General features: G+C 38.2%; 1 protein-coding gene across 2 annotated transcripts; it reads right to left on the reverse strand.

The window, feature by feature from the left end:
* Positions 1–25,534: 25,534 nt before the first annotated feature.
* RASEF (RAS and EF-hand domain containing) lies at positions 25,535–59,568 on the reverse strand. 2 transcript variants are annotated; one of them, XM_062018500.1, is made up of 17 exons: positions 59,187–59,568; positions 45,563–45,709; positions 44,722–44,812; positions 41,990–42,085; positions 40,822–40,899; positions 40,250–40,365; positions 39,409–39,477; positions 38,577–38,661; positions 36,989–37,080; positions 34,331–34,565; positions 33,247–33,384; positions 33,010–33,157; positions 31,999–32,080; positions 30,674–30,788; positions 29,730–29,849; positions 28,639–28,715; positions 25,535–26,460 (listed from the first exon to the last, which is right to left on the reverse strand). In XM_062018500.1, exons 1-17 carry the CDS (start codon positions 59,549–59,551, stop codon positions 26,352–26,354), a joined length of 2,163 nt encoding a protein of 720 aa, XP_061874484.1. In that variant the 5' UTR covers positions 59,552–59,568; the 3' UTR covers positions 25,535–26,351. The 2 variants fall into 2 exon arrangements, with proteins under 2 accessions (XP_061874484.1, XP_061874483.1); XM_062018499.1 differs by having other exon boundaries at positions 33,010–33,178.
* Positions 59,569–60,948: the final 1,380 nt, after the last annotated feature.

Genomic DNA, 60,948 nt, shown 5'->3' on the forward strand with positions numbered 1-60,948 from the left:
TCTGACCTGAACTTTAAAAATCTCTTCTCTAAATATTCCGTTTAACTGTGTCCTGGATTTAAACAGTTTGCTGCACTTTGTAGGTCTCGCATATAACACAGTGAAAAAAAAAAAAGTCTTTGTAAGATTCAGAATCATGTTAAAGCAAAAGAAAAATCAGTACAGAACAGAAAGTATAATATGTCCCAAATGTTTGATTTTCACAGATGTATCATTTGGCCTGATGTATTACTTCTACTACTTCTTACAGATCAAGAAGGACAGGGAACTTCTGGAGAGAGTCCAGCACAGGACCAAGATGATCAGGGGAATGGAACATCTTTCTTATGAGGAAAGTCTGTGGGAACTGGGGCTGTTTGGTCTAGAGAAGAGGAGATTGAGGGGAGATCTCATTAATATTTGCAAATATCTAAATGGTGGATTTCAAGAGGTTGGGGCAGCACTTTTTTCTGTTTTATCCAGTGACAGAACAAAGGATAATGGAAAGAATCTGGAAAGCAAAAAAGTTCCATTTAAACATAAGGAAAAACTATTCTACTGTTCAGGTGAGGGAGTCCTGGCACAGGCTGCTCAGGGAGGTTGTGGAGCCGCCTTCTCTGGGGGTCTTCAAAACCTGCAGGGACACATTCCTATGCAACCTGATATAGATGGACCTGCTTCTGCTGGGAGGTTGGACTACATGATCTCTAAAGGTCCCTTCCAACCCCTACTAACCTATAATTCTGTGTTATTCTGTGATTCTATGATACCTACAACCTCCTATCAAAATAAAGAGCAAGTTGTAGACATCATCTAGTTTCATGAAAACCTTCAGAAACTAAGTGTAGGGTATTCACAAGGCCTCTATTGGTAACATTATCTGGATAGTAACAGCTACCATGATATGTAAATGTGAAGTACATATACAAATGGACTACCCAAGAGTGGCACAAATCATTTGCCAAATCCTAATAACAGTATAAAGCATTTAACAAAAACAAAGCTTATGTGAGACTACTATCAGCCAGATCATACAGGAACCCAAAGATTACCAAAAGCCTTTTAAGAAAGAAGAATCAGCCTAAAGAAAATTTTTTTTGTTTCTGAAATCTTGTAACAGAGCAGCAGCAGTGATTTTGACACAGAAAGAAGGCACCTAGAGCTGATAACTCCCTATCAGAGTGGCCACCTGCACCACTTAATGGAGTGATGTGCAATGTGCAGCATGCAGGGTTCCCCCCACCTCAAGTAGGCCTGAGTGACCTTGCAGGAGGTTATCACCAAAAGGTGGTTAGCAAGTTGTGGAGGACTATATGGATACACATGGAACTGGAGAGCCTGTTCCTCTCCCAGAGCAGATGGGGAAACAGAGGAAACTGCCTGACCACCAGTAGGAATGAGCTCTTCATACACAGCGCCAGTGATGGTGGAATTTGGAGCTCAGAGAACTACTGGTTTTGAGCATTACGGACCTGCTTCTGCAGGGGGTTTGGACTAGGTGATCTCTAGAGGTCCCTTCCAACCCCTACCATTCTATGAATCTATGATTCTATGTTTAGAAATTTGTGGATGCTTATGAACATTTTATAAGTGTCCAGTGCTGTGGGTTTTGTTGCATTACTGATACTGACCTTGAAAGTGTAGTTCACAGATTACCTGATAATTACATGTTGTTAATAAATCAATAAACATTTATCATCTGATTTAAACAACATCCATTGAATAGCTTTTTACCCGGTGATACTACCCATGACAATATTTGTTTCCGTTAGCTTCTGCCTATAACCATTCACTCCTGGCAGGTCAAAGAGGTTAAAGATGGCATTGAGCATCAGGGACTCCTTTTGAAATTAGGATGTTTCTCTCCTACTCATCTTTTGCTCCTAGCCAGTTAACTCTGGAATGGAAATTGTCCCACAGTTAAACAACAGGTTCTCCCTTGCCAAAGAGTGTGCTCCATACTTTCCTCCTTTACAAATTGTTCTAAAAGTTGACATTTTCAGGAGCTGTACCCCATTACCTAACCAGCCAAGCTATTATCTGTTTTGCTAGAACCTATCTTCTCCTTCCAATTAACTCATTTTTTCTACAAAGAAACTCAGTGAAACCTAGCTGTTCAGATACTACCTATGGGCTTGACAGAGCTCCAGCTCAGTGAAACAGAATTACAGAATGGTAGGGGTTAGAAGGGAACTCTAAAGATTACCTAGTCCAAATTATGACACTGAGAAGTCTACAATCACAGTCCCAAACAGCAGCTTCACTTAATTGCACAGTATAAGCCAGAATTCAGGCAGGAGGCATGTTTCTTAAAATCATCGCAGAATATAAATAGGCTAATTAGCCTCCAAGTTATTCAATCCTAAACGTATACAGTGAAAGCAAAATGTTTTACTTTAATTACCAATTTCATTACAAATATAAAGCCCAAAACAGTCATTCCTTACACTTAATTTAATAAGAATATTGCTTGTCCATAAGTCTATCAGAACAGCACAGTCCTGTGGGTAATTGCCTTACCTGTTTACTAAAGTTGCATCCATCAGTTCCTTTTAGTCCATTCTCCCCAGTTCAACAGGGTTCAGGCAGAAAACTGTCTTATCTGTATTTTGCTCCATCAATTCTGGGACAATAATTCTGCTGCAATAATCATTTCTGGTTTCCTTGTATATCATATCCCATCTCATTCATCACTTAACTTTAGATCAGCTTTTTTCAATCTATTGCCTTCTTGCATAATTTTCTCAGAAAGTTTTATATTTAAAAGATTCTTTATTATAGCTTGATAATAATTTTCTTCAGAGAGAACAATTAAAAAACTTTTCTTTTGCACATTGGACAGCATTCCAAGGCCAAGAAAATAAAATGACAGAGCAATACCTTTTGTTTTTTTTATTGAAAGAGTAATAATGAACAGTCTTTATTTTTTTTTATTATTATTGTTGTTGTTGTTGTTGTTATACACTAGGAGTATATGAGGAACATCTGTTCCACATATCTTCTTGTTAAAAAAATCCCCAATTTAGACCATGCCAAGAATTCTCCAATAACATGCCTACCACCTCTACAATCTTCTTTTTTTGTTGGTTAAGAATTTCTGAGTACATATACTTAGGCACAGATAAAGGTTTTAGTATTAATGTTAAGCTGGATGTAGTGATAACTAATACTAGCATTTGGAAAAAGAGTATTTCTTTTCATGGAAAAAACAATGTAAAGCACACACCAGTGTTGTAGCAAGTACTTGAGACAATATCTACTTGTTGACCCAGAATAATTAGTCCTTAATATAAAGGCCTCAGGTAAAATGAAGTTGCTCATTCAGCTCAGTAGGCAAAATATCCAAGAGAATCATCAGTATAGATATTGTAAAAGAATTTCAACAATGGGTAGTTTTGTAGGTGAAATAACAGAAAGATAACCTTTTGCTTCAGAAGATTTGGGTTAGCTTCCCATGGTAATCTAAGGAAAAACCTTACAGGTGTTTTATTGTTTGATAACATAATTAAAAGCTTCTGGTAACAGAAATCTCCACGAAGAGCAACAACTGTTTCAGTTATGATGATATGGTAGAGCTATAAAGCACTGGTTTTCATATTTTAAGAAAGACCTCTTGGTTAAATGCAAACAGTAAATAAAAGTTTCTAGGTGTTTTTAAAATGTAAAATGGCTGGTGCCTTATTTTCAAGCCTACAGGCCTAATAAAGCAAATAAATTGCTACAAAGTAATGAAACATGAAAGAAAATAAAACTGGAAAAAAACAACTCTGACCACACTGCTGGTAAAGAAAGAAAGAACCTCAAATACAAAAAGACCAGTCAATTATCATTTCCCATCATCAGTGTAAACAATATTTTATAGACCAACACCTTGCAAAGCTGATGAAAGATAATAGAGCTAACTTAATCTAGATTAGGTAAATACAGCTAGATAGGAATTGTAAAACTCTTAGAACTGAAGACCAAAGTTAAGCAATCAACTTGCATAGTCTTTGAGAATTCAGTGCCAATATACCCATGTGAAACAGCCTCAGAAAACTTAAAGCAACATGAGTTGTCTACATGAAGTGTATAGCAAGTGTGTCTGCAGGACAATGTCAGAGATGTTCAGGTCAATATCTAGTACAATCATTATCTTTTCCTATATTACCACAATTTGTTTGTGGAGTCCTTTACTTGTACCTTGTCTGTTACTTTAACTACAAATTCTTCTTTTAAACAGCAGCACTCCAACCATTCACATGTTGGGAATAGGGAGAATACCAAGCACCATGCACAAATTCATCTTTTCGGTATAAATTAATTGGAGTGAAGACAAACAGCAAGCCGAACTGCTTGTAGTGTTGAAGTAATGCAGCTTCTATAACAAGTCATGTCACTGGAGAATGAAAAACACCTGTTATAATAAACACCTGTAATATTATAACTGACCAGAGAGATTCTCATATACATTTAAAACAATAACAAAAGCTTGCAGATTGTGACAACTGACAATCATATGAAAAGAACTCTTACCCTAAAGGACACCAAAAGATCCCTACAGAAAAGGATAAAAAGCCCATTGCTGTACTTCGTGGGCCTTCCCCAAGAAAACCATTTACATTTCAGCTCTATCTCTTTTGCAGGTGGGACAGCACAAGCAAAGCCCTTCCCTGGAGTCAGTCACAAAATTCCAAGGGAAAATATGATTTTCCCATGTCCTATCATCAGAATACGCAATCAATGTATGACACTTCATAGAATCATAGAATGGTAGGGGTAGTAAGGGACCTTTAGAGATCATCTAGTCTAAACCCTCTGCAGAAACAGGTCCACCTAGATCAGGTCATATAGGAACCTGTCCAGGCAGGTTTTGAAGACCTCTAGAGAAGGCCTTCTTGGCCACGAAGGCACATGGATGGCTCATGGTTAGTTTGTTATCACCCAGAACTCCCAGGTCTCTCTCCACAGAGCTGCTCTCCAGCAGGTCAATCCCCAGCCTGTACTGATTCATAAGATTGTTCCTTCCCAGGTGCAGGACTCTGCACTTGTCCTTGTTGAACCTCTCAAGCCAGTCTAGATTCTGTTGAATGGCAGCACAGCCTTCTGGGAAAGCCACAGCCAGTCCTCCCAGTTTGGTGTCATCAGCCAACTTGCTGAGGGTACACTCTGTCCCCTCATCCAGGTCATTGATGATGTTGATCAAGACTGGCCCCAGAACTCATCCCTGTGGAACTCCAGTGTCCACAGGCCTCCAGTTCAACTCTGTTACATTGATCACCACCCTTTGGGCTCTGTCATTCAGACTTTCTTGACTTAATGAATTTAAAAACAAATTACTTTTATTTCCATTTAAAAATCTACTTAATTAGAAGTCACATATATGATGTGGACTGTAAGCTTCATAATACTTTTATTAGTATTTCCACACTCTGAGTTTGTAGAGTTGAAAGGGGGATTAATTGCATGTATTTATTTACATTGCTGAAGCTATCATCATCCATTTATTTATTTAGTACTAATTCTTATGTATGACAACTTCTCAATGAATCAGCAGTGCTAAATCCAAAACCCACTGAAAATGTTTCAGGTTAATTTATGGTCAGTGTGCTAGAATGCAATGCACAGTAAAATGCAGTAAATTACATGTTCCTAGGTTTATGGTTTATGCTCAGTGATAAGTATTCATTTAAACAGATAACTGGAGAATCACACGATGCTTATAGATAACCACCAAATGAAAGTATGAAAAAGACAGTGAGGCTCTATTAAATTAGAGGATAGTAGAAAACAACAGTAATGGGTAGAGAGACGAATGATGGAGTAGAAGGAGAAGATAGCAGGGTATGGAAAAATTAATTAATGATTGAAGCATCTTGAAGAAGAAAACTTCTTTATAATCAGTAAGTACCATTGTTAATCAATTTAATTTTATTTTATTTTTCCAAGTAGCCTGTTCTACTAGAAGACTCCCCTTCATGTTGTGGAAGGATGTAATATCTTCAGCATTTCTTTAGGCTAAAGAACTAGTCAACTTCTTGACTTCAAGGACATGATGTTCAAAAGAATAAGCTCTGAATCAGCTCTAATATTCAAACAAGAAGGTCATAGTAAAACCATTACAAAAAAAGAAAGTGGTTTAGTGAGAGATAAATGAATTGTGTACACACTTAGAACCATAGAATCACAAAGCGGTAGGGGCTGGAAGGGGCCTTTAGAGATCTTCTAGTCCAACCCCCCTGCACAAGCAGGTTCATCTAGATCAGGTCGCATAGGAACATATCCAGGTGGGTCTTGAAGACCCCCAAGGAAGGAGACTCCACAACCCCTCTGGGCAGCCTGTGCCAGGGCTCCATCACCCTCACAGTGAAATAGTTTTTTCTTATGTTTAAGTAGAACTTTTTGTGTTCCAGTTTCATCCCATTACCCCTTGTCCTGTTGCTAGCTACTACAGAAAAATGGGATGTCCCAACCTCCTGACACCCACTCTTTAGATATTTATAAATGTTAATAAGATCTCCCCTCAGTCTCCTCTTCTCCAGACTAAACAGTCCCAGTTCCCGCAGCCTTTCCTCCTATGAAAGATGTTCCAGTCCCCCCATCATCTTGGTGGCCCTGCACTGGACTCTCTCCAGAAGTTCTCTGTCCGTCTTGAGGTGAGGAGCCCAGAACTGGACATAGGACTCCAGACGAGGCCTCACCAGGGCACAGTAGAGGCCACACTCTTGATGCATCCCAGGATGCCATTGGCCTTCTTGGCCACAAGGGCACATTGCTGGCTCCATACACTTGTTGATACACACACAAAATACTATATGGATTCTCTAAGTGTACCAGTATGAGACTAAATGCTCAATCAAAGAGAAGAAAAGGAATTATTGGTCTCTATTGTTGTGTTAAATATGAAAAGACATAGAACCTACAGAGGGGGAGCAGTCAAAGTTTTGATCATGTAATTATTTGTACGTACAACTTACAATCTGACAAGGAGGATCGCATTGCAAACAATCCAAGTTTCCCAAATTATGACCACAGGTCATTTACTGATCTTTTAAGACCTGATTGGCTACATATTCTGTGATTTTCCTGTAGCTGTTATTACTTATCACCACATTACACGTTCTCTGAAAGATTACTCCTCTCTGTAATGACAGAGTAATGAGAGAGACAGTAAGGAGCTGGTCTCAATTAAATGTACGTCGAACACTATTTAGCACACCAAGATATAGCTCACAGTTGTAAGTAAAACAACGAATTTTATATGCAGCCAGTTTTGTCAACAAGCAAAAAATACTATCTTCAAACACTACTTAATTCCTTCTTTCACATTTGGAGGAGATAATGCACCAACACGGAACATCTGCTCCAGTGACTACCCTAGCATGTGTTCTGTTGCCATTGACAATAACAAGTTCACAAAACATGAATCAGAAGATTTATCTCATGCCCAGTAGGTATTAAAGGACCTTTCCTCTTTCATTTATTTATTTGTTTGTTTGTCTTTTGATATTAGTCTGAACTGCTGAATAATGACACCACTGTTTGTGTGAGTTTAAGGTAGGACACTAGGTCTTAGTCATCAGATATTTGTTAATACAGGTCAACTGACATGCTTACACTTGATCCAAAAGTCTCAATCCCCTCTCTTCAACCAACAGATTTGAGGAAGAGAGCCACAAAGATGGATTACCTTGGCAAGCATACAAAAAGGTTATTCTTTTAGCTGCTGTAGTAGAACACAACTACTTAAAAGCTCTGTCAGTGAGTAACCATGGGTTGTTTTTCAAAAAAAAAGAAAGAAAACCTGAAAAAATCAACACAGAGCTCCAAATTTTATACCTTAGTAGAACAGAAATTAACACATCAGTCTGAGCTTTGTCTATCAAAGAACTTGAATGCAAGATGCATTTCAACTCCTGACACAAAGCAGTCTTTTCTTCTTTACGAAAATAAACCAAAAAAAGGCTAAAAAATTATCAACATTTGATGGTAAGTCAGTAGTTATATAATCACTTGTCTAGGCCTTTGTATGTCTTTTTCAATCTCCCCCCTCCCCTCATCATCACATTATAAGATGTGTATCTACAGCAATTTGAATGGAAAAATTTGCAGAAAACTATCAAATAGTTTCATGGAAGCTATGTTGTATATTCCATGCTGAATATGGATGCAGTAACAGACCATACAAGAAAATTATTTTCCAAATTTTTCAACCTTTCTAGAAGCAATGATTTATATATATATATATATACATATATTATTCTTCTCTCCCTCTACGACTTGCACTTCAGTTCTACTGAGACTGATTTTCGAGTTGCAAGAAAAACAAAGGTTGCATTATGCTTATAATTCTATCTCGTGCATATAACTTCAGAAAATTTTACTAGTTAAGAGTGAAATTTTCATGCTTCTCTCTGCTTAAGGCTATGTTAAATTTATTTTAATGTATCAGCAGAAACAGATAAACCATTTCTCAGAAAGAGGTCAGCAGAAAAAAAGAAAACTTGTTAAACTACCTATTTAAGTCAGATGTTTTGTTTAACATGACTAGCCACTCCATGACCTGCATTTGGTAGAGGATGAGCAAACAATCTAAAAGCTACATTTGCTATCTTGATAAACAAGATAGGTACTTGCCATCAGAAAAGGACCTGGGGGTGTTATCGACAGCCAGCTGAACATGAGCCAGCAGTATGCCCAGGTGGCCAAGAAAGCCAATGGCATCCTGGCCTGTATCAGAAATAGTGCTTATGCCCCTGTACTTGGCACTGGTGAGGCTGCATCTTGAGTTCTGTGTCTAGTTCTGCGCCCTCCACTACAAGAGGGACATTGAGGTGCTTGACTATGTCCAGAGGCAGGCAATGAAGCTGGTGAAGAGTCTAACGAGTCTAACGAACAAGTCTAACGAGGAGTGACTAAGGGAGTTGGTGCTGGAGTCTGGAGAAGGCTCAAAAGAGACATGATCACTCTCTACAACTACCTGAAGGAGATGTAGTGACATGAGGGTCAGTCTCTTCTCCCAAATGAAGAGTGATAGGACAAGAGGAAACGGCCTTAAGTTGTACTAGAGGACATTTAGGTTGGATATAAGAGATAACTTTCTCACAGAGGGGTTGGAAAGACACTGGAACAGGCTGCTTAGAGAGGTGATGGAGTCACCATACTTGGAGATATTTAAAAGACACACAGATGAGGTGCTGAGGGACATAGTTTAGTGACAGGCTTGGTAGTGTGAGGTTACTGGTTGGACTTGATCTTAAAGGCCTTATCCAACTAAAATGATTCTATGATTCTACATTTAGATTTGAAAAAACATTTGGAAAACACAAAAATCTTCTTTGCTGAAGCTTTAAAGGAAATTTCTGTCTTGGTAAGGTCTAGCTTTCCTTGACATTCCCAAATCACTTCAACAAGGCACCTTGGCAGTCTGCTACTCACTGGTACAAGAATCTTCTGTTTAGCATGGATAATACATTTTGCAATATGTTCTGGTATAAGCAAAACAAAACTAAGTTTGCTACACAGAGCTATACCATCTAGGGTGTATAGACCAAGTCTATGATTGGCTTCTACCTTCTATGGGAGTTCTCCCAGAAATGTTTTACTCTTATGCTAGAATCAAGGGTCAATGACCATTACTTCAGGTATCAGCACACTCCTGGTTTCCATCTCACACACATTGCTGATTGAAGTAACATTATATTTCTAGCTCCTTATATTAAGAACACAAATAACAAAATGTAATTACATCTTCTTGTACAAGAGAAATCCAAGGCTGGTATACAAACAAGGAGTATTACACAGGCTTTGTTCTTTTTGGGTTCCCTTGATTCTCCAAAACAAGGCAAGAGAAATGACTCACCAAATCATTCAAACTAAGAAACCCAAACCACTGTTGTGGTCTTGTAAACAGCTCACAATGTATACTTGCACTCTGACAAGATTTAGCCAAACAGATGGTTTACCATTGTGGAGGTGGTACTATGCAGAATAATTTATTTCAGGTAATTTATTTTAAACTTCCCACTCCTCTATTTTACATTTCACATTTTATGCATTTTCAGTAGATCAAAGATCTCCAAAACCCACATGCTTTTCCCTCCTCATTGTTGGGGATTCAGCTGCCTATCTCTGAAGGTGTAATTAAGAAACTCTTAACTTCAACAGCTGTTTGATGAGCTCGGTTGTTGTAGATTCAGACTCAGTCTCATCAACAGCGGTCTAATCCAGAAAAGAGGAAAAACAGCTTGGACAAAGACTATCACAAGTCCATAGCCTAGAATTTTCTCACAATAAACTTGAATTTTACAATACAGACACCGCTCTATCCTGCACTTGGCAGTGTAGTTTTATGCTGGATCTGTTAAGGATGAGGGAGAAAAAACAAAAAAAAATATTAGATTAAAAAAAATTATAAATCAAGCTTAGGCTTCCAGCATTACACTTAAAGCTATCTTGCAGCAACTTCTGAAGGGCTAGTATAGCTTTACCTTTCTGCACATACTTAAAAAGAAAATCCTCAAGACCAAATGAGGAAAAATCATTTGTCTCTAGAGTTAAGTGACAGAGCAGAAAGTTCTCTTTCCCAGGTGTTTCCAAGAATTCTTTTTGCCAAGAGCTCTTCCTCTGAAGTCAAAAGTGGTTTACATCCTTATGATAAATATGCAACAGATTCATATCCACTCAGGTAGACTCCACATGCACTTCTTGTGGAGAAATTCCTGAACCCTGAACACAGAAGTCCTTGAAAACTGTATTCCCAAGATAATCACTAAAAAAGGACCAGCAAAGATCTGATGTCAACATTTCCTGCTACTAAAAAATGGATAAAGCAAATTTTCAATCTAGATTTACATCCATTTTTCGTCAGACAGCTACATCTCGGGATGGAGTCTGGAGAGTAGTATGGAGACTATATTAAAAAATCTCAAATTGTCATGTTTCTCCTGATAGCCTCCTTAACTGATAGTCGTTTGTTTACTAGTGAGAAACCTTCCTAGACACTACTAGTCTCTTTTGCTAAATTTTGAAGAAGTAGACTGAACAAATACAACAAGTCTGTATACATGATCTGATCCTACTGATTCCAGCAGTAACAAATAGTCCATAAGAAGTGAGTTGCACCTGTCATATACTTCCCTAGGCTTTTTAAGCCTGTAACAAATTCCAGATTTGATGGTTAAGCTGTTAGGCTCCCTATGTATTCCATATAAGTACAGAATTGTATTTGAAAGGCAATGTATTCCTAGGTAAGGAATTCATTTGAAAGACAGCCTTTGTCCTTTGTAGAATTACTAATACCATAGACTGATCTGGAACGTCAGTGACTCGTAAGAAGGCACAAATGGTAAGATTTTCAGTTTTGAAAGTCTACTTTCTTACTTGTTCCAGAGCACCTCTTATCTGTATCTGTGGCACATCGAAAGTAACTGCAGAACTGAAGCTGCAAGAAAGTGGCTAGAGATGTATATGACTACTGAGTTAGTCAAGATGTGAAGACTAATCTTACATATCTATCACTCCTGTATTAAATAGCTGGTTACTCATCTGCTAAGATAGTCAATTCAACTCTGGAGTACTGGTAAAATAACAGTTAAGCCTGCTCTTGTAGGTAAACCTAGGACAGCACCAAGTGCATGCTGTAATGATTGTTCTGCTATTGTCTTGGTAAGACTCTATCAAGATCATATAGATAGTTACCTTCTTGAAACAACTTTCATTATCAACCCATAAAATAGGCTGCCAATCTGAGTTTATTATTTACACAGGAATTAATATCTCTCATTTTACAAAAATTATACTTGCCCATATTTAACATTTCAGTTCTACCACAATACACAGCAGATCTACTTGGATGGACTTCATAGGATACGATTCTATGATCCACATCAATTACAAACAGGTTGTTTAGTCATACACTTTAACATATACAGTGAAACCTAATTAGCCTCTTAAGTCAACCCAATTATGTCTTTTTAAATGTCTGCTTTCTTACTTGCTATAAGATTTTAAACACAAAATATACTAAGCAGCATTTCATCTGAATCCCATCAAACTAAGTTATTGAAGCATGAAGTCTATATAACTAGTGAAGCAGAAGACCATGCTATTACATGGATAAATGCTCCAGAGTTACTGAAGCAACACAAAAACAATCATAGGAACATGGCTTTCGAAACCTCATAAACTACTCATTTTGGAAAAAAAGTTTGTACGTGTATATATGTGTATATACATGTGTATATACATACATATATAAATATATGCCATTTGACAACAAAACTCCAAAATGGATAACTGTGGCTTTGACTTTAAAATATTTTATCATTTCCCACTCTCTTCCTCCGAAAAATAATAGAAAACAAGACAGAAATCAAAGCTATCCATATATATGAGACTTAAAAAAAAAATCTTTATTTTATCATTCTTTTTCACAGGTTCAGACAAAGGAGAAATAACAGTTCCTAACACATTTTGTCTCTGGAAACACCATTACCTCACGGGAGATTCAGCACCCACCACCTTACACACTTCTCTGGGGTTCCAAGGGAGGTTCTGATCGGGCTCTAACACAACTCCTGCTCAGTTACTATTTGGGATTAGACCATATCTCCTAGCCTATCTTTTACACAGAAAAACTCATGTCCATGCACACAGGACATGAGGGTATTTTCTTCCCAGGGTGACTGGGGAGGGCTGTTGGGTACTTAGACCCAGATGCCCTGGCTCCCAAGCCCTCAGCAGCCACAGTCACCAAGAAGTCCATCAGGGAACTGGATGATGTCAGGGCTGGGGCTCTTCCAGATAAGTGTATGTAACCAAACAATCTTGAAATCCTCTGTTTAAAAATGAAAAAATAAAAAAAAATAAAGCTTAAGTAGAACAATGTGAGTTTATATAAAGCAGTACAGGTGAAGTCCTATGGAGAGGGCTGTGCCCCACTCCCCGCACAGCCTCTGGGAGCATGAGGAAGCACCAACATCCATAGCGGTGCAAGGTCAACCACCACAGAGTGTCTGGCTGAGCACAAAATTTTACTCTTCTTTATGCAATTCACTCAGTGATGCAGAAGAGCACACTTAGCAGCCCAAAGCCCTGACATCCTCTCAAAAATAGGTGCTGTTACAGGCTGCCCATATAAATAGCACTCTCTCAAGGCCTTCATTTATCAACTTTGCTTTCTGCCCTCGTCTCTCCCCAACCCTCTGAGCCTGTTCCCCTTCATAAACATTTATTAATTTCTCCACCATCCTCCATGCAGCCCTGCTAGCATGCATCAGCAGGGAAATGTTTGCTCCCTCTCTTCTCACACACAGGGCCTCCACTCACAATATGGGAGGGGCTTGATTCAAATACCCACCCTGGGGTATATCCCGAAGAGCAGACATCAGCACCCACCACGGCACTCACCCCTGGGGGGGACTCCATTTAACATCATCAGCACCTGTGGCAGAGGGGATGGCCCTGCTGTTTCACCCTCCTACCCCGCATCTAGCAGCCCCAATACTTTCAGTCAACCTTTGGGGCCAGAGTCTCACGTCACTCTCACTCACCAACTCCCAGGGCACCACAGCTTCCTTAGCTGTCTTCCCCCCCGGCACCAGCCAGAACCTTCCAGGATTGGGACCTCACAGGAGGCCAGCAACTGCTGGTTGGGGCAGATGGCTTTCTCTTGTGTTAGTCCAGCACTTCCACATGTTTAATTGAAGCCTCCCAGGTCCCTGAATGGTAGAAAACTCTCCATAAGACACAGGCAGCCAGCTCAGTACCAAGCGACAGAGGTCCTGGGCTCTGGGGACAGCTCTCAGCCCACATACTCCACAGTGACGGCAAAGGCTGCCATAGCACCAGGTGAGCATCTCTGATCCAAAGTCAGAATCTCACCACTTAATGAGTGGCTTTTTCCATGTTTGAAAGTGTTTTCCATAGTACACAGTAAGGCTAGCATGGAGCTCATTTGTTTCCAACTGCAAACATTTGTTCATAACCCTTGACTGATCAGCAGGGTAAAGAACAAACATTTGCTGCATTGATAAAATGGTGGAATGAATAACTACCTTGAGACTTACCAGTCTTAACATTTACAGTAGTTTTAGTTAACTTGAGTTAATTGCCAATTAATGCATATCACTACACAACCAAAAATTCTAATCAGGATAGTCCCAAAGTTAAAGCCATCTATTTCTTACATTTTACTTATTTTTTTACTCAAAATCAACCAATTCAGGCTACCAAGATACATGTGTAAAGGCACTCTTAAATGAAGTAATCTGCAGCGCACAAGATACTCTAGGACACAAAAGGTGTCACACATTCCTCATTCTGTGCAACATTGTCAGTCAGAGGAGCTAGAATGAGGGGGTCTCCTCTACAGGAAGACCATAATGAAATGTTTTTCATCACAGAAAACTACCCTAAGCAATTTGTTTCTATCATAATAATAAACTAAAAGTCAAATGAAAGCAAAGAATTAAACTAATCCAAGCATTTCTGCAAGACAGCAGCTGGCACCCAAAGTCAGAGCTATGCACCGCTAACTGCAACATGAGAACAGTCAAACCAACACAGGGCAACAAAAATATGCTACAGGAGACAGGGCTCTAAGCATTTTGAATGTGAGGTTTAGCCTTTGGGTAATATTCACAAGCAAGTAATAAATTACTCAGAAGGGTTATTTTACTGAAAACAGTTCTGAATCTAACTAATACAATGTGAATGTTATGCTATACTAACCTAGTTTTTGGTTGTATGTATTTCTAATGTGGGGGGTTTGTGTGCGTGTGTATTTGCAGCAGGAGACTAACGTGAGGGACTGATAGATCGATATTATATTGGACATTGCTGCCCTCTAGTGACTATAGAGAAAGAACAACTGGAAGACACTACTGGCCGCAAAAGGCTTCTTTGCTCCCACGATGTAAATGATCAGTTGGGTACCTTTGAACAATGATAGAATTTTATGAGAGTAAAATCCTCATCTTAGCCTGAAAATGTGATTTGAATAAACGAAGTACTTGAATGTAAATAAATAAATATCGGTTTTTTCAAACTGAATGTGTAGTGCAATAAATGACCACAGATTGCAACCAGCGACATTTTTGTGTTGCATTAAAATATAGAATGACAAGTAATTCTGGAAAGTTACAGCTGCAAACAAGAAATCTATATTACATGACAACTAGTTCAATGAACAAATCGGTTTACTTTATCTAGGATATGTTTTATGCATGTGACAGTGTTTACACTACCAGAGATTTTCACAATGAAACAATGCCAGAGATTTCAACACCAAAAAAAAGCTTGTATCAAAAATGTGCATCACTGTCTTCATTCCAGAAATTGTGCACGTGCAGAATTTCCCTATTTCAGTAGGAATAAAGGAGTGCTATAAGGTTTGTTAATACTTGAAATTTTTTTTATGAAATCTGTATTTTACAGTAGACAAATTGTTTCATAGTCCTTAATACTGTAGTTCCAAATCTGCACTGTTTTCTGACCCTATTTTTTTTGTTTAGCTTATAGATATTAACTCCAATGGGAACTTGCACATACTACACTTGATGCTGAAAATCATACACTTTGATGCAGTTTTTTGACACAAAGTCTTAAACCTCTTTGCTTCACCAACTACCAGTTAACCAGTCCAAATTAAAGAGAAATATCACAGTAAACTACTTCAGTGACAAGTCCACTTTCTATCTTTATAAGCAGCAAGCTGATGGAGAATATCTGAATCCTACAGACAGACAGAAGTCAATTGTAACAATGCACTCAAACCACTGCAGCTTGCAATATAATCACAGAAGTGTAGGTTTACTGATGGGAAAGGGGTTTGGAAAGTGTTAATGCTTCCTTAATGTTTTCTAGTGTAATCACTCTTGAGAAACTTAACCATTGATTTTTAAAAGCAAGTTCTGGACTGTTAGATGGTTGTTTTATATAATTACTGCAGATTTCTCAAATTTTACTTCTTTAATCTGGCATTTCTTTCCAATAAATAAAGCAGCTGTCAATCAAGCACAGTTAAAAATTAGGAATAGTTTGTTAAAAAATTACAATTTATAGTGTCATTGTGTGTATTAAGGCATTACCTAGGCCTAATTTCTCACTATCGGGACATTAAAAGTCACTCTCACCCAATGACATTATAAACTAGGCAGGTGATGCATTTATACACAAACCAGACCGTTTCCTTTTCTGGGTTCTCAGGCTATATATAAACAGTATTCACAACAGATGCTACTTGGATTCTCCAGGGAAGCTTCTTCTGGACCTCGCTCCCATTTCCTCTCTGCTGAAATGCAAGATGAATGTGCAAAGCAAGGAGGAAACAAGCATGTTGTAAATGGGGAGCACAATCAGAGGACATAACCAGGCCTAACAGATTGAGGTCAGTCCTGAGTCCATCATTGTTTTTTGATAGTACAAACTTGTCTTCTGTAGCCACAGAATCAGATTACTACTTAAAAAAAAAAGTCCAACTTGTTCACACCTTTACATTCTTTCAGTTTGCCAAAGCCTTTTGGTTTCTCATGTGCTTGTGCTCTGACTAGCAGAATACATTCCGGTTTTTTATTAACCCAGGACGACAATGCTCCAGATAAACGCAGCAAAACTATTCCTTCTGTTGCTATCAGCCTTTTATCTCTGTAATGAAACTGGCACAACACAGGGCGCTAAATACTGAACAGCTATCTAACTAATAATCAGCCCCGGGACACACACATGCACTCTTCTAGATTCCTGTGCCAAACTTATACTCCACCTATAAGCTCTTATCTGAAAAGCAACGCAGATAAGAACAGCTACCCACATTTTCCTATCTGAAATCAGACCAATGCCAACCACTCTCAGAGAAAGTGTCTACCACTGGGCTGTTCTTTAGCAAGTTGGCAAAGAAGCTATCACATAATTATCTTTTTCATCATAAGAAAATGTTCTTCCTGAGGCTGAGTAGAGAGAGGCCCAGGAGTGTCAGAAGACTGATCCCTTGATTACAGTGAAGGAGAACAAATAGAAGTTTACAAAGGAATAGCTATGGGCAAAAGAAAAATAGAAAAAACATGAATAATTGGAAGTAGATGAATGAGAGGGATGTGGAAAGGAACAGAATGAACATAGTGAGTATGGGATGGACAAAGTTAAAAATAAAATAAAACCAAAATAAGAACTAGACAACTCCAGGACCTGGAAGCAGAACAATAACCCTTTCTGGGCGTGCTGTGCAGGTCAACTTGGCCTTCAAATATGTGGTTACATTTTCTGGATTTATTACTTTCCTTCAAGAAGAAGGTATTTTACATGTCTTGATATAGAATCCATTGCCTAAATCTTAAATCTTAAATATGAGATAGAAGTAGAAAAAGATGTGACTTATTAAAATATGACTTAATAAAGAGTTTCTAGAACTTGTCATTACAGAAAAAGACTGAGGTTTACCTGCTTATACTTCTTCCATTCAAAGTTATATTGGCACTTACATGCTTTGCTGGTTGGATTTTAAAGCTCTCCATCTAGCTTCAAATGTATCCTTTGGAAGTATAATTTTACTACTTTTCCTATCACTAGCTAATCACCAAAGGTACTTCACACTCCACATCACCTATTTGTTCCATTCACTGAAAGTGTTATGTTCTATCTTGAACTCACTTAAAAACTTGATTTGTCATCACTCTCTGGGAAAGCCGCTACATGCACACTAACTCCTATCCTCCCCAGTGCTTCATTACTTGTAAATACACTTAAGGGGGGGGAAAAAAAAAAAAGAGAGAAGTCTTTCTTTAACAGGTAGGAAAAAACCTACCTCTCCATTATACACATGAAACCATCCATGGATGTCCCCTGTTTAAGGTCAGATTTTATGCCCATCATAGCACTTCACTACTTTAATTATTCCAGTTCCCCTTCAGAAAGAACAGCTATTCTTTGAGTGCTCAAACAGTTCATGATGTCTTTAGGAAATACACTATTTATTAATTGAGACCACATTGCAACCTAAATCATTCATGCAAATCTGGAAAGAGGATCATCCTGAGGCACTCTGTACTCAAATGCTGATGCACCTTCCTGTGTAACTACAAAATTGAATTTAAAAAAGTTATAGTAGCTTTGCCCAGGAAAGTGATTCAGTCATTATCCCTAGAGATATTTAAATGACATGTAGATGTGGTGCTTAGAGACATGATTTAGTGGTAGACGTGGCAGTGTTAGGTTTACAGTTGAACTCGATGATCTTAAAAGTTCTTTCCAACCTATATGATTCTGTTATTCTATGTAAAAGGTAACACAAAGCACTTTGCAGCAATACACTAAAAATACTCTGTAGTTGCCAGAATGTGCTTATCAAGATACAACCTTGGATTCAGAGCAGACTTGCACTAAGAGGAAAAGATGACAAGAACACTGCTGTCACTATTACCTTCCATTAAAATCCATATGGGAAAGCTCCTGTGGTCTAGGATTTCAACTTTTACGGGAAATACAGTAATCCTTGTTTCACATGCACATATATGTCCATAATACATGTATATATGCATGTGTGTACATAAAAGAAGAGTAAATCTAATGCATATGTGTGTACATAGGCAGATACATATATACCTCCCTAAACCTGATTTTCCAGAATCAGAATATTGCTGTGTAACAAGAAGTTACTAGTCACTGCATAGTCTCACACTATCACTTGTTTGGTCACTTCAGATGACTTGAAAGTAAATATGTAGAAAGTTTATGCATTTTTGTGCATTTTCTAAAATCTCTTAGAGCAGAAATTATTTCAGCCATAGAACTTTATTCAGATTTTCACCAGTTTGGCCAAGGATAATGGTTAAGAATGGGAAGAGTTACAGAGCTGGTAAGGGTCGTTTATGGCTCAGTTAGGACGCTTGTGGCCCACAGCTCTGGTTTCATGCAAGTCTAATCACGCCAGAGCTAAGTATTGAGCTTTGGGTAAAATAAAGACTAGCAGAAATACTTTAGAAAATACCAACTACTTTACAAACTGCTACTATAGTTCACAGTCAGGGGCTTAGATTAGATTTATCTGAAAGATTTCACTAAATTGGTAACTTCTATTTTTATTTGCATAATTTATATGTGTAGTTTAAATATGGCATCTGCTCTCACAGGACTGTTTTTACTTGGAAATCTTTTACATAGTTAATTTGCTCCGTTATTTACTCTTAGTCTGTGCATCTGTTTGGTATACAAAGGTTAAAGTGAGTTTGTTTAGTGGAATCAATCCAAATCTCAGACACTTTGCCTTTCTTTATTGATAATGGGATCTCTCCTCACCAACTTATTGCAAAATGCCTGAAGATTTTCTCTGGCAATAGCAGTTACTTTTGTAAAGATAGGGTTTGTGACACAAACAGAATGATTATCTAAGAACTAGAAAAGCAAACACTCGGTAGGAATGGATTCAGATACAGATTAAAGCAGAAAACTACTTTCAGTAAATTAAAAAAAAAAAAAGCCAGGAGGCAGGCAGTATTCTGTTCTAGATACAGCAGCTTTGGCTTTTTTGTTTGTTATCTTAAACGTTTTCATTTCTCTATTGTTCTGGTGCAAACACTTGAAACGTTTTTCCTCATGGAATATCACAGCCTCATGCAATGCTACAAGCTGGGGGCAGAGCAGCTGGAAAATTGCCTGGAGGAAAAGGACATGAAGGTGTTCATGGATTGCCAGCTGAACATGAGCCAGCTCTCTGTCCAGGTGGTCAAGATGGCCAATAGCATCCTGGCTTGCATCAGAAACAGTGTGGACAGCAAGGAGCAGGGAAGTGATTATATCCCTGTACGCAGCACTGGTGAGGCTTCAAATATTGTGTCCAGTTTTGGGCCCCTCACTGCAAAAATGACGTGGGAGGTGCTGGAGTGTGTCCAGAGACAGGCAACAAAGCTGGTGAAGGGTCTGGAGCACAAATCTGATGAGCAGCAGCTGAGGGAGCTGGAGATGTTTAGCCTAGAGTAGGCTGAGGGGAGACATCATCACTCTCTGCAAGTACCTGAAAGGAGGTTGTAGTGAGGTGGGAGTCCATCTCTTCTCCCAAGTAACAAGTGATAGACCAGAGGAAATAGCCTCAAGTTGCACCAGGGGTGGTTCAGATTAGATATTAGGAAACATTTCTTTACCAAAAGGGTTATTAAGCATTGGAACTGACTGTGCAGGGAAGTGGTTGAGCCACTGTCCCTGGTGGTATTTAAAAGACAAGTAGACCCGGCATTTAGTGGCAGACTTGCCAGTGTGTGGAGGCTTAGCCCTGGCTGGGTGCAACATGCCCACTAAGTGGTTCTATCATTCCTCCTCCTAAACTGGACAATAATCCAACATGGGTCATCCACCAGGAGAACCAACTGCTCCGGTATGAGTCCCTCACAGGGTCAAAAGTCCTGACAGCAAACCTCCTCTGGCATGGGCTCCTCTCTCCCCATGGGCTCTCAGGTCCTGCCAGGAACTTACTACAGGCTGCTTCCCATAGAGTCACAGCTTCTTTTGGGCATCCACTTGATCTGCCATGGGGTCCTCCTGAAGCAGCTTTTAATCTGGGTTCAGGGGTTGGGTTTTTTTTGACATATAAACACGTTAAGTATTTTCTGTTTGAGCTCAAGAGCCCTATACAGACCATAATTGCATTAGGTTTATTACTTCTGGCTATTTTTTTCTTCTATTTCTTTCCTTATCAATATCACACATTAGTGGTTAGAGGCAGAGTGTTTAAAGCACCTTTCTACATAGACACAGCAGCAGTATCCCAAAACTTATTTGGGACTGACAGTGAGGGACATCTCTCAGCTCAGATGTTGACGACCATTTATTAAGACTACGAAGCTGGGAGACAGACAGATACCAGTGGCTCCATCATTCTTGTATGCTGCTGCCCACAGAAGGTGGTAATCCTTGACAACATAAAGACAGTAGGTCACAGATACTATGCTGAATGGCTGCACATAAGCACCGACAAAAAGAAAGTACGTTGCAGAAAAACAGCTTTTGATGTATATTTTATTATACAGCAATTTGCAGTACAGAAAATGTGTAGTTCTTTAAACATATACATGTGCAAAATTACAGTTAAGTGCAATGATCTGTAGCTCTGAGGAGGAACAAACTGCATGAACACCCTGGTTTTACTTGTAAACAGTAGAAATTAAGGTTTCAAAAGAATAATTAGACAATTTAGAGCCTTATTTATAAAACATACAGAATTTTATAACAAGTTGGTACATGCCACTGGCACTGGATTTCTTCCTTATATTAGTATGAAAATACATTTCTATTATAAATGTCTTCTATTCAGTGGGAAATCTTCACAGTTTGGGTTTGTTACTGTCACATAATGACTAATTTCCTATAAATCAAATGATCTGTGGCCATAACTTAAAGAGCAGAAATTGTAGAAAAAGGACTTCTTTTACAAACTGAGTGACACATTTGAAGCTGCATTCCATATAAGTCAAATTCTCTTTTACCTTAAGAAGACTTTTCTCATGGAGCAAGATAGGTAAAAAAAAAAGAATAATGATGAATATTGATGTTAAGAGACCCAAGGATAACAATAAGAAAGGATTAGCCCTGATAGTAATACAGTGGGACAGAAATACTAAAATAACTGGTGCTGTAAAAAGCTTCTCCAATCCATAAATAACCTGGTCAGGGTCAGAGGGGTAGCATTACATGCTACACCAAATCTGGCAGGGGTAGTGGTAAAGGGCATTTGAGCTGCATATGAGATGTTGATCCATTTTTTTAATTACCAAATACAAGCAGAAACATCTTGGAAGTAAGTTTCATCGTAACACAACAAAGTGCCTTGACTACATGAATAAATACTTCTCTTTAATTTATAAATTAGGGATCTTTCCTGAAACCTTTTCCCCTAAAAGGTTACCTAGCATTGATCTACAGCAGCGGATCAAGGAAAAAATAAATCTCTTTAAAAGGATCCATATAAGAACAGATTGCCTGCACTAACACAGAACTTTTTAGCTTAACTGGGGATCTGCATGAGCACACATCTCTGTGATGCTCCTTGCAGGAGTGGCCCATAGGTATTTTCCTTGGAATACGTTTTAACAGATTTTAAATGGTAATTTATTTTACCTAAAATAATCGAGGATTTTGAGGTCAATACAAAAATAAGATACATGGAAAAATACTTACAGCATGTTAGGCCATACCTACTTCTAAGAACAATTAAAAGCAGCTGCAGCTTATCTTATTAAGCCACTAACATACGCTAAACAGGAATAAAGTCATTAGGAGAACTTACGTGATGAAAACACTTCCAGAGCATCTCACAGAAATGGCCTGAGAAATGTGTAGTATGACACGATTAAAAAGGGTCTAAAACAATACAGGATAAAATAACACTTCCATGACAATTGAATAATTTATTTACAGATCATGAGGAAAAACATGAAAGGCCTTTCCTTTTCAAATAAATAAATCTATTAAGGGAACACATCCACTAACTAAAAAAATAATTTTGTGCAACTGTATGAATAGTTCTTATGCACTAAACAAACCCACAGAAACATTCAAAGTACAACAGTGCAGCCATGTCAGCGCATAAAGCTGATGATTGCCATTTTCCTCTGTAGGTAGAAGGCAAGGTAACCTTTCACAGTAAAGCTACAGAAAACTGAATATATTCACTATTCCCACGTATAAGCACATGCTTCAATTTCCTAGTTCAATTTTTTTTCCAAGTTCTTTAACATGAATTCCATATGTATTATGTGAATATTCAGACTTAATGACACTGATCATCACGGGATTTTTAAAACCAATTCCAACTAAGCTGTAGCTATATCCCCATTTGGTAGTGCTTTGTTAATAATTTAGACAGCGATGATAAAATTAGTCCAAGGTAAAACTTTGTTAATAGTTTCCAACCCTGAATGTTATTTAAAAAGAACATTGTTACAACATAAAGTTGCTTAACATGACACATAAAAATTACAGAGTTTAAAAAAAGAGATTCAGTTTATAGCATCTGGTCAAATGACACAAGATTTTGGCCATTAAAATAAATGAACAAAAGTATCTAAAATATCAACGGCCCGATCCTGCAGAAAGAAAAAACATAGATGTGAAGGCATGTCCCTGAACTCACATCCTTGATCCTGGCTCTCTGCAGGCATGGACATTTACTGAATGAAAGATTCTTAGATATGAAAGCAATTACTGCACATGCACGTGTGCTCACCATTAACTCTGGGATGTGGAACCTGCATTTGACAGGGGTACCTGATGATACTTTTACACTGGTGAAGAGAATGACAAGGGGATCTAAAAGCCTACAGACAGAATCATAGAATGGTAGGGGTTGGAAGGGACCTCCAAAGATCATCTAGTCCAACCCCTCTGCAGAAGCAGGTTCACCTAGATCAGGTTGCATAGGAACATGTCCAGGTGGGTCTTGAAGACCTCCAAGGAAGGAGACTCCACAACCCCTCTGGGCAGCCTTTGCCACTGCTCCATCACCCTCACAGTGAAATAGTTTTTTCTTATGTTTAAGTAGAACTTTTTGTGTTCCAGCTTCATCCCATTACCCCTTGTCCTGTTACTATCTACTATAGAAAAGAGGGATGTCCCAACCTCCTGACACTCACTCTTTAGATATTTATAAATGTTAATAAGATCTCCCCTCAATCTCCTCTTCTCCAGACTAAACAGCCCCAGTTCCCGCAGCCTTTCCTCGTATGAAAGATGTTCTATACCCTTGATCATCTTGGTGGGTATAGAACATCGAAACATACCGAAAGGGGAGTTACCAAACTCGCAGATAAACTCATCTTGGCTTCAGGAGATGATATAATGACAGAATAACAGCTGCAAATTGTAGCCACTTGGAAAACAGAGGTTGGACACATGGAGAGAAATTTTTATCCAGGAGAGGAGTGCAAGCATGGGAATAGGTTGCACAGCATAGTGGTAGTATCTCTATCTGTGGGGATTTTCACAGCCTGGCTAGCCAAACCCACAGCTAAACTGATCTAGGGCTGGCAACAGTCCATCTCTGCTTGCAAACCACTTTACTTGATTGTCTATATCCAACCAAAATGTTATGTTCAGACAGGTGTGTCAACAATGTTTAGGCAAACCTTGCAGGCCAAGACCACAAAGCTGATCAAACACTGTGGTTCAGGAGACACACATATAACAGTGAGCCTCCGTTTAAGACCTATAAACTAACAGTATGTGAGTAACAGCTTATAACCATGACCCTCTCATCCTGAGAAAGTAAATGACTACATGTTGTTAACTTACACTTCAGAAAGTAAGCACTGGATGGATCATCTCCCTCTCTTCTCTCTGCTGCTGCAGGAAGAACTACCTGCAAGTGCAACTCACATAATTTTACTTCCATTTTACTCCTTTAGAAAGAGAGAAGCTTTCATGTAGAAAGAACACAGAAGACACCCTCATCAATGTGCTCAGTTAAACATGGATTTCTCCTCAGAGCAGCTAATTACAGTTGTATTTTTCTTGTTTAAATAACACAGGTTTAACAGTACACAATACATATGTGACCAGGTATATTCCTGGTACATCTTCACCTCCTTAATGCTCTGCCACCTGCTCCAGGTAAGTCTCAAGACTACAGTGATGTCTCTCAAACTACTGAGTGGAAAGATGCTGCAACCCTGAAATCTCCTGCATGCAAAAGGCAGTGTGTGAAGATTCCCTTAGTACTTCAAAAAGGACATCAAACGTGTTTTCTCTTCTAGGGATGAAAGACAATATAATGAATAAAATGTCTTATTCCTTCTGGAATTAGATTTCTCTGCTTTGTTAAGAACAAGCTTTCGACAGTTACTTGAGGATTAGCTGCTCTAATCTAGAGGTTTCAAAGGACACCTAAAAGACACTGCTCTTCCTACTTTAAAACTATTTTTTTTAAAACAAGGAATCATCCCTGTTTCTGAGAAGTCAACACTTTATAAAACTGATAATACAGCCCAGGCTATACAGTGTTGAAATACAGTGCTGATAAAATGCAGTAACAGCTGCTGGTCATACAGGTTTCCAGTCCATGAAATTGTATTCAAGGTTGATTTACTGAGCTAGATTTCAGCCTGGAGACATTGACTTCACATATACAGAAAAGACTGAAACTGTTTGCTGGCTCTGAAGTGACCCTATCCCATAATGACCAAAACCAGCAAAAGCTGGGAAAAACTGGATTATCATTGTTGAAATTAGAAACATTGAAAAATTTTACTACTCTGTAGGACTGTTGGGAACTATTATAAACAACTACAGCTCAGTTTTTAGAGATACTGACACTTAAAACTATCATCGACTGGTGAGTTTCTCATAATTTTCCCAAAATTAGGTAAAGGAATTCTCATTAAGCTAAGTAGTTGCTGTTCATTTCAGTGACATTTTAACAAACAGTTTATACAGATGCTTGTGCATGTGCAGCAATTCTTTCATCTGCAAGTTTAAAACTTAAAAAATGCATAAAGGATATCCATTAAAACAGACTTCTCTGTATTACTGCAACCCCCCCCCCCCCAAAAAAAAATTAGTGTCTGAATGGAAGACATCTGAAAAACAAGGGAGAAATTACAACCCATATCTCTCTGTAATACTAATAATGATCCAGTCTAAACAAACACGTACATATTAGATCATTTTTTCATCTCTGTAATCCTGCGTATCACAGGTAGTAGAGTCCTTTGGGTTTTTTGAACAGTAACGGTCCATGCAAATGTTCCTTCCACTTCTGAGCTGTCTAGGATTAAATGTAAAGTCTGATTCTAAGTTCTGAATCAAACACCAACTCCCAAAATTAAATGAATTCTAACTCACCAACTTCTGCAAAATTACACCAGAATCCCCTGCACCTGCCCTCTCTTCTCCCGACACAGACCATTCTGTTTCAAGCCCTAAACGTACGGTTTACCTGGACGTGAGCAAGCATTTAATGTTCTGAGGTTTCCTCAGGAAATGTTTCATGAACACCTTCAAAAAACTAGATAAGCAGACATAATCCGAAAAAGACTAAATTAATTGAAGCTGGATTTTTTTCTTTTGAGTGATAGATGATATTATCATGTGCACTAAATAGGAAATATCAAGCCCATAAAGGAACAAGCAGGTAAAGAAGGTATTGCAAGATTGTATGCAGTGACTACAGCAGCATTGATTCTGAGCTCACTTCATTGACTTACATTTCTTAAGAAAACAGAAACCAGGATCTCTGGGGAAGAGCAAGTACACAAATATGAATGAGCAGAAAGTAGAGTCTGAACTTCAAATATGATGTGCAATTTCTAAATAAACAAATGTATACATCCCCAATAAAAATAATACATCCTTGAAATCCTTCATTTTTCTAAAACATACAAGTTATTTAGGTCAGGAAGAATATCTGTCACTTAAATATTGCAACAGTTCTTCGTGAGTGCCAATTTTTTGACAGGTGTCCCAGCCAAGCTGGTTACCGACCTCGTATCATCTTGATTATCACTTTGTTTTCGCACTTCGCTGTGGGAAAGAACCAAAACAACACACAAAAAACATGAATTCTATTAATATGGGTTTTTCCTTAAATTTATTGGAGTTTATTATTTTAGTATTTTGTTATTTCATATTATTTACTCTTAAAATTTATTATCTGAAAGAACTCATTACCATGCAATACTGTGGTGGTTAAAACTATGGTTTTTAGACAACAAAATCAACATTTTTTGTTAGTTTCCAATTTAGGAATCATATCAGTATTCCTATACAAATCATAGTGGCAGAAATATCATTTTTATATACAATAGATATGCAATATTCTGTTCTGCTTTTCCTTTTCTTCTGGTAATTTTTCTTTAACTTGTTTGCTTCAGTATTTTACCGAAGAAACAGAACAGCTGAAAGTATAAAACTGAGTAACTGCAGTTTCAAACATAAATTTACCAACGTTTTATTATCAATGCAGACACAAAAGTTCTGTATGTATGAGTGATTATTGTATATTGTATATATGTGTGATAGTGATCTGTATTCTTACTGTGAGCCACTCGGAATGTAAAAAGCCAGCTCTAAAATTTCTTGCTTTTATATATATATATCTATCTCTATCTCTATGTGGCTGTGTATATACACAAAGACACCCTCTATGTATATACACACATACGAAATAATTTGAGTCCTCCTCATGTTAGTAGAATAAATTCATAAAGTTTCTCTCAGAATACTGTATTATTCAACATAAGAGTAATGAGAAGTTTCTTTACAAATGTTTCTTTCAAAATTAAATGCTCCTTTCAGAGAATACAAATTACTAGGTCTTGAGTAAAATTGCAGCCAACTGTTACAGACCAAGGTTCTGGGTAGTGTTTAGAACATACGAAGATCAACAAACCTTGTGAAGGAAAATACCAAGTTGGTGTGTCTTTTTAGAGATTTGAAAAGAAAGGCTTCAACTGCCAAAATGGTTTTTTTTATCCTTGAAACAGTTAAACAGAGTTATCATGTTTAAACATTGGAGACGGTTTTCCAACCGTGATTAATGTTACATAGCTGTGCTATGTGTGTTTTCTAATTTCTTAATCCTCTGCTACATTCATGGCCACATTCTTGGAAATGAGTTATTTAACAACACAGCAATTAACTTCACATTGACACTGACAATCAAACAAATGCCTACATTCTTGTCTCATTTCTGATGGACGTATTTCCCTGAAAATACAGCTGCTCTTGAAAGTCTCAGGAAAAGATGCCATGATCCTCTCCAGAAAGTCAGTATTTTGTATTCAAGCTGTGTTAATCAGTAGCATTTTAATAGTGAACAATCAGAAACTGACCAAATGTCCAGAAGTTTTATTATTGCATTAGGCTGCTGCAAAATGCAGTTTATAGTATTGGCTTGAGCTCCATGCATTACACCAAAATATCAGAGGCTGAGGATTTATTACATACTGCCAGACCATCAAAACTATACTGTAACCAAGAATGGTTTGGAAAGGGAGTAGATGTGTAATATTTGGCTCACACATTGTCACAGAAATACCAGGTTGCTAATAATCAGAATTTCTATCTTTCACATCACTTAGAGAAAGGGACATCAAGGAAAATAGAGGGGGGATTAGAATGGTCAGTAATGAAACAGAATTTGTATTAAAATATGTAAATTAATTAATTATAAATATTTATACACATTTGAAATTAAGAATAATTAACAAAGTAAATCTGTGTACTATTTAAAAATGTTAATTCATTCACCAAACAGATTTTTTAATTGTAAGCTTCACAATTGAACTCCAATTTAAATATTGATTATTGAGATAGCCTGTATATTTGCAAGCAAAAATGTTACTTGATTAAACTGAGAATAAATTCTGTCTTACATTTATATGTAAGAGCCACAGACTCATAGAATAGTAGGGGTTGGAAAGGACCTCTAAAGATCATCTAGTCCAACCCCCTGCTAAAGCAGGTTTGCCTAAATCAGATCACATAGGAACTTGTCCAGATGGGCTTTGAAAACCTTCAGAGGAGACTCCACATCCTAAGGATTTAACATGCTATTCATTTTCACTTTTTTTGTTGAATTTGATGTTAGTACAACTTTAAACTCACATTTGAGTCTCTGTATGTATACTCATAGATTATGTCCTTTTCCTAACATCTACTCAGACATGTGTATTTGAAAATAGAAACATATCTACTTACCGAGCAAGATGAAGAACTGCTTCTACAATATTAGATCCATCTTTAGCACTTGTTTCACAGAATAGCGCATTGTAAGTCTGTGAGTGAAACAAAATGTTAAGCCAACTAATCTGAAATGGCTCCCATGTGAACATGTGTATTCAATTACAAATGGTTTCCTCAATGACACAAAGAAAGATGACACACATTTAAACAAACAGGATTTCTTCTGGTACTCCTCATTCTCCAATATATTCACTTTAGTACTGTGAAAAAAAACCAGTAATTGCTTTTAAATTGCATCTTTTTTATCTTCAGTATATTCTGAATTAACAAACTGAATAAAAAACACACTGTAATCTTAATGTCCAAACTCAATCTTCTTGTTCACAAGACTGCACACCAGGAAGATAGCGGCTAGGACAGGTTACTGAATCCAGCTTGTTAGCTACTCATAAACTACAGCATTTAGTATTCTAGCTCAACCAGAAATATTATTCCATAAGTAACTGACATGATAGTTGCCCCAGGATAAACAATCAATTGTGCAGGCACTCAGTAGCTCTAGACTCTTAAAGATTCTAGATTTTTTTTCTGCAAAACATGGCATATGTGCAACCCTTATTCTCCCATGGATAAAAATTTGTCCACCTTTCTACTTATAGCACAGTTCCTTTAATCTTTCTGCAAACATGGCAGGAATGGTCTCTTGAAAATTAAAATACTGCACTCAAAAGCTGGACAGACATAAACTAGTCAAAATACCTCACTAATGGTTCACTAACGGCTCACTAATGCCCTTCGCATTTGCACTAGCAATTTCTCTTTGACAGCAGAAAAATCCAGTCACCTGGTCCATCCACTTTTTCACTATAAAGACTGAAAAGACTATCCCAGACAATAATGGAGTTCAGCTCAGTGGACACTGAGGTAAGACTCAGCCCAGCAAACAGAATCAGGACACACCACTTTCATGAAAATTATTCATGAAGCCTAATTACTAAATTTGCACGAATGACCATAAAATTACTTTTGTTTACTTGGTTCTCACGAGATTTTCAGATTAAAGTTCTTAAGACCATTTTATACTAAGAGTTAGACTCAGACCTTACCATAGCCAGCTTTTCTCCATAGTTTACAGGCACACATTTTTGCCCTTGTTCTGTAACAGCTTGACGAAGATCTGCTTTGTTTCCCACCATCATAATTGGAATATTCTCGTGAGTTGCATCCTGTAAAGAGGATCTTTCATCCTTATTGCTAGAACACTCAGAACACATTTTTGTATCATGTCACACTGATTTCTTCCCCACAAAGAAAAGTCTTGCCCACTATCACAAAATGACAAACCAAAGTTATGTTGAGAACTCTCCATGACCTAGTCAGTATTTAAGCAGCTAATTTAAACATCGGAGTGCAAAGATATGCTTCTATTCCCATAAGCCCAGCTTCCAACCAGGAATTTCACATGTTAAATTAACCTAATGCAAAGGATTATTGTTTCCAAATGCTATATGACAAAATTACTATGGGAAAAGTGAAGAACTCCTATACCATGATTAAAAGACATGTCTTTCACAAGCTTATCAGTCTTTCTCCTGTTGAGGAAAAATCCTCGGATATGAGAGAAATACTGTTTTCATTTAATGGAAATTTGTATTCAAATAAACAAATATGAAGTAATAGCAGAAAGATACACTGAAATTTTCATTGGAACTACAGGTAATTTACAGAATCCAAAACATGCATTTAAAGTGCAAGGACTCCAAGGAATACTCAAGCCACTGACAAGAAGGAATCTGAAATGGGCTCTCATGTCCATTTCAAAGCAAGTGAATGGGAAGAGTGTGATTAGACGACACCATTTATACAAAAAGATGTATAAGTTTCAACAATAATTGAATAGGTTGGGATACATTTAGAACTTCCATGTAGGTTTTACTTTATAGATACTGCAGTCTGGCTAATTCCAATATACTGTTTAAATTTTATAATTAATTAGGTTAACAGTGCAATGAAATATAGTTTGTACGTTGTATACACTTAAGAGTCTTACCTCAATCATATCCACCCATTCTCGTACATTAAGAAAGCTTTTTTCGCATGTCACATCATACAGCAGTAAGACACCATCTGCTCTTCTGAAGTACGATTTAGCAATGCTTCGGAATCTTCCAGAAAAAAAATAAGGCCATATTATCAAAAAATAATTCAATTTGACATCACTAAGGACGTAGCATTACTGCACTGTGCTAGTAAGAGTCGCTCCACATTACAAGATGGGTTTTCTCATAGCTTCTTTTGTAAGTAGTTCTTGAAAACTGCTGATGGAAATCCACAAATGCTCAAATGTAAGGACTCACAGGACTTTGTCCTAAACAAGAGTCAACATTTTTTGTATCAAATTGATCTACAGTGTATGTATTACAAACAATTGCTTTGGACTGGACTTTTCAAGTGATAAGACTTTTTCACTTACACGTAACTTCATAACTTGAGTGAGTTCCAGGAATGAATTCATGGGTTACAGTCACTTTTCCATTACCATAACACAACCTACCTAACAACCAACTACAGCCAACTAGGTACCTGCATCATATATTAAAATATTCTTTACAAATTTATTATGTGGGAGGAGAATGATTGGGCCTCTGACTACCTACTTCATGTAATCACTCATGTAAACATGTACAGCCCAATACAAATCTTGGTCAACAGACTCAACTGACTTCAAAGGTGTTAGATTAACCTCTTAAACCCCAAAATCTGTCAGTAAGGATGGAACAGCTCTCAGACAATGATGTCATAGAATTTTGAGGAACTACACAATAGCTTGAAGAACTTCGAATATTCATTCATCAATCTGTACAATTTTGCCATAAGTCTTTTTAAAGCCTTTGAAAAGAAGTTTTTTATATAATAAATGCAATGCAATCAGGATTGGGACATTTTCAAGGAAATAAGAGGAGGGGTGGGTGAGGCACAGAAAATCGCTAAGATAAAGCCTGCTCAGAAATACAGGTCTCTAAGGACAAAGAAAGCTAACGAATCAAAATGGAAGAAACAATGTATATCTTTTTGTATTGTAAGATGCAGACATATGGATTGAATTAATCAATGTCGTGGTAAATCTCAGGTATTTCTCTCTGCAGAGAGGAAAGATGACCTCAGGCAACATCAAAGCTAAAAAATAAACATTCCACCTGTCCTGGGATCTCAGTAGAGCAAAATCACATCTGTTTATAGACATATACATAGAGCCATACTGGCTTACTCTAGGGCCATATAATATTCAGTGAATCTTTTTCAACTAGATGAAAAAGGCAAATGTGTTTTAGAAACAAAACAACTGTAATTACATAAGTGCAGAGAATTACTAACCTCTCTTGCCCAGCAGTATCCCACAGTTGGAGCACTGTAGGTTCTCCGTCAACAATTAATCTTTTCATTTGGAAATCCACACCTGGAAAAAAAAAAAAAACTTAAAAACCCACATAAGATGAAAAAGTTATGTCCCACATACCAAGGTTATTCAAAAATTCTTATATTTAAATAGATTATGAGATTTCAGTAGTTCATATAGCCTTGAATGGCAATAATCCCCTGAACATATTTAATTTCTCTTTAGAAAAACTAAAGCAATATTTTACCCCCACACTTTCCCAAATTTTTTATATAAATTTGACATTATAACCAGAAAACAAGAAGATCTCTCTCTGCTTTATTTTGCTAAACTGTTCTATGGAAGAAGAGAAAATGTTCTATAAAACATACTATTTCAAATACCAAGGAGGAAAAACACAAACTAGAAGAAAAATCCTGAGTCAGAGGCAATTAAAAAATATATAACTGTGATATGACTGGAAGACAAAAATTCAGTCTTTGATATTCGTGAGAGAATTTTGTTAGCTGATAGCTATAATAATATACACAAGTCAGTCAGAAACCTCTCCAGCTGCATTTCAACCAAAGCTTCAATAAGACTTTGAAGAAATGGAAGACAAAAAAAATAGGATGAAAGACATTAAAGGATAGTATGAAATACTCAGAAAGAGCTGAAAAGATAACAAAACAATGAAAAATGCAAAAAAGGTTTGTACAGACATTCTAAGAGCATTACACTGAAACTCTCATTTCTGGTGCTTTGTGTTGTTCATGAATAGACTTTGTGCTTTGCAAAGAGAAACTAAATTAGAGCTGTACCCTACTATTCACTTCAAACAGCAGTTAGGCACTTCTGAACTTTAGTAATCAACTAGATCTCACAGCCTAAGAAACCACATGTGCATATTCAGGAAACCCTAGCAAGCAATCACAGAGGGTACCATTTTCACTTATTTCTGCAGAACAGTAATGAAATTCACTTTAGTACTTTAAGAACAACAACTATACCCAGGGTTGCGCTGGTATTGCCTCGAAATTCATTCTTGCAAAGTCTTGTAAGGAAACTGGATTTTCCCACTGCTGCATCTCCAGCAAGAACAATCTTGTAAGCCTTCTCTGAACTGGGGTATTTTGGAGTACATTCAGTTACATCTGACTGAAAATAAAAAGAACTCTTCTATTTCAACTCATTTAAAAGAATATTCTTTGCATCAAACAACTGTTTTTTTCTAAAGAACTGGTTACCTGAGGGGGAAGAGCAGATATGTGTTTCCTCGTTGAAGCAATTGAGCTGCTTCGACTTACTGGTCGTGAGGGCTTCCAGTCTAATACTGTACTGCTGTTATCAGGGCTGTATGCTTCTTCATCCCTGATCTCTGGAACCTGAAAGTACAAGCTAGCGTGTCAGCTCCAATGAGAAAAGTATGCTTTTTTTTTTTTTGGAAAGGCATGGCTAAGATTGATTAAAACATTTATTTTAACAGCTTGGATTAAACAGAGATAAATGACCAAGCAGAGCTGTGCAATTCTAGTCAAAATACTGTAATTATTCTGCTCTTATTCACATTTGCTGTTTACTGCAGCCTGTATCAGTTCTTAAATCTGTTTGCTGCTTGGCATACATGCTTTCAGTATGGAAAATTTCAGATTAAAAAAAAACTACAGTAAAAATATTTTTATTTTAAAGTGTGTATTACAAAAATTAATTCCCTACAAGACATTACACTATTACTACTCAACCTAAATTAAATACAGTACAATTGTAATCAGCACTTTTCATAGCACTTTCAACTGCAGACACTAAATATCTCTACTAAATACATATTAAAGGATCTGTTCTAAAAAACCCTTGTATTCTGCTGTGCTTGGTACTAGTCTTGCTATGTAGGTATCAGCAAAGGTCTCCATTTTACTAACAAAATAGACACAATACATTTCTAAATTATGAGACTTACTGTGTAAATCAATGTATGCACTAATAGTGTTCTATTTCTCATACATGTGATTTTTTTCATTCACTGCCACAGCACAGTAAGAGAAAGTGAATGGAAACCTACTTTATTCCTATAGTAGTTGCTTTTTAATCGTTAGAAAATGGGCTGTTTAAAAAATATTTACTTCAAAAATTAAATTATTAGTTCCAGAATCTATTAAAAATGTCAAAACAATAATTTTATTTTAAAAAGGAAAGTTTATTTATGCATTCTCAAAAAAAAAACTTATTTAAGTGCACCCAAATACTTAGTTTTACTGGGCCTATGGATCCATTTCACTTTAAAAACTGCAAACCAAAGGTCTTTCTCAGAGAAGCAGTAAATCTGGCACTTACATCTGTATCAGAAGCATCACCACTAAAGCCTTCTTGCATACACTGTGACCTTTGAAAATTCCTTTGATGCCTGTATTCCACTTCTGAATCATAGTCATTTGAATCTCTCAGAGTAGACAAACCACTGTCAAAACAGCTCTCAGGTAAACTGTCAACTTCACAGTTTATCCTTTGCATAGGATCACAAAGGGCTAAAGAATCATAATCTTCATCCACACAAGATGAATGAGATGATCTAGTAAGAGAATATTGGAGAGGGAAAAAAAATTATTCCACAATTGTTATTCTCAATAACATCTGAGCCATTCTGGAACAGTCAATACTTAAAAATGCTAAATATACAGTTTAAGATGTATGTCAATGCCTACTTTGCTTTTCTAAAAAGATTATTTTTGAAACTGTTAGGATTCTCAAATCAAATTATATAATCTGTTACTGATGATAACTTCCCAAGTCTCAAGTGAATATTTATTCACACACAGAAAAAATCATTGTTTAAAAAAGGTTCATGTACTATGTACTATGAAGACATCAAAGGCAGAAAATGGCAGCTGATGGTTTAGCTAACTTCGGCCCAGTTTAGAACACATCAAATGACCCTGACCTACTATACGTAATCTCAACGAATTCATTTGCTCACAGAAGCACACAGGCAAATAAGGAAAATTATAAATTTAGAAAAGAGGGTAACAGTTCTGATTAGTAATGGTAGAAGAAGTCACTGAAATGTGTTTTCATATAGTTTGGTAGGCTAAAAAAATATAATAAAGTTCATCTTAAAAGAACCAATGTTTTTAAAAAGTTTATTATGGCTACAATCATTATCCTGCTCCTTGTGAAGGTAAGTTTGCAGCGAGAGGGGCTGGGACCTCTGAGTGCAATGGCACACAACAGAAGAGCACACTGTGAAGAACCACCAATCAATGAGGCTGTTACCAAGCTGAATACAATTCCTCCTGCAAGTGGCCAAACAGGGGTGACAGAGGCCTCCTTGTCCCTTCTAACAACATCCAGAACCAGCTAATTCATATCCTTTCAGGCTAATGAATAATCACATGAATAAGCATGATCGTTGCATTGGAATATCACAGCATCTATGCTATTTGTACTTCTGCACTTACTAGCCCATAACAAATCTTTGCCATACAGAGGATGGGTACAAGCCAAGTTTGTCAAGTATTGCCTGAAATAAAGGTCTTTAATAGTCAATTTTCAACCTCACTAAAGCATGAATTCAGTGCTGGGAGATTTGTATGTGTTTAAAACAAGTTAGACCAAGATGTATGATGCATCTAAAAAAAATAAAAGCACACCTACTAATGTAGGTTGCATAAAATGTGTTTGACTGCAGATCAGAATATCTTAATGCTGATTTCAGGACACAAAATACTGAAAAAGAATGTGTTATGGGACATTTCTATCTCTTTGTGTCTTTCAATATCACTAAGTCACACCTGTTAAGAGTAAGTTTTAATTCCTACCACGTAAACCTCCTTCTAAAGGAGCCCATATTATTATTTCCCCTTTCATGGGAACATGAGGATTGCACCATGTAGCAGGTACTAATACATATCCACAAAGAAGGACATCACTAAGCCTCCAGAGAAGTTTTAGTTATTTCTTCAGAAAATTACTCAATATAATAGGCAACTTAGTAGTGGATGCCTCTCAAAAGTTGCAGAAGGTCCAACAGAGGGGAATTGTTTTTATCTGCATTCAGCAGAAGGAATCAATTCGTGACAAGCAAAACTTTACAGCCAGCAAACATATATCACACAGAGACAGCAGAATAAGAGTAATGGTATGAAATGAATGTGAATATTATTAGTGTGAAGCAGAAGGCAACTTGATCCCTTCCAAAGATAAGACACTTCTCTGACAAAAAGTAAACCAGACACTACTAAGAGCTCTTAACAGAGATCTCTTTAGAGTTTTGACTACCACCAAAAGAAAAATTAAGCAAAACAATCTATCAACTGAGTAAGGATACACATTTTTCCTAGCAGTTCCACCTGTTCAAAAAAAAGGTGGAAACATAGGATGATCTACAGCATATGCGGTTGGATCCATCCAACCCCTGGTGACTCTGTAATGATCTGAGGAAACTCTAACCAATGACCTGCATCCACTAAGTACAAAACCAAAGTATTTATGATCATTTGATATTTGTATTTAGATTACCCCATTGATATCCAAGTGCATTCACTACTTTCCCGTGTCAGTGTGAGATGAAGAAGTTTATTCTTTTGAATAACTAGGCCTGCATACCTTTGTTGTAATTATTACATGGGAAAATTAAACACATAGGCTGACCAAAAGTGTTTTATTTCCTAAGTAACAAGTAAGTTAGCTATCAGAGATCCTCAGTAAATTTTTATAGTTTCTTGGAGATAAGGAGATTGAGAATCAAACTAGAATCAAACCAGTCCAAGACAAAACAAGAGGTTATCTGAACCCTCTATAAGTTTATGAAGAGTTTTCCTAAGTCTTCTAAGTTCATTGTAAAGATTCCTATTGACTTTATTACACATACGCTATGGTCCCATATTCCATTTAAATCAGACTGAATTACTCTCTGTTCTTTAATAATATTTGCTTTTGTAAGGCAAGTGGGATGTCTTAGTCTTTCTAAACTTAATAAAAGTAAACTTGGCTTACCTGTCATACCGTGGGTTTACAGGAGACTGTCCACCATTAAATCTGGGACTGCTTCTAGACATGGTACTTCCCGGTGAGTGGTTTGCTATCCGCTGCAACAGATACGTAACAAATGTATAATAAGTTTGATAGTGTAAGCACTTAGATTTGTCACAAAAAAAGTATGCATCACCAAAATTACTAATGCGTACTTTCATATACATTCAACTACTACTTTGTAATTAAACCTCTTGCTTTACATAGAACCAGATGTCAAAAGGCCCATTTACATACAGCATTCAGGCTCTACTGTTGCCCTAACACTGAACCTGATAGCCACATTCAACCACAGAAGAAAACAGAAATTCCAAGAGGATGATTTCATTGTCTACACCTAGAGACCTTGAAATTACATAGTAAGGTAGGGGTTGGAAGGGACCTTTAGAGATTATCTAGTCCAACCCCTCTGCCAAAGCAGGTCCTGCTAGATCAGGTCATCCAGGCAGGCTTTGAAAACCTCTAGAGAACCAGACTCCACAACCTCCCTGGGCATCTTGCTAAACTTTGAAAAGTAGTATGTAGTAAAATACCACATTGACTATAAAGCAAAAAGTAAAAAGTCACTGTCTGAGCTAGGTTCTGTAGAGATACTTCCTGATTCTTGACTGAGACTATGAAGATAAGAGATCTCAACTGATATTACTTGACAGAGTATCTCATACATTCTGCTGTCCCTCTGCACGTTTATTCACTGGAAAGAGTTTCCTCTGTCTTCTCTGTGATCATTCCCCCTTATGTTTCAGGTCATGGGAGAAGTAAATTATACCTCCTGTTACATCTGCAATGAATCTCTCATAGCCTGTATCACCAAAAGGCACTTGCCTTCATTGGTATGGTATACTAGAAATTAGCAATTTCCCCTATCTTCCTCCCTCTTAGCCAATATTGTCTCTATGGGCCCATTATTCTGGCCCCATCCTTCTAAAACAGTTACTTGCTTTCCTGGTGGTGTAAAGGCTTAACAGGTTACTAATACTGCAAAATGGCAATGCATAGAATAGATCTTTTGTAACTTTCAAGTCTTCCTTTCTCTCTTTTGGACAATGTAGGTTACATTCATTATAACTGATCCCCATAAAGTTGTGCTAGCCCAAATTAGTCTGCTATTAGCAGTCTCTGCTATTCACTTTCCCAGTGACTTGATTGGAGGAAAGTTCAACACCTTGCTAACTAAAACAAAGCATTTCTCTGAACAATAGTGTTTTCAGTGGTAGGGCACTCCCCTATCCATTATACAAACATATTCCCCTTTAGCACAGGAGGAAACTGCTGATTTACTCACATCATCAGATACACTTGGCCATAGCCATAGCATACTAAGAAAGTCCCTGCTTTCCAAAGCACCTCAGAAAGTAGTTGTACTCTAGCAAAACTCCAGTATTTCATGAAACTAAGTAAAATCTAACAAAAATTGAAGTACACAGGTGCTTCCCAGAGGGAATCCACCAAAACTCAATTTTCTGTGTACCCACTGAAGCACAAAAAAGTGCACTTGGCATGTTAATTCTTAAACCTTTTAGTACAATGCAACAATGTTACAAATACATACCAATGACCTGTTGTACTTGCTGAAACTGATTTCAAGGGCACTTCTTAAACCATCATTGCTGTCATGCAGCTTTCTATTAGCTGATCTAACAACAAAACAATAGTTTAACTTGCATGGTAGAGAAAATATTAAAAAGTATATAACTTTTCCCAAAGAAAAACTGAAAAAGAAACATATCAAAATACCCTACGGAAGCCTGTTCTGAGAGGAGAAAAAGACATTCTAGGAATGGCTGCAAAAAAGCAGCTACCGGGTAACAAACTGCGAAAGCCGTTTCTGAAACACAAAGTGATTACTACTCCTTGAGTATTGCTGAGATGACTCTAAAGGACAGATGTAACTCAGTTGCTTGAAATAAATAATATTTAGGATAAATAAATTACTTAAAGATACAAAAAAGTCCTATTCATTGTCATCCTGCTTGAAAGCAAAAATCTGTGCGTCTCTTCTACTGCACACACTTAGCTCCCAGATAACATTAAGAGAGGAAGTTACGGTAGAAGCAAAGTCAATTAAAAAGGCAAGTTATAATTTTTATAATAGTACAGATGGACTCAAATGTAATTCAGCTTATCATAAAGAAATTCATTGAGATTTCAAAAGAAGAAAAAACAATGACAGGGTGGTGGCTCAGTAACACAGTAGAGTTAGTAGCACAGTACCTTCTATGACCATTAAGCTTTAGAACTTCTATGACAATTGAAGCTATTTCAATATTTTTACTTTGTACTTTTTCCCAAATCTCATCCCAGTCTTTTGTACACAAAAGCATATACCTCAAATATGTTAAAACAAAGTTTGTTAATAAAAACGTGAATTACTATGAACTTACTGAAGTATTTCAATTTGTCTTTCCAGATTATCTCTGTCTTCAGTATACTCTCTGATCATTTCTAGGTCTCTGCAAAAATAAAAATCCAAGATGTTATACTTTACAGGATACCTTTTTTTTTTTTTTTATCATATTGCTTTTGGCAGAGGACAAAACTCAATAGTCAACATTTCCATGAAGTGAAAAATATACAGTGGGGAAAAGATAACATTTCCAAATATTCTGAATATAGTTTCTCTATGTCTATATTTCTGCTAAAGTATATTGGAAGGAGTTTTATGTAAAGTATGCTGACTTCATTGATCACTGCCACTATGTCTCAACAAAGATGATACATGAAAAATAGAAGAGCTACAAAATAACCATATTGACTGCCTCCTTTCCCCTTGAAGTATCATTGTGTTAGGTGAAGATAATCACATATGTAAACTGTCATTTACTGTACTTCAAACTAATATCTAGAAGGAACTTTCATTCACTTTGGAAAAACGATATGGGAGGCTTCCAAAACTATTCTCTCTAATATTCATCCAGATATTCATCTGAATGCAAGTCATGGAGGTAAAAACTACCTGATGCTGTAACTTGCTCCTAACTAAAGTCCCAGTAAAATCGATATGCTTCCTTTCAAGACAATGAGAGTTCCCATCATATCCAGAACCTGCTCTTTCAGAAACCTGACAAAAGAAGTGAACAGTAATCTTTGCATGGTGTCAAGTCTGTACCTGTCTTTTATGGTAAATGTAGAAAACAGCAGTTACCAACTGCACACATAATAACTACATTAGACAACAGATTTTTTTCCCCTGATGAAAAATATTAACATGCAAAAGTACCTTACCTCTCAGTGTTCAAAGTCTGATCTGCATATTCGCTTTTCAAGCTATCTAATTCACTCTGTAGAAAAGCTATATTTGTCTGTGCTTCTAAAAGATCTTTCTTAAGTTTCTGATTTTCCTTAAAGAAAAGGAAGATATTAGCTGTTACCTGTCACAGTCATTTGCATAAAATGATGATATATTATAATGGTAAAATAGAAGCCATCAAAACTCAACAAAAATGAAACACTACAAAATTTGAGCATAAAGGGCAAAAGGAAATGAAAGAACTGTAATTCAACAGTCAGTAAATCAGTATGCAAGAAACACTGAATTTTTATTTTTCCATTTCAGTTACACAAAAAGGGGATTATATCACCTCAAGCCACTTCTAAATGTTATACCTAGAACGTGTATGCATTTATACAGAAGAGGTTTTTTTCCCAAGTTAAAGAGCCTCATCCACTTATCAATAATTTTTAAAGTGCATTTTGCAGCTTACCTGTACTAAATGTAAAAAAATTACATAAAGTATCTGTATTGCAGAGGCTAAAACTGAGGCTGAATTACTATATTAATGATAATCATCTCTTACCAGCAACATATCATGCATCCTTTTTTTCAATTCAACCACATCTTCCCTCTGATTTACATTTTTTGTTTGCTCCTCCAGCTACAAGGGAAAAAATAATCCAGCTAATTTATCTATTGATTGATCTGATTCAAAGCACATCAAAAGTAACGGAAGTCATATTAAATAACCCTCAACATGTTTTATGGCTATTTGAGTTTCTAAAATTCGGAGTTCTCCCATTTGTGTGAGCAGGCAGCATTACTCCAAAAATCACTAGGCTTTCTAGGCAATTTTTTAAATTAATCCTTTAGAGGTGTTTAATGAGTATTTAGCATGCTGTAGGTGTTGAATATGCTTAACTAGTGATACATAAAAGAGCTATTGTGAAGATACAAGCAGATGTATCTCCACTAACATTAAAAAAACAGATACTACTTCATACGTGTCATATTTGTAATATGAGCTCTCATGATTCTTGTGAAAAATTTCCATTTCCACCAATGCTCTTCAAAGTGCAATTCAGTATTAAGAAACAAAACTATATCATTGGTCACTTTTATTCTGATAAACTGATAGCAAAAACTAATGTTAAAATTAAACCCAAATTACAAGATAACCCAAAACAATATTCGTATCTGAGGTTTCAGTTTACCTTACACTTAGGTATTAAATGAAAAGATGAAGTTGGAATTAGGTTCTAATTCCACTAGTTAGTTAGTACTAATTCCACTAGTAATTTCAATTGGAAATTACAGCTTAAAGCCACCTCCATTGTTAATATTTGAGAGAAATGCATCAGCTGCTAAAAGGAGTAATATTACTCTAAAGTACTTTGGGTTGTCAGTTTCATTTAAATTACAAACACTTAAAGACAATATATATAAAAGTATTTCTAACATATCAAACACAAGACTAGGTGACTGCAGTGATAAGAACTTGACAGACCTAGAAAATTATTCAGCAACAGAACTGGGCTAGCAATTGGGTCCTTTTCTAACTATTTCAGTAAATTACACAGTATCAATATAATAGTGCAGAATGACAACACAATCTAAAAAAAAATATTTTTAGTTGCTACTTAGTAATAGACATTAAATTAAAAAGATACAATTACAATTATCCACCTTAGAGATGCCTAGTCAGCATCTTTTAAAACACTTCAAAAACTCTCACCATGACTTCAACTCACCTTTTTAAGTTTTTTTATCGTCACTTGAAGATCCCCAACTTCAGTATCATACTGGCGCTTCAGCTCATTTAGTGCCTCTTCAGCTTTCCGCTTCTCCTGCAATGTTTTTCATCTCATTAAAAGCTGAGACAGGTTTCAAATGTTTATTAAAAAATGTATTCATCAGTTTGGAAACTACACACTTTCCTCTTAGATCAATGTAAGTCATTTTTATTTCCACTATATCAAGCTGCCTCTTCCCTGAAATCCAGAGATTCCAATTCTGTAACTGTGAGGTCCACTTATAAAATGTTCATAGAAAGAGAATGGGAAAGTGGAATCAGAGATACGGGTCAATGCAGTGTGTTGTACTCATGTTATAGTCTGCTGTGCTTAAAATTCTTTTATCTTAAAGAAAAAGAGAAGTGTAAAATTTTATTCATACAGTGTGTATAGCATATATAGATGTAAATATACACACACATGCACACAAGTCAGGGCATTACATCCTTTTTTTAAACTAGCCTTCTATGGCTTGTGATACAGTGTGCTAGTAATAACACTGCAGTACCACTATCAGTTACTTATATATTTCTAGTTTTCTTTTAAATGTGACAACATCTTTAGTTGCTTATGGTACTTTACCTGAATATCAAACCAAGTACACTATTCTGAGTTTTAATTTAATCAAAACAAAGAACCTTTGAAAGTAGGATACATCAAACACAATGAAATGAAGGATGTGTTCCACATGCTACAGATGAGTATGCGTTTAATTCAGTCCAGTCACCCCAGGGTCTTCAGTGCAGTTTCACAACACAAGAAACTAGAATCCAGGAGTGACAGGTGGTGTCAATGACACAGGTTGAGTTTTCACACAGGAAAGACAGACATAGACTTTCTCAGAATGTAGTGTTTTCCTGTTGGTGATGGCTTATATCCATGTGTTAAAACAATAATTTAAAGTAATCACCTTAAACTGGATTCTCACACTGTTGGCACCTAGATAGGGCTCTTAAGTATTGTTTGGTAACTATTTGCTTCCCTTGAAGAAACAAAAAGCAGGACAGGCTCAGCCTGCAGACCATGGATGCAGAGGCAGGTGTCAGGGTGGTAAGAGTGAGATCACTCTGACAAACAATAGCCTTGAGTACAGGCATTAAGATTAACAGCTTAGTACAATCCCACAAAGTAAATATCTTACATTTACTCTCAGGGCGTTTTAGTAGGTGGAGTATGTGGAGCTTTGAGGTAAAGGAAACATTTCAGAGTGAAAATGAAAGAGTGCTGTGAAAAACAAGTTACAGCCCATCTTTCTTATCTATAGCTAAGTGTAGCTAGTGAAATCATAATCCATGCAACCTGGTGACAATTTGAGGACTTTTTAGAATGAGAAAAATAGACATGCATAGTACTTAGCAGACGTGTTTTTTACATAATGCCAGTACATAGTTGTGGCTGTTCTCAGAGTGAGTGCTTACACATACCTGTACTTTAAAAGAGTCTTCAGGGCTCTTTTCAATGATTTACCACTTTTTGCATAACAGAATTTTCCAGACCAAATGTATTTGTTTTCTAAAGATACACACTTAGTCTCTCTAGAAATGAAAAGCTTATCTCTACTGAGAGCTGCATTGTTATTAGTTAAACATACTGTCACAGGCTCTTTTTGCTGGGGTGATATCTCTAATATTTTTATGTCATTATATTTTGTTTCTAAGGAAACAACTGACTTCTACAGTTCAGTAGGAGTATTCCCTCTTGTACCAAAAAAGATGGTATTTGAAGCAAATGTATCAGAATACCATTTACCTTCACAGATGTATTACCATGAACTATTTAAAATCAGCAAGTCAGCAGATTGCACTTGCTTTTGATTCTGAAAATGCTTTGGTCAAAGAATCCATACCGAATATATAGACATTCAGCATATTGTGCATCCAACAAAGCAGTTATGATGTCTACACTATACATTTTAATTTATGTGTTTCTTATGTTCACATTAGAACAATTTCACAAACTATTATTCTTATGCACACTGTAAAGTTAGATTTATCTTATGTGAATTTAGTAACAGTTCACAAAGCAGACAACAGGCAGGGTGGTTTTACTGTACTGTGTTCTGCTTAGAACTACAGACAAGTGTGGCTCTAATATATCTTTCAATGGATGAGGGGAAGAGGATTCTTGTACTTTTCCATCACGACAGCAAGATGGTTAAAACAACACATAAAACTTGAGCACACTGAAACACAACTTCCTATCAACTTTGTGAGGTCCAGGCCTCCACACACTGTCACCACAACTGCTCTCTCTTACATCTACAGTTCTTTAAAATATAGTTGCTGGATGAGAATGGGGTAAAGGATAATTACTAATCCAGTTAGATAAATGAACTATGAGACAAATGATCTAAGCATTAAGTTCTACACAAAATAACCTACTACAAGAACTAGATTATATTCTTTTACAGTGAAAGGTCATTTTCTGCAATCTGTTTTCAATACTGGTCTCAGATATAAATTCTTCTAGGCCAGCATGTTCTCAGAAAGGAGGACCTTTTTTTTTCTTGGTTTATTACATCTGAGCAGACATTTTTCTCTGACAAAACATCTAGAGAATCCATTTTCAGGCCCTGCCTTTGGCAGCTTTGAGTCAGCCTATCAGGATCAAAACCACACCTGGCCATCAACCCTTCTTAAGACCATTGACAGTCTGGCTATTACTAAATTCTGTAAATATAAAATACTCACTTCCTTTTTAACTTTATGCTCTGCAGCCTGTATCCGTTGTTCCATCTCTTCCTCCAGCTCACTGAGCTGAACTGCCGCTTTATCTTGAGCTCTAAAATTTAAAAGTAAATACTCTCTTAGGAATTACCCTCTGGCTTGACAGGAACATTGTGTGAAACACATATGCCAACCTCAGATGAAAACAAAACAGTTTAGCATTGCCTGGACCTTGAAACCAGTGTGGCTGAGAACTAAAATCACAAACCAATGTATCAACACAGGCAAATGAGATTTTAAATAACAGCTGAGAGCTGATAATTAACATGAAATACATTACATTTGCCTTTTGAAAATTAAGCTACATAGATAAAAGGCATCTCTGGTTACCCTGTAAAGAAACTTGAAAATAATAACTATAGCAACTTAGGCATCATCCACACACAAAACCTATGTCCTGTAACAATCTGTCCGTAACAATATGGTATTGCAAATTTAGTTGCAGTAGGTAAATACTACCTCTTGAAGCTGAAGAAGCAGAAATATGGTTTCTAAAATCAAAGTATAATGGACATGTATGCTAACAAGGAATAAGAGACAGAATGCTTCAAGATTAGTACTAAACACAAGACTAGAGTCTGCAAAAATTTGGTCCAGGACTTAGTCCAGATATGAACAGGGAATCATTTGCAAGCTGCTATATATGCTTATGCATATATGTGTGCATATAAACTAACCTTTGAACTCAGTTAATGGAAATACTACATGACGTACTTTGGCATCAACTCCCAGTAGTTTAACCCAACTAAGTATGACAGAGAAAAAAGTAACTGTACAACTGAATTAGAAACACAGCTCACTCCACCTTTTTACCGCAATGGCCAACGTTTCCATCTCTGTGCTTTGAAGTTTGATCTCTCGGATGAAGTTCTTAATGACATGTTCATAGGGCTGGATTAATCTTGGTTCCACTATGTGTATGTTCTGATACAGAACACTGACCTGCTCTTGTCTGAAAAGGAAAGATAGTTTCAACATATTTACTCAGATCTTGGAACAATGTTCTTCTGTTAATAAGTTTAAAAAATGTATTTCAAATGAAGATATTCCCCTTTTTGCCCATTTTTATAATTTAGCAAGTTCAACATTGACTTTGAACATTCAGCATAGTATATTAGAATTCTCCTAAAAGTTGTTTAACCTTCCTGCTTCTCTATTTTAATACAGTTATCTTAGAAAAAACTTCTTAAGTAAAATTTTTGGATGAGTATGTTATTGGTGTAACCCATAATGTATATAAAATTTACTGGTGGCTCTAATGTTAATCATAATCCATTTAGAAGTTTACAACCTTAGAAGGCTGCATAAGAACTGAAAACGGGAATGCCAATTACCTAAGTTAAAACAGCTATTTAAAGGTAGAAGAGAGATGTGCTCATATGTCCTTCAAGATCTGGAAGTTTTCTCAGCTATTGGATTTTAGTATTTACATCTTTTGTATTACTGTGTGGTGGCCAAGTGTGTAGCTGCAGGGGAATACAGCTTCTGGTTTTAAGATTAATTATTCTGGTTCAGGCTGCTGCACTCCTCAATGCCAGTCCTGTTTTACACCACAAAAAAAAATCATTGTTGTAAGAAGTTAATTCTGTAAGTAATTCTCTTGTGAAAGATAACAGATATATCACGTGCAGAAGAAAGAATAAAGTCCCATTTATTGAAAATCCTCCTGAAATTTACACTGTTTCTTAAAAGCTGCTCCAGTGCAGGAATAGTACATTCAGATTTCTATTTGATGTGGACTCCTTTACATAAATTTTATACAGTTTTAATTGCCAAAGCAAAGCATCTTGATAAGATACAAAACCAAAAAATAGGATAAGCACCAAAATATTATTATACAGGTTACAACATAAAAAGCATGTATTTCTGGTCATACCACTAGTAATGCCATGTAATTCCTTGTATTATACATCAGCTAGGTTCCAATATTTGAATTACCCTAAAGGAATACACCGAATTCTGTAAAAACTTAGCAGTCCCAAGCAAAATGAAGGTGATTGCCACGTAGACTATATGCCAGAACACAAACAGGCATTCAAGAATTAAAAACTAAACTGAGGGGAAAAAAAAAAAAAAGAGGAAAATGGAAGATCAGGTCTAGAAAGGTGGAGAAAACAGGCCAGTAATGAGAAAATACAGCGTACGAGTGGCAGAAATGCAACAGAAATGATGCTTTGCTAGTCGAAGCCTAACACTGTACCTAACATCATGAATACATGACCTCTTCTTGTTGTTAAAGGAAAGATTCAACTACAGTTTAATCATCCTCCTCTTTAGACAATTATGTCTCCTATCATCTGTGGAAGCAGCAGTGTTTCACCACAGGCACAATACCAACAATCAGTGCATTTTTTCTGCATTTTTCCCATTTGAAGCAATTCCACATCTTAGATTAACAACACTGCAGCACTCTGCTGCTTCTTTGTGATTTCCCCACAGAAGGACACATGTTGTATCATATGTTGCAATTTATTTTATTACAACAGTACCCTAATTGTTACTATAGCTCAGATCCTCAACATTATAAAATCTGTTTCCAGGTAAAATGCTGACATTCATTTAAATATACAGAAACATTACAACAGGACAAATAAATACATATTTACCAATGTCAGAGACACTTTTGTGTATGTAAATGTTTCTGTCGTGCAAAGGGCTTCCCTTACAAGGGCTAACATTTTAGCTGTGTTCAGTATTTACAGAAGTAAGACTTAAAAGTAGTGCTCTGAATGTCTTCCAATTCATGCTCACTATTTTTCAAAACGTATTTTAAAGAGGTTCACAAATGCAATAATGCACAGATGTTTTTGATCGTCAGATGCCACAAACTATGTATAAATAATCTATCATTGAAGAGCTACTCAAATGTTTGTTTAATCAATAATTAGCATTTTTAAAAGTTATGGACATGTTCCTTAGCAACAACTTTGTGCTAAAACAACACTGACATCACCATCATCAGAAATATTAAAAGTAGAAAAAAAAAAAACCAAATAAAAATAAAACTGTAGACACAAAATCTGCCCTCTTTCACTCCTTACTATTACAACATCCAGAGAAATAAGATTTCTGCGCTGGTTTGCTGCACAACAGTTTTGGCACGGCTGTAATCATAGTGTGCATCACAAAATAGGTCTGAGGCTTGAGTTCATCAAACCTCTACTACATTTCAAGTGTACAGCACATTTGAAGCATTTAAGAGACTGATTTCCAAATACACACAGCTGTACAAACAGTAAGTTCAGTGTCTCAAGGTGTTATCATTTACAGAACTCCTACCATGCTTCCATTAACGTTAGGTAGGCTTGAAGGTGGAGTCTGGTTGTACTTCAAACATTACAAAATGTATCGTCTCCGTAGTCCCTCTATTTGAAATTCCACTTATTTCGGTATTTGGACTGAGAGCTGGTAACGTGTACTGCATTTCATAAATTCTTAGCATTTCAGCAGTTGCCTTTCAGAGCTGCAAATCACCCACTGAAACAGCCAATAAACTACTTCACAATAGTTTCAGATTTTAGACAGAAGCAGGCACTGTGCATATCAAGATTTAGCTGCTTCAAACAGTGTGAAAATATACACAGTCCTTTAAATGCCTCATACGTAAAATAGAAATGGCATTTAGGCACAGTGAGATGGACAAAATTTATCAATATTCCAAGCAGAATATGGGTCAACACATATGATTTTTAGAAATATGAAATACACGCATGAAATCTATATTGTAATTTTTTCCTTCAAATTTCACCAACAATATGCTTAATAATAACTTTGTTATTAGAAAGCAAGCAAACAGTAGGAAAATCCCTTGTCACCTGATGCAAACATAAAGTATTTTTATATAGAGCAAATGAGCAAATAGAGCAAATGTCTTCCTGATTTTCTTCCAAAACATCAACCACTGCATTACAGCTAGATCCTTCAGGATTTACATAACTTTTTTCACAAGACTGTAAGGTTGTGTTGGTACTCAGTCTTCCTCATCACATCTTACACAGGATTAATCAGCTGCTGCCTTTAAATCAAATGAAGCTACATCCATATAACTACACTGTATTTCACATTGTATTACAAATCTCAAGTTCTAAAGCGGTACATGTGCAACGTTCATATCAAAGGCCTTCTGCCATACCTATTATTAACAGAACAGCAAAATTGAAGGTAATGACTTGTGTTGATGAGAGAGAATCGAACAATTTGTCTGGTCTTGGTTTACTACGTTTTGTGCCAGGAGCAAGCAGAAGGCATTCGTAGTTGAACATTGTAATGTATTTCTGTAACTTTCTTTTTTCTTTACAAGAAGGCTACAGACACTCCCTCCTGCAGCTTCTTTTCAAAATGTATGCAAATACCCATACCAGAATTGAAGATGGAAATCAGTATCTCAGTGCTGCTAAGCCTCTGCCATACAGCTAAGCCCACTTTAAGATGCAGTAGTCAGCAGTACAAAGCAGTCATTGTCATCATTTATGCTCCTCTATGATTAAAAAAACCCCTCTTTATATTTACTATTCTTCCTTGGCCCAGTGACCAGTTACTATCCAGATGGATTCAAAACATCTCAGTGACCTAATTTTGTGAAGGCACACTTAGGCCTGAGAAGCATTATAATACCCTTAGAACCACAACTGTGAAAGATCCTGGAAGGGGCCTGAAAGGCTTTTTTAGATGAAAATTGCTACTGAAATTCTCAGTGACTCTTACCTCAGGGCTTCTGTGGGAAGCCTTAATGAAAAACATGACGCAACAACTACTGCAGTAACAAAAAAATAGAGAGATTAAAGTCGTGCAACTAAATTGATAGGACTCTATTTCATCACTTTCATGAACTAGGAAGACTGCTATTTATTTAATCACTCCAAGTATCTATGATGAATTAGTAGCGAGCAGACCATGACAGTATTTCATAGATACACAGAATTTTTGAAGGATGCAGCTATACACACTCTATATCAACATACACTAAGTATTTGATGATTATGAGCAGAACTGTTCTGACTTGTGTCTTTCTGTATTTTCAATTACTCCTCTGTTTTCACATGCCTCGGTAAGTATCAGTGACATCACTCAAGTAGGACAGATAAATTGCCATGAATGTTGCCCAGTTTCTTTCTTTGTCTCCAATTCCCCTTGAATGCATGCTGTTTCCTTCTGCAAATTCATTAGTTATTGATATTTTTTTTTTATCAAAAAGATTCCACAAACTGACTTCAACAAGCCAACTCCTGAAACCTGAATACTTGGTCTCTCCACTGGACAAAAAAAGCAACTAAATTGCTCTTAGTTCATTTTCAGCAACATTAATCAGAAATAATCAGGTTTGTCCTTCAAAACTGGTCTTCCTTGAAAACCTGAAACTACTTTTGAGTGGACTTAGCTGCATCCCTTTCAGTCCACACTAACAAAACTGTAGACATTCACAAAAGGGAGCAGAGCATCTCCTTTATGGTGAAAGGCTGAGGGAGCTGGGGCTCTTTAGTGTGGAGGAGACTGAAGGGTGACCTGATCAATGTTTACAGATACATAAAAAGGGCAGGTGTCAGGAGGATAGAGCCAGGCTGTTCTCCATGATAGGACAAGGGGCAACGGGTATAAACTGGAACATAAGAGATTCCAAAGAAATATAAGGAAAAACTTCTTCCCTGTGAGGGTGACAGAGTACTGGAACAGGCTGTCCAGATGGGTTGTGAAGTCTCCTCCTCTACAGATATTCAAAACCCATCTGGATGAATTCCTGTGTGACCTCCTCTAGGTGGTTTTGCTCTGGCAGGGGAGTTGGACTAGATGATCTTTCAAGGTCCCTTCCAACACTTGTGATTCTCTGATTCCGTGACCTGCACAGAAAGCACATTTTCTGACAGATGACAGGAAATAAATTTTGGATCATCTGGCATTACGGCTACACTACATGCCACATATGCCTTTCTGCTGCTTCTACAAAATAGAGACACAAAACACTAGTACCCCGAAAGTATAATTTTCTGGTCAAGAACTGCCCTGGCTTTAGCTTACTTCACCTCATCTCAAAGGTTCTATTATATAAGCTGTCCATAAAATTAGTCATCAGTGAAGTGTAAAGAGTCAATATTTGCAAAAATTCACATTAGAGTTAACTTAAGAAAGTTACTGTATTCACATCATTTTAGAGAGTTCCTAGGAGACTTACAAGAAAAAAAATGAAACTAGTCTGATGATAACAAAATTTGAAATAGAGTATTTTAAATACCACGGTAGAATACAAGAGGAGAAAAAGTGGTGGGCAGGGGTAAAAACAACACTGAGATTAGAGATATCAGATATTTAGATTATACTAAGTGTCATAATTTAATTTAATCCACTGAGCTACACTGATCCATATCAATCAATGGTATTATTATGATTTGCTGAACGTACAGTGGACATTTGGTTAATGATCTACACTCTGAATGCAGCCCATAGGGAGCTCATGGAATTTATCAAAGAAGAATAATTCTACAGTTGCTCAGTATCTTACATGTGTTCCCTATCTGGTTGCCAGAGAAAATGTTATGACACGTAGGCCCCTTAGTCTGACCTCAGAGACAGTACTTTCAGGATAGTTTTCCAACAAAGATGGACAAAGTGCAATAAGTTAGTGGAAAATTGGAGGAGACTAAAGCTGTGCTGGTGATCTTAGAATACAACCATGCCTCATTCACATGGTAAAGATTCAATGTTTTTTCCATTGCTGTTTTGCATGTGTCTTCCTTTGAAAGGTGAGGGCTGACAAGGTGACCCGCACAATTTCAGAGCACCTCCTATGAGAAGCACTCTGGGAATCACAAAACAAAGTAAAAGCTCACTTAGGCAAGAAACGTGTGTGGGCTGTCAGTCTTAGAGGGGTGAGGGCTGTACAGACAGGTAAGAAAAGTAGACCGAAGCATTCCCTAGCAGGACTGGTTTTGTAGGTCTTTCTGTGTACAGCCATGCCCTGACCTCTGTCTTCACTTCTTTTTTCTTATCCATGTTCTTACTTGCAGATGTAAGGTCCCTGAACACTTTTTCTTTGCTTTCCTCAGCCAGACATCTTTCAAGGAATTAAAAGAATACAGTTTCTGCTCTTGTTGGTACACGTAAAGCAAAGATAATCATCACTACATTTAAACTTGTTTTCATGCTGATAATATGCTCCTGGTTCCTAAGTTTTAGAAAACACTTCTATTGGTCATTTCCCACATAGGTGAACTTGTAAGGTTACTCTCATCACTTGTAGCAGCTCAGTTCTGGTATGAGCATGAAGGAATGAAGTACAAGGTGGTCTGAGCCAGGAGGGTCTGATTCAAGTGGTCAGAGCATGTGAAAGATCAAGCATTATTATGCACCTGACAGTTGCCCTTACAATGGAATCAAATAGTCTATGTGTGCCATCAAGAGACAGAGAAATATCTTTTTCTGAAAAGTAGACACAGGGGATATGCCATCATATTGGATAACAGAAAAGATTGACCAAACCCATTTCAAATTATAAAGGATCTCCTTTTGTCACAGCTGAGTGCCTAACACTATCACCTAGATTAAGTGCCCTGAGGAAGAATAGACAACATGAAACACTAACATAGTGTAAAATTCTAAGTATTTCTCAATCTGAAGAAATGTGGGGTTTCTTTTAATACCACCTTTTTTTTCCCTCTTATCTGCTCTTCCATAAAAATGCTGCACTAAAATAAGACAAGCATATCTGCAGTTCTCAGATGCGAGAGCCTGGCCAAAGGCTGATTCCCAGTGAAATGATTTGTAATGTTTCCACTTCCTAAAGACAAGAGTTGTCATTTGGTGACAGCAGAGCAGAGGTGAAAAGGACTGTGAGACATTCAGAGAAAGATGAAGTTCATGGAAAAGGAGAATGCTCCAAAGGATATGGTTATGACAAAGAATCATGTGACATGAAAATACCAGGAAAATGTATGTTACATTGCTTGAATTATTTGGCCCAGATGCTGTTCTGAATAAAGAGAAAAACTGAAGAGAAGTAAAACCTAAGGTAGTTCAGAAAGTTTTCCAGCTCCAAGAAAGGCATCCATCACATTTGTGGCACAGCACATTTGTCAAATCCCTGTCAGGAGACATATTAAAAGATAAGACATTATTCTTACAGCAGAGATCCATCCCCTCTCCACAAAGGGAGACCCAGCATTTGCTTTTCTCCCCTCTCCGGGGACCACATTTCAACTTCCGAGGAAATCTCTCCAGTGCTGCTATCATAGTGCATAATCTTTTGGAAATAAACACCAATTGCTGACAGGAGTTGATGCTGTGCTCTGTATTGACTTTGGCAAAAATCCATCCTGGCTCATGACAGCAAGAACACAACAGATTCCAGACTTTTTTTGTGAAGCAAAGACCCTCTCCTTTGCTATAGCACATCAGTATATCCCATGAGTATCGCCCATCTACACAGTTTAAGTAGCTCATGTTAAAAATTGAACTGTTTTCTCACTTTTCATGTCATTCCGATTAATTTTCTACACACCTTCAAATGACAGGATTTGGAATGAATTGTTATCATTGTCACATTAGGAGACTTTGGAACCGTATAATGCATAAAATCTCAGTCTTTCAGTGCTGACATTGGTGTCCAACGAACAGTCAGCCTGGCTCACAGTACAAGGCACACAAGTGAAACAGACCCCAAGAATTAAAAGCAATGAGACGAACTATGAGGACTCTTAGAAGCAGAAGAATCTAACTCAGAATAGGGACACAAACTTTCTTCTCCAGATTCATCCACCCATTCTTGCTCAAATTAACGTAGTTCATTTTCCAACCAGAATATCACATTTGCTAAACATCACACAAAAATCGCCTCTCCCATGTGCTTAAAGTCCCACATGTCTATAAGTAACATAAAGGGAACCTTTCAATCGTGCCACTGCAATCCAAACACATCTGAGTTCAGCCACACATTAAGTAAAAATGCAACACCTAGTAACACTGCAAACGGCGAAACCTTTCCAATCTGAGCAGTACACTGGAGCACCCACTGCCTGCAGCACCGATGCTTATGTACCATTGTAAACACTTCTTAGAAGAACAAACTAACAGGCATGCCCAAGTTCTCAATAAAACAGATCTCCTATGGCTCACATAGGTATACTGCAGTCAGCAATTCACTACATCTAAAACAAAGGTATTGCAATCCCTTGTGTTTAGTCTTCATACTTGATTGAACATAACAGCACAGAAGGGTAGCTGCATTTTAAATTAAGTTAATGCAAAAAAAAAAAAAACCAAACAAACCCCACAAACAAAAAAACCAAAACCCAATCCTCTACACAATTCCACTAAAACCTGACTTCACATATTGTCATGGGTTTGCCGCTTTTTGCTTGGTAATATGGGCAGAGGGCTACAATGCTGGTCCCAGTAAGCAGTTCATGAAACATCTCCCGGCTCCACTGGGGATGAATCCACCTCCAGCCTGGCCAGTCCCATCTGGTGTGTCTATCTTCTTAAACATAAAAGGAAAACTGCAGTGGAAGAGGAGGTGAAGGAGTGGTGCAAGATTGAGATGACCATGTGGACCCCACAGTAAGAGAAAGAGGAAAGAAGGCAGAGCAACAGACCAGAGACCCTTCTGCAACCCGTGGTGAGAGTGTAGCTGTGCCCCTGCAATCCATGGAGGGCAAATGGCAGGACCGAGAGCCACCAGCAGCTTCGGGTGAGTGCATCCAGACAGGCAGAAGACTGTGTGAGGAGGCGGCCATGGCGCAGGCCGTGCTGGAGAGCCTGTGGGCTGCAAAGACCCACACAGAAGGTAGAGAGCAGCTGCTGCCCTTGGGATGAACACAAACACACGTCGGTGCAGCCCATGCAGAGCTACCAGCCTGTGAGGGACCCTGCAGTGGAGCAGGGGGGACCAGTGAGAAGCCTGTCTGCCCTGAGGAGAGACAAATGGCAGGAGCCATTGGGAAAGGACTGACTGAAACCCCTGTCCTCCTGAGCCATTCAGGGGTGAAAGAGAAAAAGACACCAGGATCAGAACTCTGAGGCCAGAAAGAAAGGAGGGGCACGGAGAAAGTGGTCTTAAAGGTCTAGTTGTGCTCTTCATCATCATGTCACTTTGTTGTTTTCTATTTATTATGTTTTTGGGGTTTATGATTTTGGTTGGTGGTGGATTAAATTAATTTCTGTTCTCCAAGTTGAGTAGTCTCATCTGTTTGTCTGGGACTGTAAGTGGCAATTGAGCCCTCCTTGTCCTTAGGCTGTTCTTTAGTGGAGTTGGGGGGGAGAGGGATTTTAAGAGGTACCTTCTTTAAACAAAAAAGCTGTCAAAAGCTTCCCCTATATCTGACAGGGCCAGTGCCAGTCAATTCTAAGATGGACTTGCAGTTGATTCAGGCCTGGCCAATTAGTGACTGAGGTAACACCTCTGTGAACAACGTATTTGAGAAGGAGAAGTAGTTGCTGTGCAGGTGCTATACTGCAGCAGCAGTAGAAGGGACTGAGAATGTGAGAACATCTCCACAGACACCAAGGTCAGTGGAGAAAGACAGAGAGAAGGTGATCAGGCACTGGAAGAAAGTCCCCTGTGACCTGTGGCAGCTGTGCCCCTGCAGCCCATGAAGGCCACCAGGGAGCAAAGAGCCACTCGCAGCACGTGCCAGACCCCACATGAGAGCAGGTGGATGCCTGAAGGAGGCTGTCACCGTGAGAAGCTCACACTGGAGCAAGTTCGCAGCAGGACCTGGGAGCCCATGGAGAGAGAGGAGTCCCCATCAGAGCAGGTTTGCTGTCAGGACTTGTGATGCTGTAGGGGATTCATGCTGGAGCAGTCGGTTCTCCTGGCAGTTGACCCACATTGGGGCGGCGTATGAAGGGCTGCACACATGGGAAGAACCCATGTCGGAGGAGTTCATGGAGAACTGTCTCCCGTGGTAGGGACTCCAAGCTATAGCAGTGGGAAGTGTGAGGAGGCCTCCCGCTGAGAAGAAGCAGCAGCTAAGTCCATCTGTAATGAACTGGCCATAAACCCCATCCCTGCACTGCTGGGGAAGGGAAAAGGTAGAGTCCCTGGAAGAGGGAGGGGTGGGGAAACTGTTAAGATTTGTTTTTATTTCTCATTTTCCCTGCTCTGATTGTTCATTAATAAATCAAACTTTTTTCTCCCCAAGTTGAGTCTGTGTTGCCTACAACAGTAATTGCTCAGTGATCTCCCTGTCCTTATCCTGACTCATGAACCTCTTGTTGTATTTCTCTCTCTGCTGTCTAGCTTAGGAGAGGAAGTGACAGAACGATTTGGTGGGCATCTGGCACCCAGCCAGGGCTAAACCTCCACAACACATCATATTGGATCATCGGCCTGGAAAGATTTTCCACTTTTTTACACTAGAGGCACAAATGCCCACTAAGCATTAGTAAAGACCAAGGCAAACGACACTGTGACTCAAAATGACCAGACTACCAAGAAATCTAATTTAATGTAGTCTTAAAAATCTGTTCTTATGGAGGGGGAAGGAGGAAGGTTGAAAGAAACTGTGATGTTTTTCTTCCTGTTTAACTGCAACCAATACAACCACAGATTCAGTACAGACTTAGATGTTTTGACAGAACTGTCCAACCAACACATCAAACTACATAGACACAGGATCCATCTCATAATAAAACTATATTTTTTAAAATTAACTAAATTCAAAATATACTTACTGTAGTATATGTTGATGTTAGTACTTGGAACAAGGTAATACCTGATATCTAATGCCTGCTGCTGCACTGAGGATTGGCTCAGGATGTCAATCGGTTACTGCATTTTACTCCACATTATAAAGGCTTATTTACACCTTTTAAAAACCTCAGTTGCAGAAACTGAGGTTGAAACCTGTGTACTGATAGCAGTAAAAAATTTCCCTTTGATTTCCATGGGCACTCAACCACTTTTAGGAATGACAGAGACTACAGGAGTTCACTGTACTACCTTCTCCTGACTTCAGTCCTGGTTTCCTCTTAGTTCTTCCATCTGCTATGCCTTGTTTCTCTCCCACACACCACAATACCACCAAAGCACATGTGCCAGTGTATTCCTAGTCTGAGGCCAGAAGGCATAGAATTTGAGGGACTAAACCCCAAAATGATTGAGATAAAAACCACACATCATCAAGACAAAAAATAGGGGCAACTAACTCCATTCACCTGCATTTGAGGAGTTTCCCCTTTGTAATTGCTTTTCTCATTGTTTTTCAGCAATGATGCTATAGCAAACATATGGAGAGTAATAAACCACAATGTGAGGACACCAGCTGTTTTACAGTGTTAAAGATGCAGGTGTGTAGCAAGTTAGGTCTATTTTTCAAAGTACTGCCTTTCCCAAAAAAAAAAAAAAAGGAAAAATTGAACTGATAAAAAACTCCTTTTAAAAATAATAATTTAAATAAATATATAAGTAATTTTTTGGAAGCATGGGCTTGTACTTTACAATATTTTGTTATATTCTGTTGCTTAATATCTCCCTGTGCCCAGACTCCTCAAACAATTTCAATATACTCAGTATTGACACAAGGGGTCCTAACGATTTGATCTGGACTACTGACAGGAAAAAGTCCTTAACACATACATTTCAACAAAAAGAAATGTGGCCCACAAATGGAGAAATGATGTGCTGTAACATGGATTTTCTTCTAGCACTTCAGGACAGGAAAGAGAAAGAACTAGAAAACAAAGGGCATACTGTTCTTCAGCTGACATTGGCACACATCTAATAAACACAGCCAACTACAAAGGATCTTTAAAGCTATTCATAAAGCTGAAAATGAATGGGAAGCATTTACATCAAAATACTGCCCACCTGATATGTGTCTTCTAACTACAAAATTTTAGTTCTGTTTGCAACTTTGATGTAAAAGAATCATCACACAAATAACACTATGTCATGATGAATTTAACAAAACTAAAGGACATGTCTGCACAGTTAAGCCAAAGAAAGCTGTTCCCTTTCCCTCCTAGTACGCTGTTAGACGAACAACTGCTGCTGCAAAAAAGTAACCAAGATATTGAGAAGAAATAAATACCAAGAGTAGATAGATGCTTTCACAAGCCACCACTGTTCATGAGTCAGTTCAGACTTTTTCCATCTCCTATCACGTCTGGCTTTAGGTGAAGTTAGGAGTTGCTTCCGCAAACTTTCAGAGTGCCCTTTTTTGTGTTCTTTTAAGTATAAAGCAAGTATGTAGTAAGCAAGGTATCATGAACTAGATAAGAAAGACCTGCATAATGTTACTGATCTGCTTGAAATGGAACCCCAGCAAGACTAACCAATGTTATTTACCCCTCCAGTAGAAAAAGAACAATCAACTCCCAACTGTGCACGAGTAGTAGGTTAAGTAACTGACGGTTTCTCTGAAGAAACTTTTCATCTCACAAGCTGAAGACATTGTTGAAAATGGCTAGAACCAAACTACTGGGGTTGATAAGAATTTAAGGTGCACTATATGGAGACTGATAATGCCAATGATTTGACACGTGTTCCTGTGAAAAAACAAACTGCACATTCAACTTGATTGTTTCTAAAGTTATACAGAAATTAACGGACTTTTTATCAGGTTCTGTGTACCTCACAGGCAGGATCTACTGCAACCCAACAGAGTCTCTCTGGATATATTAATGTGTGGTTTGTTGTTTTTTTTTAAACTGCCCTCTACCTAGCAAACCCTCATACTGCTTGTTATCCAGTTTAAACTACAGCTCTTAAATGAAGCAGAATATCTCTATACTTTTTATGGCCAGCAGTTTTGTATAAATATCGAGCAATGCAGGATTCAGGCAGACTGCTGTGAATCACCAAAGTATATCTTAGGAACGAACCAGTTTGGTACTGACAGACTCGTGGTAGTGAGGTTTAACCCCAGACCATCAGTTGTCTTAATTTCAACAGACAACGAGGACAAAGTCTCTGAATGACTTCAGTGAAGTCCTCAGCCTGAGAATACCTTCCAAACACCGCTAACCTGGAGGCCTTGGTCTGCCTTCACCAGGAAAAGAAAGACAGGAGTGAAAGAAAGATGCTGGGGACTCAGCCGGGGAGAGGACGGGATGGCGGGGGTGGGGGGCGGAGGGCAGGAGCTGGAAACGCCCTCCGTCCCGTGCGAGTCAGCGGCTTGATGTTCCCACGTGGGTCCCTGGCAAGAGCAGAGGGCAGGAAACAAGCGGACGGCAACACGCTGCAAAAACAGACCTGCAAGCACTCAAGTCCGGGAAGCAGATGCGGGGAGGGCTATGTAACACCTTAAGTACAGCGGTCATGCTGAATTCCGGCACGGACGTTCCCCAGCAGAGTATTGCATCAGCACCGGCGAAAGCTGCTGCCAGGAGGGCCGTATCCCCGCGGACACGTATGTCCGTATGCCGCAGGACACGCTCGGCCCCGGCACCCCCGCGGCCGCTGCCCCGCTCCCACTGGGGTGGCCGGGCCCAGGCCTTACCTGGGAATGTACCTCGCCTCGTCCCCGAGCCGCACCTCGAAGTCCCTCCAGGGGTGCTCCAGCCCCGCGGCGCCCCACGCCGCCGCCGCCTCCTCCTCCTCCTCCTCGCCTTCCGTCCCGCTGCCGCCGGGCCGCCGCCGGGTGGCGCCGCGGAAGCCGCAGGCGAACTCGGGGAAAGTGATGGCCCCGTCGCGGTCGCTGTCGAGGCGCTGGAAGATGGCCTCGGCCTCGGCCGGACGCACCCGTAGCTCGGCGCAGAGCGCTGCGAAGTCTTCCCGCTCGATGCGGCCCGAGCCGTTGGCGTCGCAGGCCAGGAAGAGGGCGCGCAGGCGGGACAGATCGTCCCCCGCCCCCTCGGAATCCATCGGCCGGGGTGCGCGGATGCTCTGTCCGCAGCCGGGACAGCACGCGACGAGACGGGACGAGGCGCGAAGCGAATCGGCAGCCCGACCTGTCGGCGCAACTTTGCCGTCGGCAGAGCGGGGCGGGCCAGTCCCCGCTCCGCCCCGGCGCCCCGCGGGAGGCGGGAGGGCGGGCCGCAGGTGTCGCGCAGGGCCGCGGCAGGTGCCCGGCCGTGCCCGGCTGCCCGCGGCGGCCCCGGCAGGGGGCAGGCCGGCCCCGCGCGGCGGCCGCTGCCGGCCGCGTTCCGGGCCGGGGGTGCCGTGCGCGCCGCGCCGTCCTCCCGCCGCTGGCGGCACGGGTGGCTGCTTACGAGCACCGTGGGCAAAAGGCACGTCCCACCACCCGTGCAGCAGACAAACCAGAGTCCTAATGCTACGAGGTCACTGTATGATGTTAGATCACGTTTCTTTTGTGTGGTGTGGTTTGGGTTTGTTGTTTCTTGTGTTTGTTTTTCCGGAGGAATAAAAATTCTCCGGATGTTCATGGAAGATGAGGAACCCAGGATGACCCAAAGCGTCACTACACTAGATTAACTTCTTACTGGACACGGGTAATCTTAGAGTTAGGCACTGCCGGGTGTGCTCTCACTGCTGTCTCATCACCAGTTACTTAGAAATGTACGTTGTTAAAATACCAGTTTGAACTGAATATGCAAGAGCTACATTCAAATCCGTAAACCGAAGGAGTCAGATTGTCAGTGCTCTGTATAGAAGAAATGGTGTATGTCGTTCCTGATGGAAGTTGAGACTTTTTACTTTCTTGAAACCCCTCTCAAAACTCCCATTTCATTGGAAGCAGTTACATTTTAACTGAAATTTTAAAATAAAAATATTACCTCCCTGCAGTTATCCTTGTTTGTGTTATCATACCAAAGCTATGATAAACAGAACACCAACTATCAAAAAAGTGTTTCCTTATTGACCGAAACATAGCCCAAGGTGAAGTACATGATCCAGCAAAGCACAAATACTCCAGCTGACTCCTCATTAGAATAAATCATGTACTGTGGATGGGAATTATGAAGTGTTCTTCTGCCTAAGAGCTGTAGAATGCCCTCAAATTATTTTTTTATTATTCTACAGTTTTGGATTACTGTTTTGCCAAGCTGAGACAAACTCAGACTAAAATCCTGCTGACAATCTATCTCAAGTCACTAAAATGTTTTGTGGAATATTACCTACACTCTAGAGATATATAGCTGTTGAGCAATTTGGATTTTTTTTTTTTAATTTAAGTAATTTTTAAATACCAGACAACTGAAAGACTTTATACATTTTTATCACTACCTCTCCATTACACAACTGTGGAACTATGAGGAGTAGCAAAGCGGTATCACCCTCAAATCCCAAGTCTAGAAAAA

The sequence above is a fragment of the Colius striatus genome, chromosome Z (genome assembly GCF_028858725.1).
Source record: "Colius striatus isolate bColStr4 chromosome Z, bColStr4.1.hap1, whole genome shotgun sequence".
Lineage (NCBI taxonomy): Eukaryota > Metazoa > Chordata > Aves > Coliiformes > Coliidae > Colius > Colius striatus.

Excerpts from the sequence above, each read along its gene's own strand:
- RASEF (XM_062018499.1), bottom strand. The coding sequence starts at position 59,551 with ATGGATTCCGAGGGGGCGGGGGACGATCTGTCCCGCCTGCGCGCCCTC. Across the intron at positions 32,081-33,009 it reads CAATACCAGCGCAACCCTGG|GTGTGGATTTCCAAATGAAA; the intron begins GTATAGTTGTTG and ends TTTTTTTTCCAG. Across the intron at positions 26,461-28,638 it reads GCAGTTCTTCATCTTGCTCG|CGAAGTGCGAAAACAAAGTG; the intron begins GTAAGTAGATAT and ends TCTTTCCCACAG.